The 72089-nt window shown below is 35.9% G+C and overlaps 2 protein-coding genes and 1 long non-coding RNA gene across 4 annotated transcripts; 1 reads left to right on the top strand and 2 right to left on the bottom strand.

Moving 5' to 3' along the window:
• Window positions 1–30151: 30151 nt before the first annotated feature.
• LOC110909883 lies at window positions 30152–30502 on the bottom strand. Its single transcript, XR_002575695.2, has 3 exons — window positions 30429–30502; window positions 30280–30347; window positions 30152–30180 (listed from the first exon to the last, which is right to left on the bottom strand). It is a non-coding gene; the product is annotated as an uncharacterized LOC110909883 (long non-coding RNA).
• A 25050-nt stretch (window positions 30503–55552) lies between these two features.
• LOC110912021 (DNA-directed RNA polymerases IV and V subunit 2) lies at window positions 55553–64349 on the top strand. Of its 2 annotated transcripts, none has more exons than XM_022156686.2 (8): window positions 55553–55696; window positions 56930–57427; window positions 57518–57730; window positions 58272–59161; window positions 59683–59974; window positions 60971–61924; window positions 62441–62712; window positions 63689–64349. In XM_022156686.2, exons 2-8 carry the CDS (start codon window positions 56948–56950, stop codon window positions 64188–64190), a joined length of 3603 nt encoding a protein of 1200 aa, XP_022012378.1. In that variant the 5' UTR covers window positions 55553–55696; window positions 56930–56947; the 3' UTR covers window positions 64191–64349. The 2 variants fall into 2 exon arrangements, with proteins under 2 accessions (XP_022012378.1, XP_022012379.1); XM_022156687.2 differs by having other exon boundaries at window positions 55555–55696; window positions 56923–57427.
• Window positions 64350–65009: 660 nt separating this feature from the next.
• On the bottom strand, window positions 65010–66929 carry LOC110912023 (protein NODULATION SIGNALING PATHWAY 2). Its single transcript, XM_022156688.2, has 2 exons — window positions 66233–66929; window positions 65010–65844 (listed from the first exon to the last, which is right to left on the bottom strand). Exons 1-2 carry the CDS (start codon window positions 66897–66899, stop codon window positions 65075–65077), a joined length of 1437 nt encoding a protein of 478 aa, XP_022012380.1. The 5' UTR covers window positions 66900–66929; the 3' UTR covers window positions 65010–65074.
• Window positions 66930–72089: the final 5160 nt, after the last annotated feature.

Below are 72089 nucleotides of genomic sequence, written 5' to 3'. Positions count from 1 at the left end.
GGACTGATCCAAAAGCTACTGACATACATCAATTCCCTAGAACTCATGTGATTACCTAACATTCTTTTATCAATTAACACAAACATCAAGACCATCCCAGTTATATTAATTAATCGTGCACATCATCATGACTAGAACTATATACATTAACATATTCAGATTTATAATAACAATATCATTAAACATGTACGCATGAAATCAATCAAAGGATAATTTATACTAACCGAGATCTTTGATAACAGGAGGATATCTCACGAGAGGGGGGGTCTGCTACTGGAATCGTGCGATGAGGAGAAAAGCCTTAGGGTTTGTTTTAGTTTTAAGCTAATCCAATTATAAGGAAGTATATTACGTATACTTGTTAGCCAAGGAAGTATAATAGTCAAAGTTTGGGGCGGTTCATAGCTAGCCGATGATGGGCTTAATCCAATTGAGTATGGCCGGTTGGGCCACTGCCACTAAATAATTCAATTGGGCCTTTAACTAAATCAATAGATCCGAAAATATTTAAGGAAGATTGGGCCAAGTTAATTAATTAAGGGATTGGGCCAAGTGATATTTACGTGCGGTGGCGGCCCAGTAGCATTGCAATAGGTGCGGCCCATTACATAAGTGTATAAAATTGACAGAGTTATCGTACGTTTACATTTATGCTTGACCAAGATATACTCGTAGAGCATATCTAACACCTCAGAGAGGGTTAACGAGAAATTAAGATCACAGGGTTAAACGTCACTAACCTGGAAAGTTCGGGTTGTCACAGAGGAGATAACAAAAGATGGATGTTTTCAACAAAGGAAAAGCTACAAGAGATATTCAAATGACAAAGAATCATAGTATATTAATATTTGAGTATGTGTTAAGGTTATATAGCTAGTACTTAGCGATGGTTAATGTTAAATATTAAGATGGTCTGTAGATATATATATATATATATATATATATATATATATATATATATATATATATATATATATTATAATAATTTTAAAGACTATAATTGATGTAAGCCTTGAAAGTTCATGAGTTTTGCTTAAGTATATGTATTAACTATGATGAGTGTGGTTTTATTAAAGTTTATTATGTGTTATTAGAGTGAGGCATATGTGGTGATAGGAAATGTGGTACCGAGGAGAATCCACAGTCATCTTATCTTGATCTACTTATCACTTTATTCCTCTGAGACTACTTATCAAATTTCGGGAGGAAATTTCTTTCAAGTTGGGGATGATGTGACAACTCGGATTTCCAAGGCCTTTCAATGTGTATCATTTACTTTCACGCTCCGTTTACGTTGTAACCATGTGTCCATTATGTGAATTAATAAATGGTTTTGATTTATTTGAATTAATGGAAGTTGTTAAGTGTTTATGGGTTTAGCTTAGCCGCACGCCTCGCCACAATCACACACTCTTGTAACTTGATCTCGGCCTGAAACTCCCTTCACCTTGTATTCGACTCTTGGCCCAAAACGAAGCCCAAAGCTGGGTTCGACTCCCTAGTTGGCCGCATATGCATGATTGGTGTTGAATGAGTTTCTCATATCTTGCAAACAAGAAATAGCAAAACCCTAATTCTCTCTCCTTCTCTCCTTGGCGACCGATGACAACCCCCCCCCCCTTTGAAGCTCTTCCTCTCGTTCTGAATACCCTTCTCTTCATCCCATGGTTAGTATGTTCACTTTGTTTGATTTGGTTTCATGTTTATACTTGGCCGAGATCATGCTTGTTGATTTAAATGTTTGGCTAAATGAGTATGATATACATAGGGATGGTAGGAATCCTTTTGAATATTGTTTGATTTGCATGAAGAGCATGATATAATATGGATTTAATCGCATGAAATATGGTTGATAGAGTGATTTGATAATATGTTTACCATTAATCGATGCATTAGGGTTACATGTTATGAATATGTTGATGATTTTGTGTAGTGGATGGTTTACTGTTTTCGGTAGGATTGATGGTTACTTGTGATTACCAAATTAATAGTCCTGATTGAACATGAGTAGTGCGTGATTAGGGATACGTGAATCGATGAAACTGTTGTGATTTTGTGGTTTAGATGTATGACGACAAGTAGGGTTTGTATGAACATGTATATTAATTTCCAAACTTGGCTGTTTGATCTGATTCGTAATATGATAAAAGTGTTAACTGGTTTTACGACATGGGATTGATCAGTTACACTTTGCAAAGTCACGACTGAGGTTTCGAGTCGAAACCTGTTGGTTCTGACTCGAGATCTTCGTGGTTCCGACTCAAAAATTCAATATAACACATCAAGGGGACTCGAACCAGCTTGGTTGCGAGTCGAGACCAGCTCGGCTCCGACTCGAGATCTGACCCGAAACCTTGGGGGTTTCGACTAATGAAGTTTTCACCCGAGATCGCCGGTTTCGACTCGAGACCTCGAGTTTGTGAGTCGAGACCTTATGGTTTCGACTGATGGCCCACTCGGAATAATACTTTGAAACTTTTGGGTTGTACCAGTCATTGGGCAGCACAACTATACGAATTATTTGGACTGATAAGTCATTACTTGAAACATGGACTTGTAATGTGAACTTGTATGTGGGTTGAATGGCCTGTTATGTGCTACGTGATGATCCTTGTACATGCAATCTGTTAAATACATGAAACACTTGGATGAATTTCCTAACTGTTATTAGTAATCATAATACGACTTGGGTGACCAACCTTGAACAAGTAACTTAACTTACCGAGCAAATCCAATGTGAGTTCACTACTCTTTTCGAGCATGCATCCCGGGGTGGGACAAACAAACTGGGGGGGGGGATATGTTTTTACTGGGTTTAAATTCGATGTTGGATAATACACTCAAATCTATCACTTTAAGTCCCACCTTACTACCGAACTGGTTGCCATGGAGGCAACGGGGTATTAGTTGATAGCACTATTAGGCTTGGCAACCTCACACCGTACCGGGGAGGACGGGCGTGAACTAATGACCTTAACCACATGACCAATGTTGATAGGCATTGGGGAAACAAACTGACTCCATCTTGCAGTACTCGAGTTATTATCAACATGCTTTTTAAACTAATCACTTGGCAACTAAACGTTTTACAAAACTGTGAACTCGCCAGCTTTATGCTGGTACACTTTTTCTGCATGCTTGCAGGTCGTTAGACACGAGTTATGGGACTTGCAGTCTGAGATGCTGGAGTAGTCATGGGTCGTGATGCTTGGAGAAACATTGAATGTTGGCTTGCTTGAATATTATGGTTTTTGAAATGCTTGAGCAATTAAACGACGCTTTCGCTGAACGAAAACATGTTTTAAGTTAAATGTTTTGAATTGCACTATTTACATTGAATGAGAATTTTATTTATTACTTTACTGTTATTTCAATGTGATTAGTGGCTAGATCCTGGTACATCGCACGTCTTGCGGGGGTTTCCGCATGTGGTATTTTGGGGTGTGACAGGAAACCTTTAGAAAAATGTTATGGTAAGCTTTTTTTCTATACATGACAAAATAAAAGTAGAGATTGTTATTTTTTCATGAACAAAAAGATGTATCATATAATAATAGTTGTTGTTGATCTAGTTTTGTTGCAAGTTTTCATTTTAATGTCAAGTGTTGGTTTGAGAGTGATAATTTGAAGAGGAGATATGGACGATCTCTATTGTTATGCATATAGAATCCTGTTAAATACATAGGTATATTTGATCCATTTAATTTCCAGCAAAATCCTAGTTACGTTACTATATGCATGTTAATTATGAGATAACCACAAATTCAAATATTTCTAGAATTAAAAATAATTTCGTAAAATGTTTTACAGGTTTCTTGTAAAATGATATATTTTAGTTAGATTATGTGTTAAGGTGTTTTTTTAAAATTTGTTGATTTTGTTGGTATATGCTTCTATATCTTTTTATTAATATGACTAGGTTATAACCCCGTGTATTACACGGGTCGAATAAATGAATTTTATATACTAAATAATAAAACAATATATCTTTAACAACCTATTTTATTATATGAGTTGAATAAATATAATTTTATATATTAAATAATAAAAAGTTATATCTATAAGAACCATATTGTACAGGTTGAATAAATATAACTTTATATACCAAATAAAAAAAGTTATATCTTTAAAACCGTTTGTTTTACACGAGTTGAATAAATGTAATATTGTTTATCAAATAATAAAATAATACATCTTTAAGAAACCTCATTTATTACACGGGTTTAATAAACGTAATTTTATATACTAAATAATAAAAAAAGTTACATCTTTAAAAATATGTGTATTACACGGATTGAATAAATGTAATTTCTGTTACTAAATAATAAAAAATATATATCCTTAAAAAACCCTATGTATTGTACGCATTGAATAAATCTAATTTTATATATCAAATAATAAAAAGTTATATCTTAAAAAACCCCATCTATTACACGGGTCGAATAAATGTAATTTTGTATAGTAAATAATAAAAAAGGTATATCTATAAAAAACCACGTGTGTTACACGGGTTTAATAAAAAGTTTCATAAAATCTATTTGATACCAAACTAAACAAAATGTTCAAATATATAGTTAATATCAAGAGTAAATTACGATTTTGACCCCTGTGGTGATATCACTTTTACCCTTTTAGCCAAAAAACGAATCTTTTAATATCTGAGCTCACAACGTCTTTTTTTTTTTCTAACTCTTTTGGCCCCTACCAAAAGAGTTAGAAACAAAGACGTTGGGGTCCAAAAGGGTTAGAAAAAAAGACGTTGAGGGCTCAAATGTTAAAAAATTTCTTTTTGGGCTAAAAGGATAAAAGTGATATAACCACATGGGCCAAAATCGTAATTTACTCTAATATCAAATTAGATAACTAAGTTTGAATTTGAAGTAAATAGATAAATATAAAAGTAATAAATAAATTAAATAATATTTAGTAGGAAGATTATCTGTAATTAATTAGAAGAGATTAAATTAAAATTATAATTATTTATAAGACATGGCCTAATATAATAACAAATGTCCTTAAAGTGGTTTCTTTTATTATATGTATAGATTATGTTCCTTTGTTTAGGATCAAAATAAAAAGTTAGGGGTTGTTTGATTCGCTAAATAATTTTTAAATGAATTGGAATGGATTTCTTTGAAATTTGTTGTTGTGTTTGGTTTTTAAGATTATTGAAGGATTTTAAACGTTAAAAAAGGTAAAATAACAAAACTAACCTTCTTGATATTTCCCCTTTACCAATTCACTCACCACCAACCCTAATATGTCTCTAGGTTTTGATTTGTTCTGGTACATTAACCAAGTTTTTTTTTTACTTTGTTTAGATCACGTTAATCTAATAACCATTTACATGTTTGATTGTGTTCCTATTGATGTTCATTTGTTCCTCTGTTCCAATCAGTGTTGGATGGTTTTTCAATGGGTGATTTGTTCCCATCATTGTCATTTATTCACGATTTTATTTTAGTTCATTGCTCATTAGATTCTGGTTCTAATTTGCTCACACGGATCTGTGCGGGTTAGATGTTCATTTGAATTCCAATAGAATCTTCTTTGAAATCAATTGGTTATGACCAATTTTTTTTCTAATAATGTAACCGAATCCATAGAAGTTGTTGCCTATTAAGATTAATTGATTTTCTTTCACCTACATTTCTGAATTGTGGGTTTTGATTTATCGGTTTAGATTAGAGAAATAAGTTTTTTCTTCAAGAAATAAGATAATGTTTATGTTCATTGCTTGGAAGAAAATTGACAAAAAATCAATGTGAAGAAAATCTCGTTAACTATTCCTTGTATAATATGTTTTTTTTTTTTTTAAACCTAGGAACAAGTTAGATGAAGATTGATCTCATAAATGGATACCAAGAAGAAGAATGAAGAATATGAAGTTAAATGTGGAGGGTATGTTTTGTAACTGTCTAACATTCTCAATGGAATGTTGAAATTCCATTAAATTAAGCTACGGAATAATTCTTAACTTCCAACTAATGGTGGAATATTTTCCAAATCTAATTCCTTAATACCAACCAAACATATCTTTTGACGGAATTCATTTCAATCCTACAAATTCGGCGAACCAAACTAGGCCTTAGTGTTGACGTTCGTATAAGAGGGATTATGCAAAACATGTCGTTCTAATTAATTACGAAGAAGTTTAATTTCATAAGTGAGTTTACTATCCTACTTTAATTTCTTTTCAAAATAACTCTGGAGTTATAAAGATACTTGATGAAGAAGTTGGTACTTCAAATTACAGCTTTTAGACTTTAGTATCTCACATGCAAAGACTACGTTATGTTGCAAGTGAAGGCGATTGTTCAAGTACTAGAAGCACCAAAGATGGGAATGTTGTCAATGTTATATCCATTCTTATATGCATGAGCCTAAAAATATCATTAGCTAGTGAAATAATACCAATTTAACAAAAACAATGTCTAAGAAACACAATTATAACTTGATTAGAACCCACAATTGTATTAATGTGCTAAACCCCATATCCATTAAAAAGGCCCTAACAATTATATGTTCTCTTTTACTTTCACTTGTTACAAGACAATTTTCATTAAGGTTTGTTTCAACTTAATGTAGGAACTAGGTTCACTTTTTATTAAAATATATTACAAAATATATAATAATGAGACTATCGTTATTTGTGGGAAACTATTCTAGTACAATACCGGTTACATAAACTAAGTAATAAAAGTAATATACAATTTAATTGTACCAATCTTGATCCAAGTCGATGTCTTTAGAAGAACTGCAACCGCACTTTCTTGTACGAAACTCCGCTGCAAGACAAGCAAAATATGGTTGACGCTTTTGGTTGAGGCACGTGTTCGACACGCTTCCCTTAAAACAGATTCCGCGCCTCCTCTCGGACGGTCTGTCTCCCAGGGTACAACAACCGGAACAGTATGTGTACTGCCGGAGATGGCACTCACGCCCGAGATCACACCGGGTATCAGGGTGTTTAGAATTGTTGATGGAAATATGAAGTTGTGAATAATTTAGAGAATGCTCTTCTCTAAAATCTCATAAGATGTAGAGATTGCTCTTGAGTATCTTTTCCTTATCCTCAAATGAATAAAATATTCATTTTATAAAGAGATACATCAAGACTCATTCAACCCCTTAATGTTTGTCATAAACAAGGTCATTAATCTTGTAATTAACAAGATAATTAATCTTGTAATAACAAGAATTTAAACTCTAAATTAATGGATATTAAGTGGTAGTAAAAACAAAACTGCCATTCAACTTATGGCACCAGTGGAAACCGTCTAACATTAACTCTCTAGTAAGTAGACTGGTTTGAACGGTCTAGTGCGCATGCATGCGCGCCTTAGTTGAGCCTACACCATGCTTCCGCGGAGACACACCTTTTTGCACCACGCGCTAATTGGATGCCACTACGCATACCAGGACGCCACCTGGTTATGTGCCATCCATATTCGTGCGCCACTTGCAGTCTTCGTCATAGCCAATGACGTGCGCCATGCGCCATGCCAAGGCATCCACCTACGCCACCCAAGGTTGCGCTATAAGCGGACCCGCCATGTATCTGACCACGCGCTCATGGGCAAAAATACAAAGGCGGCATGCGAAGTTCAAAACGCACCACATTGGGCTTATAGCCCACATCACGCGCGCATATGTGCAGGTGCGGTGCACCCTTTGGTCCCCACTAGTGTTTGCCTTCAAGGAGTGCTCCTCCTTATGCGCGCGTGGGACAAGGTGACAAATCTCAATCCATTTTTCTCATCTTTGTTTGTTCCAAACATACAACTTCAAGCTTCTTCGATATCTCATTCATCTTAGCTCTATTTGGACATAGTTTGAACACAAACCCATAAATAATTATTTATACAACACATATATAAATATTATTGATGTCCAAAATATTTAGTGAAAAACTCATTTTCACTAAATTTCCAACAATCCCCCACATGAATGGAGATCCATGAAAACACCCAGAATTCCCCGATAAAACCTCGACAGTCGAGTATTGCAGGATAGGTAGGTTTTGCCTTTGAACCTTCCTTTGTGAAGCATACTTAGTCTACTAGGGTTTTGTAGACGTGATGTCCTTGAACAACCCCCCATTTGTGTAAACGACAATATACATTCACACAATACTTTCCCTAGCCGGGCCATCCCCTCACTATCGTGTCCTATAATGGTCATGGAACACTTTCCTGGTTTTGCGGGAGCTCTAGGAATTATGCCCTAATTCCATTCGAAGCGACCACACTTCTCTCCAACATAGGTGATTTCCCTTTAAATCATTAAAAGCATTATGGTTTACTATATGATTTACACAAATCATAAAACCACATATTATGCTTAACCTCACAACAATGTCACTGAATATTATAGGAATGGACTAGGACGTATTTAAACACCCTTTTATAGTTTTAGGGGGATATATGAAACATATAAACTAGCTCATATATAAACATATATATTAGCTATGCCCCCACAGTGACTACCCTTCGGTTCATGATTAAGTTGGCCTATTGAACCTAGATCTTGGGATCTCCATTCAACTAGGTTAGGTTTCCCTCATGTCCCTTTTTCCATGGCTTTAGTCCCATTCCACAACCTGATCTCTTATCAACCCACTGGTTGTTGGATCCAAAATTATCTTTGACTTCGCTAAGTCACCAACGATAATTTAAACTGCGATCAGTTGTTCTAATGTGTTCTTGACTCACTAGTCACTTTTGCCTTTTAGTCAATTCATAAGACTTATAACTCGTGATCTCAACCTGGATCCAGTTATGTACCTTGTCTTAGAATGACATGAAACTCAATTCATGGCTGGACACATTTTCACCATGCCTTTGGTGACTGACATCTTACTAGATTTTGAATCTAACCAATTGGCATTCGAGTCCAATCTACTCGATTGACTCCATATAACCATTGTGTACTCCACTTGGTCATGCATTTGCAATATATGCAAGTCACCCCCACATTTAAGTGTAACTGGATAGCATCCAAATGGGGTGATGAAAGGTTCTCCCTTTCATTTCGAGTTTGAGAAAACTTCTCAACTACTATTTCCACATTCAAATGCAAGTCACCCCCACATTTAAGTGTAATTGGATAACATCCAAATGGGGTGATGAAAGGTTCTCCCTTTCATTTCGAGTTTGAGAAAACTTCTCAACTACCATTTCTTCATACCCTAAAGGGTTTGTTTCTTAAATGGTTCCTCCCCCCACATTGCTTGCATTTTAATGAAGTTATATTTATAGTTTTGTTTATCACAAAATTCGTTCTTGTGTCATCACATATTTTGAATGTTTAAAGTTAATTTAATCTCCGTCGAGCATATAAATTAACAAGTATTAGTCTAGCATGCTTTAGACCACAATACTCTAGCATGTGAACAGAAGATGCATCATTCTAAATCTTCACAGCCTTAAGAGATAACGCACTATCTCTTTCGAACATTCGTTTCTTAGTTTAGACACAATAATGAAATTTATTTCACCATTCCAAAACCATCGGTTTTTAGGAAGGCCTCAAAACCATAGTTAACTCCATCCATTAGGATCATAACTCGTTTGCCTTTTTATCTCCAAGGCTTCACTATTGACTTCCTAAAGACTTAAACATAAGTCTTAATCCAAGTCACTTTGATGAAAAATCTTTGTATAAAATCACTTGAGTCTTGAGATATTGCCAATTAGATTGACTCTCAACAACAAAGCATTCACGTATGCCTATAGTGATATATACATTTACATTGTTGTTTTATTAATACCATGTATTGGGATACTCTCCCAAATCGAGGACCAAGCCTCCACATAGTTTAAACAACATTGATGGTGGTGGAAGCATCTACAAGTCCATCACTATTGTAAATTTCCGTTAATAAATTTGCTAAATTTATTAAAATCATTTACAATGATAACATATATTTCTTTCATATGTTATATTCTTTGAAAATTTACATGCATTTCCATGTTGATGCTCTCAACTTAGATGACATATCTTGTTTTCGTGCATTTCATCTCAAACCATGCACCGCGTTTCTCACGAACTCGTTATACGTTTGATGTTTGATGTTTGATGTTTGATTTGTGACTTATTACATAAGTCATGATCACAACCCGCTCGTTGTGTCCGTGTAAATTAATTTTTACACTTTGTACCAAAATGTGTATCCTTTTGACAACTTATTAGTAGTCAAAATAACGGATACATCAATGATATCTAAACATCAAATCCCAAAGTGTTATTATTTTCAACACACTTTAGAACGAAATAAACGCAATTACATCGTTCTGTCATGTTTTAAGGTACTCCCCAATGGAACACGTATAACTTGTTTCGTCTTGAAACTCTAAACTTGAATAATCACAAGTTGTCCAAAAAATATAAAGTTGTTTACAATTAACTACTCGCAAGTAATTGAGCAACTCATTATATTTATAACAACATCGAGTTGTTTTTCCCCAAATAGTCTATCCGAGACTATTATATGGTTGAAGACGTTATACTTCTCGTGGAAGTATCGAATCACTTATACTTTGCAAAGACATGTTTTATTCGTTCAAAACATTTCTCATTTTTGCAAGTGTTTTAATATTAAACTATATATTTACGTTTTGATTACAAATCAAGACAATAAACCTTATAATAGTGTAATAAATAAAACAATTTCAAACTCGCTCGTTTGAAAATAAAAAGAATACACATCGTTTTAATAAATGGTTTATCATATTCAAACCATTTCTAACCGATGTTAGATAATAACGATTACTAATCGTTAAAATGAGTGGTTTGTATGATAACCAATTCTAATATGCTAATTAGAATTTAAATGTTTAACAAACATTCAAAATATTCGGTTTTTATAAAGTAAACCGGTTCTAACGCGCTCGTTAGAAATAAAAAGAATACAATTATTCACTTTTGGTTTAAATGGACGTTTTCTAACAGGCTCGTTAGAAATGAACACAAATCTTTTCTAACACGCTCGTTAGAAAATATATAAAACGATTACAAATCATCTTAAATAGTTTATCATAGTTAACCCGGTTCTAACCCCCTCGTTAGAAATTAACGATTGCAAATCGTTAAAATAGTTGGTTATAAGATAAAATAATTCTAATACGCTCATTAGAAAATTAAACGATTATTTATTGTCATAAGCCGTTTTGGTTTATATAAAATAAACGTTTTCTAACCCGCTTGTTAGAAATAAATAATTGACAAAGTCGTTAAATCGTTTCTAACACGCTCGTTAGAAAATAAACAACTATCAAACTCTTTAAATCGTTTCTAACATGATCGTTAAAAGTAATCGATTACAAAATTTGTTTCGATGTTTATAAAAAATATAAACTATTTCTAACACGCTCATTAGAAATAAACAAATAAAAATCGTTTAAACGTATGTGGAAAAAATCCGTTTCTAACTCGCTCATTAGAAATTAAATAGTTTAGACAAAACCGTTACAAGGTTTATTATCCAAAATAATTGTCTCCAACACGCCCGTCGGTAATTATTTGAAATAATAATATTTTCTAACACGCTCGTTAGAAAATCTAAACGTATATTTTCTAGCACGCTCGTTAGAAAATCTAATCGTCTTTTAACAAGTTAGTTTTACACAATCATCGTATCTAACACGCTCATTAGATATAAAAGATGATATTAAAACTTATTATTCTATAAAATTCTAACACGCTCGTTAGAGATAAAAAGTTTTAATCTTGTTATTCTTTCAACATCAACATTTATTTCTAACACGCTCGTTAGAAAATATTAAAACTTGTTATTTTATAAAATAATTGCTTTTCTAATATGCTAATTAGAAAATCAATATATTTCAAGACATTTGAAACCAAAATTAATATACCAATTAAAGTTTCTAACCGTTTTAAAACAAAGTGTAAGAATACATAAATGTTTTAAAACTTGTAATTTTTTTTAAATAATTATTTTCTAATACACTCATTAGAAAATATATGTGTTTCAAGACATTTGAAACCACTATTATTTTACCAAATTACATCTAACATTCTCCTTAGAGAATTTCCATGGTTCATACACATTTTATGGGCTTACAAAAATTACCAATTTCTAATTCGCTCATTAGAAAAATTAGTATTCCAACCATTCGAAATACATATTAATTTTTGTATAAAGTTCGTGTTATCTAAACATGAACAAAACCCATTATCTTCTTGAATCGAATTGTACGGTTTTATAACACGGTATTCGGATTAAAGATTATACTCCAATCATCAAAATTAATCCGACTCATTGTACTAAATAAATATTTCCCAAAATATTTATAAGATTTTAGCAAAATCTCAATTAAAATTTTAACTTTCGTGAACCTAAATTCTCGTAGAGAAGGGATTTAAGATTGTAGCAACAATCTTCACGAAAGTCTGTTTTAAGATTGTAGGAACTAGGTTCACTTTTTATTAAAATATATTACAAAATATATAATAATGAGACTATCGTTATTTGTGGGAAACTATTCTAGTACAATACCGGTTACATAAACTAAGTAAATAAAAGTAATATACAATTTAATTGTACCAATCTTGATCCAAGTCGATGTCTTTAGAAGAACTGCAACCGCACTTTCTTGTACGAAACTCCGCTGCAAGACAAGCAAAATATGGTTGACGCTTTTGGTTGAGGCACGTGTTCGACACGCTTCCCTTAAAATAGATTCCGCGCCTCCTCTCAGACGGTCTGTCTCCCAGGGTACAACAACCGGAACAGTATGTGTACTGCCGGAGATAGCACTCACGCCCGAGATCACACCGGGTATCAGGGTGTTTAGAATTGTTGATGGAAATATGAAGTTGTGAATAATTTAGAGAATGCTCTTCTCTAAAATCTCATAAGATGTAGAGATTGCTCTTGAGTATCTTTTCCTTATCCTCAAATGAATAAAATATTCATTTTATAAAGAGATACATCAAGACTCATTCTACCCCTTAATGTTTGTCATAAACAAGGTCATTAATCTTGTAATTAACAAGATAATTAATCTTGTAATAACAAGAATTTAAACTCTAAATTAATGGATATTAAGTGGTAGTAAAAACAAAACTGCCATTCAACTTATGGCACCAGTGGAAACCGTCTAACATTAACTCTCTAGTAAGTAGACTGGTTTGAACGGTCTAGTGCGCATGCATGCGCGCCTTAGTTGAGCCTACACCACGCTTCCGCGGAGACACACCTTTTTGCACCACGCGCTAATTGGATGCCACTACGCATACCAGGACGCCACCTGGTTATGTGCCATCCATATTCGTGCGCCACTTGCAGTCTTCGCCATAGCCAATGACGTGCGTCATGCGCCATGCCAAGGCATCCACCTACGCCACCCAAGGTTGCGCTATAAGCGGACCCGCCATGTATCTGACCACGCGCTCATGGGCAAAAATACAAAGGCGGCATGCGAAGTTCAAAACGCACCGCATTGGGCTTATAGCCCACATCACGCGCGCATATGTGCAGGTGCGGTGCACCCTTTGGTCCCCACTAGTGTTTCCCTTCAAGGAGTGCTCCTCCTTATATACCACTTTAAGTTTTGTCATTCCACCTATGTGGGACAAGGTGACAAATCTCAATCCATTTTTCTCATCTTTGTTTGTTCCAAACATACAACTTCAAGCTTCTTCGATATCTCATTCATCTTAGCTCTATTTGGACATAGTTTGAACACAAACCCATAAATAATTATTTATACAACACATATATAAATATTATTGATGTCCAAAATATTTAGTGAAAAACTCATTTTCACTAAATTTCCAACACTTAACTTTCTTACATGTTTGTGGTTTGAATTTTATCTTTAGACTGAGCCTTAAATTTTACATCTTATCATTTGTGTAAGAGATATCGCTAAGAGTAAACCATGTTGCATCACCTAATATTTACATGTTTGATTAGCTTTGTAGTGCAACTTGATGTTCACATGTTAGATTGGCTTTATAATACATGTATTTATACTTCACTTGTTGCTCCACAATGATTAAAAATTGGTGGTTAACCATCATTCAAGAACTGTTGTCCTTGTTTTATCTCAAAATCAAAGAAAATTATCAATTAGCAAACATCCAAGAATTACTTGGTGTGATCTTCTCCAAATCAAGAATGTGGCGTCGTCTACTATTTAACATGAAGTTTTATGATTCTTATGACCATAGGTCACAATAAACAACTATGATTTAAATGACAAATCACAAAGTACGCTTCAATTGTCACGTATCACATACCCGAAAACATCCCTAGTATACATAAATATACATATACGGTAATAGAATGTTGGTACTACATGCAATATACAAACTTAATAGCAATAGTGTTGTTTACAAATATTCTATCTTGTGCATTTTTATTAGCCATAATATTATACTATGTATTAAACCAAAGAAGGTTTAATAGTATCATGGTGTTAAAATGCATCTGAATGAGTGGGTGTCATATGACATCCACTCTCTTTTTCTTACAGTGTCACAACTTTACATATATACATTTACTTTAGGTTATCACCCGTGAACTTTACGGGTTGGACCATTTAAATTTTATCAAACACAAATGTATATACATTTTTAAAAGAGATATTGGGTTTAAATAAACTAAACTTTCATCAATTGGTCGATAACACTCTCAACTTTCGATTTGTAGCACACCACTCTCAACTTTTAACTAATTAGCTGATAGCACTTTATAAAAATTATAAAAATAATAAAAAAAAAACAAAAATATGTTATGTTTATGTACAACGCTAGTATCAATACCAATTACTATGATGCCAAAGAGGAGATCAAGTTAGAAACTCGAGTTACGCGGGTTGAATCCATTCATGACTATTCACAAAAACGAAGAAGATAAAAAAAAAAAACACATTCATGATTAGTGATTCAGCTATGAACTAACGAATAAAAAGTAAACGAATGAAAAATGTATTGCATATAATTAAAAATAATGTTATACGGGTGGAATCCAACTACTAACCGTGCTCACTGCCTATTAACCAACATGGTACCTCATTAGGTTTAATCTTGAATGCAACCAAATCCACTCCAAAATCATACACCATAAGATTGACAAATGCAAGTTTTGTGGAAAGAACCTAAAATTCATGTATTAAACAATAGCTAAGTAAGTTTATCTTCTCCAACTAATATAATTAAACAAAATAAATACACATACACCTCAACTTTATTAATTTGAAAGGGCCAGACATAATTAATAATTTCATCTAATATGAGGGCCTTTCCAGTTACCCACATATCAATCAATCCAACATGAAATTGTGAAATCCTAAACTAAATTTATCTTAAATAATTAAAAAACAAAGATAGAAGAAATCCGGTTCACCTTGTCCGGAGCAATGGCTTGCAATTTCATCCCTTTCATTCAGTACCACATGTGTAAAAGTTATGCTTTTAACGTAAACAACCAGCTGTTGTGTTTCAAATATTTGATCTAACACAATCGTCAACATTCTTTTATAGATTCCTATATTACAACTTCAATCAGATTTGTTTTCCTACCAAATAATGTTGTTGATTTCAAACGCTTGAAGAATCTACTAATTTTAGCATTTACTCTATCTTTCTATTGAAAATCCTATACCTGTGTTAGTTAACCATTTACATGACCGATGGTTGTTATGATTATATGTCTTGTCTCAACCTTATTGCCATCGACTATTGCACGCTCCATTTCCTAATCGTGGTAATTAAAATTTGTATATGATTGTAGCTGTATACTAAAATTAGTAGATTGATTACAAAAACTTGATATATGTCATGTTGCCACTAACCGTGTCATGTGCAATTTCCATGTCTTATCTGCAAAGAAATGGATGTAGAACACTTAACCTTATGAACAAATAAAATACAAAACACATTCTTATCTGCAAAGAAACGGATGTAGAACACTTAACCTTGTGAACAAATAAAATACAAAACACATTGATGAGATATAAAACTTAATTCCAAGGTGGTGAGTCCGGCCCGTTCACGTAATAAGTGGTGAGTACGGCCTTCCAATCAAACTTCTTCCCAACACCCATCTTATCAAATAATTAAAAAAGTAAGTGAAGAAAAACAAAAGAAAAACTGAAAAACCTAATCCGAAATGAAGAAATCCTAATTTGAAAAAAATCAAATCGATGAGCATAATTTAACAAAGAGAAAGCCTAATTTGAACGAATCGATGTAACAAAACTGAACAAAAAAAACCCTAATCTAAACTTCTTTGTAAAAATAAAACGTAATCCAAACAAAAATAAACCCTAATCTCAACGAATCAACATAACTCACCTCGGAGTGGAAGAATTAAAAACACAAAGAATTTCTTCTTGATGATATGCAAACACGTTAGAAAAGGGATTAATAATAAAAATAAAGAGAGAAAGAACAATAACATACCTATGATGAAAGAACAATAACATACCTACCATCATAATTAACACATACCTTTAAAAGGGTAAGAGGTCCTTTATGAGCCACCAAAATAAGAAGAGTAGAACCAAGACCAAACATCAGTTCCAGCAACCATTGCATTATTTCCTTAAAAAAACTCTTAGACGCCCGATCTTCTTCCCAAGCTCCGCCATTTACTTCTGAATCAAATGGTATCTGACTTAGAACTGAATAAGAGAAGATAAGTATCGTAGCCTCAAACGTCAAGAGAACATGCAACAAATGGATGATCAAGAAGCGTTGGCCAAGCCAGCCTATATTGAAACTTTACTTAAAAGGGAAACTTGTTTGTGGGACATCCTAAAAGAATTAAGCTTTAAATTTTAGAATAGAGTTTGTAAAATATTCACTATGACCCATAGTATCAGTTGCAACTCCAATCATGCAAAACAAATGCAAAACGAATGAACCCTATTCTTGATGTGGATATGTTGATATTCAATACACGTAATGCAAAACAAATAAACCCTATCCTAAATTATTCTTTCTCTATATCCATCAATGGAGATGGAACTCTAAACCATTTAATTTGGTTTGTTAATGCCAAGTAACAACCATCAATCCTCCAAAAGACCAAAGAAGCACTGTAGTTTGCAAAAATAAGAAATAATGGACAATTCGTGCAAAAGTACTTGCGGTTCTGACAAAATCTAAGGTTGTTTTGGCTTTTTCGCAAGAACAATAGTTCATTACATTGAAAAAGCTAAGTATGATGGTTTGAAAAGTAAATTACTCACAAATCTACAACTGGCCCTGATACTAAGCTGCTAATGTGATAGGCAGTTAGTAAGACAGTCTCACATCTGTTTTCGATCACTATGCAGATAAGGTTTTTCACAATATTCTGCTGCCGAATATAGCTGAGGCCTTAAGTTCTTGAGTTCCAAAAATTCCATACAATAACTAAAGCCTATTAGCAATACAAAAAAAATAGATATTATTCTGGTATTACAAAATAGCCTCCCATAATCGCCATTAAAGCACAAAACATATCTAGTTAAGTAATATGTAACCAACTGGAGAGCAAAGAAACGAAAGTTATATTATATATGTGACAACTCGAGTTTCCGACTTTCACTTTCGTATTTATTGCGCGTCGACTTTGACTGTCTAGTTGTTTGATTTGTTTGACTTGTAATGTACACGTTGTGATATGATGATACGTATTGGGTTTGCATGATTATGTGTTTGGTTATATAAGTATAACATGAGAACTGTTGAAAAACCTAAACTGTTTAAGCCTTGATCAACCCGACAAAACAAATTTTGTTTCGCCATAAGCTTCTCCACGAAACAAGTGTGTTTCGTCACACACACCTCCGACGAAACAAAGATGCGTTTCGCCGGCCCAGTCTCGCCGAAGCCCATTACGGGCCCAGAACGTTAATTCGTGTATATTAGCGTGTAACGACTTCTATTTCACACTTTTGGCAAAAGTTAGAACCCTAGAACTCCCTTGTGTGTGACGGCAGCCCTGTGTTTCCCCAAAGCTCTCTCTCTAGCGATCTAAACCATCATCTTCGACATCTCGGTTAGTTGCTTGTGGTTAATTTGGTTTCGTGATTCTTTGGCTACTTGATTCGTGTTTGTATTTATACTGATTTCTGTATGGATGTAGTTATGCATGATACATCGGTTATACAATCTTATGTGAAACATGATGTGATTAGGGTTTCATGAGTATTACGTAATAGTATCCGTTGCACACCTGATTAAACTGTTAGAATGTAATCATGGGATGGTCCTTTGAATTAACAAATCTGAACTAATGTTAATCATGTAAACGCTTAATAATAATAATGCGGATTTCGTATTTATTCGGTAACTGTATATAGAGGGAACGGGTTTCTAGTATGTTACTCAATGATTTGATTGAATGCTTACTGTATGTATGTATGTCCTTCTGTATGCTAATCGGCGATTAGGGTTTCTGTGATAACCTTGTAACTGATTTGTAATACGACGTAACTGATATCTGGACGAAACAGACTTGACGAAATAGAACTCACGGTGAAACAGAAGGTGTTTCGCCAAAGGGATCGTGACGAAACATAATGTGTTTCGCCGAAGGAAATCATGACGAAAGGAAAGTGTTTCGTCAAAAGGGTTCACGGCGAAACAAGGGTGTTTCGCCGATTTGGATAATCTGCACAGTAACTATTTCTGTTAGAACTTAACTGAGTTAACTAACTGCTGTTAAATACTATGCATGACTTGTACGATGTTGCTTTGTGATGTGTACTACTTGGTGAACATTGATTGTGCTTATACGTTAACCACATGAATATGAACTGATTATGTATACGTGCGTACCTTAGGACGTGATTGATTAACTGTGAGCACATACTTAGCATACCGAGCAAACCAAGGTGAGTTCACACTCTTACCAAGGCATGGGATTCCCGGGGTTGGGAATGGGATTGGATGACTTACTTGTACTTACCTAGTAATGGAACTTAGTGATATTGTCCTCGGGAGAGGAAGGTTATGGATAGATACTGCTAGACTAGTGATACATACTCTTCCCTTCGCACACACGCCAGGATTCGCTACGATAATAGAACTAATCTTCGCACACATGCCTAGAATGGCCGCGAACTGTACACTAAACTTCGCACACATGTCGGGTGGGCTGCGATACAAATATACCTAGTCTAGAATACTTGAGAAACTTTCCCCTAATCTTCGCATACATGCCTAGAGGGCCGCGATACGAATTAACACAATACATGGCATAACGAACAACATAAGTCTTACTATACTACTATAATTACTGAACTACAAACTGTGAACTCGCTCAACTAGTTGTTGACTCTCTGTTACATGCCTTGCAGGACCTTAGGTACTATGGAGCTTGCACGGGAGGCGCGGTCGTTGTGGGCATGGATTGTGAATGTTTGATAAACACTTTATGACATTTCATACTTTACTTATGTTGGGTTTTATTTATACGCTTCCGCTAAACAGTGATATTATACTTATGTTTTGAACACCTTTCATATTGGTTGGTTTGAATGACATTTACGGTTACTTACTAATTACATGTTCAATATGATTGGTGGCTTGATCCTGGTCATGTCACGCCTCCGAGCGGTGGTACTCCGCGTGTGGATTTTGGGGTGTGACAGATTGGTATCAGAGCCATTGGTTATAGAGAACTTGGTTTTAATATGGGGGAAAACGTTTTTTATTAAAACCAGACTATAACCAGAACAGTGCTCTCAACGATCCACAACGACGCTTCGCTCCACGTGCAAGACTCGACATCCTAGGTAATAAGGTTTACGTTTATTGCCTACATGCTAAAATTACATAGAACTTTGCTCGTGGTATGCTTAGATTACATTGCTTACTATTCGCTATTGCTTGGGAACGCTTGTGTGCTTACTCTCTTCTGTCATCGCATTATTCGCGAACCTTCTCACTTATGTTGCCTTTGATATGAAGATCAATGGCTGGATGCATTAACTTGACTCAAGCTCAGTTGACGGCTCTTATCAATGAACAAGTAGCTGCGGCACTTGCAGCTGCACAAGCAGGTCAACACGCTCAGCAACCCGTCTGCACTTTCAAGAACTTCATGGACTGTCGTCCAAGCACATTCAGTGGCACCGAGGGCGCAGTTGGACTCCTCCAGTGGTTTGAGAAGCTCGAGTCGGTATTTGAAATGTGTGAATGCCCTGAGGCTCGCAGGGTCAAGTACGCCACTGGTACTCTCGAAGCGCTAACATGGTGGAACGCGCAAGTACAGATCCTAGGGTTGGCAGCTGCTAACGCCACCCCTTGGAATGATTTCAAAGAACTTATCAAGAGGGAATACTGTACACGAGATGACATCCACAAGTTGGAGGTGGAGCTGTATCACCTGAAGATGACAGGGTCGGAAATTGAAGCATATACGAAACGGTCAAACGAGCTGGCCATCTTGTGTCCAACTATGGTGGACCCTCCAGTTAAGCGCATTGAGTTGTACCTCAAGGGACTTGCGCCAGAGATCCAGAGCCACGTAACATCGGCTAACCTTAACAACATCCAAGACATCCAGCGTCTTGCTCATCGTCTCACCGATCAAGCAGTGGAACAGGACAGGCTGCCAAAACGCATCAGTGCTACCACTACTGCTACTACTACTCCCGCTACTCCCAGTGACAACAAGCGGAAGTGGGATGGGGATTCCAGCAAGGGATCAGTTTCTGTTCAGTCTCAAGCACAGCAGCGCAAGACAAATGACTACCAGAATCCGAGTCAGCAATCATCCGGCAGTCAGGGGCAGGGTGGATATCGGGGAATTCACCACTGTGTAACAGATGCAATAGACACCACAGTGGCCAGTGTCGCAAGGGCCGCTGTCAGAGATGTCTCAAGATAGGGCACGAAGCTAAAGATTGCAGGAGCTCACGACCTGCGAATCAGAACCAACAACAGCAACCACCAGTCCCTCAAAACCAGCAGCAGTAGCAACAGCGAGGCAACAGGGGATGTTTTCACTGTGGTGCTGAAGGCCACTTCAAGCGGGATTGCCCCCAGTTAAACCAGAACCAGAATCGCAACAACAATAACAACCAGGGCAATGGTAACAACGGTGGAAACAATAACGGCAATGATGCTAGGGGTCGTGTGTTCGTGCTGGGTCAGGGTGACGCAAGGAACGATCCTAACGTGGTCATGGGTAAGTTTCTTCTCGATAACTTTTACGTTACTGTTTTGTTTGATTCGGGTGTGGATACCAATTACGTGTCTTTAAAGGTTAGTCAAATGTTAAAACGTACACCAACACCCCTAAACACCAAACATGTCGTAGAGTTAGCAAATGGTAAAAGTGTAGAAGCCTCGCATGTAGTCAAGGGTTATAGCATCGTCTTAGCTGGTCAGACTTTCTCGATCGATCTCATTCCCATAGTTTGGGGTAGTTTCGACATCGTTATTGGGATGGATTGGTTATCCCAACAGCAAGCAGAAATCTTATGCAAGGAAAAGATAGTTCGCATTCCTCGTTCTGGCAAAGAACCTCTCGAAGTTCAAGGGGACAAGAGTGGTGCTGTGGTTGACATCATTGAAGGCTCAGAAATGTTTACGAAAGGGGCACACCGCCATTTTGGCACTTGTTACTAATGCATCGGCAAAAGAAAAGAAATTGGAAGATATTCCAGTGGTACGCGACTACCCTCAAGTGTTTCCTGAAGATTTACCTGGTCTACCGCCTCATCGCCAGGTCGAGTTTCAAATCGAGCTAGCACCAGGAGCAGCACCAATAGCTCGTGCACCGTATCGATTAGCTCCGACTGAACTAGAAGAACTATCAAAGCAACTACAAGAGCTCTTGGATAAGGGTTTTATCTGTCCTAGCTCTTCGCCTTGGGGAGCTCCAGTATTATTCGTGAAAAAGAAGGACGGTACCTTCAGGATGTGCATTGATTATCGCGAGCTCAACAAGGTGACAGTGAAGAACCGCTATCCTCTTCAACGTATAGATGATTTATTCGACCAGTTGCAAGGGTCGAGCTACTACTCCAAGATAGACCTGAGGTCAGGTTACCATCAGTTGAGAGTCCGGGATGAGGACGTCTCCAAGACAGCCTTCAGAACTCGCTACGGCCACTACGAGTTCCTTGTCATGCCATTCGGGTTGACAAACGCACCGGCAGTCTCCATGGATCTTATGAACAGAGTGTGCAAGCCTTATCTAGACAAGTTCGTCATCGTTTTCATCGACGACATTCTGATTTACTCCAAGAGTCGGGAGGAGCATGAGCAGCATTTACGTCTTATCTTGGAACTTCTACGATCAGAACAGTTGTACGCCAAGTTCTCTAAATGCGACTTCTGGCTTCGGGAAGTCCACTTTCTAGGCCATGTGGTAAACAAGGATGGGATCCATGTTGATCCATCCAAGGTAGATTCAATCAGGAACTGGCCTGCACCGCGTACACCAACGGAAATACGCCAATTCTTGGGTTTGGCGGGTTATTACAGGCGATTCACTAAAGATTTCTCAAAGATTGCACAGCCGCTTACGCTACTGACACAGAAGGGTGTCACCTATCATTGGGGTAATCCCCAGGAAACCGCTTTTCAGCACTTAAAGGATAGGCTCTGCAGCGCACCTATTCTCTCATTGCTAGAGGGCACGGATGATTTTGTGGTCTACTGTGACGCATCAATACAGGGTCTTGGTTGTGTATTGATGCAACGGGATAAAGTTATTGCTTACGCTTCGCGCCAACTTAAGGTTCACGAATGAAACTACACGACGCACGATTTAGAGCTGGGAGCTGTTGTTTTTGCACTTAAGATATGGCGACACTACCTGTACAGTACCAAGTGCACTATTTACACCGATCACATGAGTCTCGAGCATATCTTCAAGCAGAAGGAATTGAATATGCGCCAACGTCGATGGGTTGAACTACTGAACGATTATGAATTTGCCATCAAGTACCATCCAGGCAAAGCCAATGTTGTGGCTGACGTCCTTAGTCGGAAAGATACTACACCTAGGCGTGTACGAGCATTGCAGCTCACTATCCAGTCCAGTCTTCCTGCACAGATACGAGATGCTCAGGTAGAAGCACTGAAACCGGAAAACGTCAAGGCTGAAGCCTTACGCGGCTCAAGACAACGATTAGAACAAAAGGAAGATGGTGCCTACTATGTAACGGGGCGTATTTGGGTCCCACTTTATGGCGGTTTACGAGAACTTGTGATGGATGAAGCGCACAAGTCTCGCTACTCGGTACATCCAGGTTCGGATAAAATGTACCACGATCTCAGAACTACGTACTGGTGGCCTAGCATGAAGGCCCACATAGCAACTTACGTCGGCAAGTGTTTGACTTGTGCGAGAGTCAAGACGGAGTACCAGAAACCCTCAGGCCTACTGCAGCAACCCAAGATACCACAGTGGAAATGGGAAGAAATTTCCATGGATTTTGTTACTGGCCTGCCTCGATCCCAGCGTGGGAATGATACTATTTGGGTGATAGTGGATCGACTCACTAAGTCTGCTCACTTCTTGGCTATCAAGGAAATTGACAAGTCCTCTACATTAGCAGACGTATACTTGAAAGAAGTTCTTTCAAGGCACGGAGTGCCAATCTCTATTATCTCAGATCGTGATGCACGATTCACTTCGGAACTATGGCAAGCAATGCACAAAGCTTTTGGCTCACGGCTAGACATGAGCACAGCTTATCATCTACAGACGGATGGGCAGTCTGAGCGCACTATTCAAACTCTTGAAGACATGCTTCGGGCATGCGTTATCGATTTCGGCAACAGCTGGGAAAAACATCTCCCGTTAGTGGAGTTTTCGTACAATAACAGTTACCACACCAGCATACAAGCCGCTCCATTCGAGGCATTATACGGACGTAAATGCCAATCACCTCTTTGTTGGGCAGAGGTGGGTGATAGTCAGATCACAGGTCCAGAAATGGTAGTTGATGCTACTGAACGGATTGCACAGATACGACAACGCATGGCGGCAGCGCGCGACCGTTAGAAAAGTTACGCTGATAAGCGCAGGAAACCACTCGAGTTCCAAGTTGGGGATCGAGTGCTACTCAAAGTCTCACCCTGTAAGGGTGTGGTTCGTTTTGGAAAAAGAGGCAAACTCAATCCGCGGTATGTCGGACCGTTCAAAATCACATAAAGAATAAGCAAAGTGGCTTACAGACTGAACCTACCAGCAGAACTCGGGGCAGTTCACAATGTCTTTCACGTGTCAAATCTGAAGAAGTGCCTGTCAGATGAGACCCTCATAGTTCCTTTAAAGGAACTCACTATCGACGAGCGGTTGCAGTTCGTCGAGGAACCTGTTGAAATCACGGACCGGGATGTTAAGGTCCTCAAGCACACCAGAATACCTCTTGTTCGAGTTCGTTGGAACTCCCGTCGTGGCCCAGAGTACACCTGGGAACGAGAAGACTAAATGGAACTCAAGTATCCCCAGTTATTCCAGAACAATGCACCTACTACTGAGGCTGAAGCTACTACAGAATTTCGGGACAAAATTCCAAATCAAGGGGGGATGATGTGACACCCCAGGAAAACCAGTGAACGATACAACTTACCTAGCTTCCTCAGTAACCGCATGCTAAATTTCGGGACGAAATTTCTTTCAAGTTGGGGATAATGTGACAACTCGAGTTTCCGACTTTCACTTTCGCATTCATTGCGCGTTGACTTTGACTGTCTAGTTGTTTGATTTGTTTGACTTGTAATGTACACGTTGTGATATGATGATACGTATTGGGTTTGCATGATTATGTGTTTGGTTATATAAGTCTAACATGAGAACTGTTGAAAAACCTAAACTGTTTAAGCCTTGATCAACCCGACGAAACAGATTTTGTTTCGCCATAAGCTTCTCCACGAAACAAGTGTGTTTCGTCACACACACCTCCGACGAAACAAAGATGCGTTTCGCCGGCCCAGTCTCGCCGAAGCCCATTACGGGCCCAGAACGTTAATTCGTGTATATTAGTGTGTAACGACTTCTATTTCACACTTTTGGCAAAAGTTAGAACCCTAGAACTCCCTTGTGTGTGACGGCAGCCCTGTGTTTCCCCAAAGCTCTCTCTCTAGCGATCTAAACCATCATCTTCGACATCTCGGTTAGTTGCTTGTGGTTAATTTGGTTTCGTGATTCTTTGGCTACTTGATTCGTGTTTGTATTTATACTGATTTCTGTATGGATGTAGTTATGCATGATACATCGGTTATACAATCTTATGTGAAACATGATGTGATTAGGGTTTCATGAGTATTACGTAATAGTATCCGTTGCACACCTGATTAAACTGTTAGAATGTAATCATGGGATGGTCCTTTGAATTAACAAATCTGAACTAATGTTAATCATGTAAACGCTTAATAATAATAATGCGGATTTCGTATTTATTCGGTAACTGTATGTAGAGGGAACGGGTTTCTAGTATGTTACTCAATGATTTGATTGAATGCTTATTGTATGTATGTATGTCCTTATGTATGCTAATCGGCGATTAGGGTTTCTGTGATAACCTTGTAACTGATCTGTAATACGACGTAACTGATATCTGGACGAAACAGACTTGACGAAATAGAACTCACGGCGAAACAGAAGGTGTTTCGCCAAAGGGATCGTGACGAAACATAATGTGTTTCGCCGAAGGAAATCATGACGAAAGGAAAGTGTTTCGTCAAAAGGGTTCACGGCGAAACAAGGGTGTTTCGCCGATTTGGATAATCTGCACAGTAACTATTTCTGTTAGAACTTAACTGAGTTAACTAACTGCTGTTAAATACTATGCATGACTTGTACGATGTTGCTTTGTGATGTGTACTACTTGGTGAACATTGATTGTGCTTATACGTGAACCACATGAATATGAACTGATTATGTATACGTGCGTACCTTAGGACGTGATTGATTAACTGTGAGCACATACTTAGCATACCGAGCAAACCAAGGTGAGTTCACACTCTTACCAAGGCATGGGATTCCCGGGGTTGGGAATGGGATTGGATGACTTACTTGTACTTACCTAGTAATGGAACTTAGTGATATTGTCCTCGGGAGAGGAAGGTTATGGATAGATACTGCTAGACTAGTGATACATACTCTTCCCTTCGCACACACGCCGGGATTGGCCGCGATAATAGAACTAATCTTCGCACACATGCCTAGAATGGTCGCGAACTGTACACTAAACTTCGCACACATGCCGGGTGGGCTGCGATACAAATATACCTAGTCTAGAATACTTGAGAAACTTTCCCCTAATCTTCGCATACATGCCTAGAGGGCCGCGATACGAATTAACACAATACATGGCATAACGAACAACATAAGTCTTACTATACTACTATAATTACTGAACTACAAACTGTGAACTCGCTCAACTAGTTGTTGACTCTCTGTTACATGCCTTGCAGGACCTTAGGTACTATGGAGCTTGCACGGGAGGCACGGTCGTTGTGGGCATGGATTGTGAACGTTTGATAAACACTTTATGACATTTCATACTTTACTTATGTTGGGTTTTATTTATACGCTTCCGCTAAACAGTGATATTATACTTATGTTTTGAACACCTTTCATATTGGTTGGTTTGAATGACATTTACGGTTACTTACTAATTACATGTTCAATATGATTGGTGGCTTGATCCTGGTCATGTCACGCCTCCAAGCGGTGGTACTCCGCGTGTGGATTTTGGGGTGTGACAATATAACTTTAACTTCTAAACCTAACTTATTTGACTATATAAGGCAAATACAACTCTTTTTAAATACATGTCTCCTTACATACCAGCAAGATCACAACTTGAAAACCCAAATACATACTTAAGTCCTACAGATTCAATATAATTAACTCCCAATATGTATATCAACAACAATTAACTAAAGTCATACAGAGATAAGAAAAGAAAAGTTTATAACTTTCTTCATCACAGTTATGGGTCAATATTAAATCCCAAAGTCAAACTATACCTATTAAAAAGTACTCGACACAAAGGCTCTCAAATTCTATCTTCCAAACCACTAACAATGAAAGGACTCAAAACCATGTTCCGAGCTGAGATGACTTCCAGGTCATTATCAAATGATTTACATATAACATTTAAAGAGTTAGAACATTATGATTTGTTATGACCTATCATAAAAAAGTTCGTAATTAATTGTTTTATCTACTTTTATAAATAAGCGCCACGTTTAATGATGCCAATCATACCAAATAGCTATTAAAGTAGAACTAAGAAATGTCTTCCAAATCCAATAAATCAACTGATCCTTACAATCATGCTTAAATTAATTGAGACATGTACCTATTCATTTAGCTTAAAAAGGGGATTAAATGATGCTAAAATGAAGTTTAGGAACCTAATCACGCAAAAACAAAAGCAAGCCCTTTTGGTTCTAATAGATTTTTGCACGGTTCTTAATAAGCAGGGGAAACACATTCAAGATATCCGCCAATTCCCAACATGCATTATTCAATCTCTTATCATATATGGTGTACTCTAGAGACTATATGCATGTCAAATTGCTGATACATCTTCAACTCTTCTTTCTATTCATCTAGCTCTCTTAATCTCTCCTGAAAGTATTGTAAGTGTTGAACTATACACTTTATCTTCATTCATGTTATTATCATTAAAATAATATAATAACATTTCCATATGAAAAAAAAAACAAAAAAAAAAACAATTCAACAATTAATATACCTATTTTGCATGAGTTTTCAGCTTCTGTGACGAACCTCTTCATAATCTCGACTACCAGCAATTTTCTTTAGTAGATCAAGTCGTTGTGAATCTTTCATCACAGTCAATACTGATATCTACAATAAATGCACTTCTATTAGTAAAAACATGAGACTTCTGCTCCATGAAACAGGTTTTGTCAAAACATTTTACATTTCAGTCATTACTCAATAATCATTTTCCACTTATGTGTCCAGTTTATCCCGTACGAAAGTATCAAGAAACCGTGGAACAACAAATAATGTAAGAATACATATTGTGCTACTAAACCACAAAATAACATGTTTGTTTGTTCCATAATCATTTCTACAACGCTAAACTTCAAAGTTAAAACAGATCCCAAATCGTATATAATGTTTTAATTGTTAAAAAATAATAATAATAATAATAAAAGAATATTACCATTCAATGGTAATAATTACAAACCCCAACCTTTTCACCCGTTATACTCTTTGCGAGATTCTAGATTTTCAAAGTTAGGCACATTATGTTAAAAAAAGTTATACATTAATTTGATAATGAACAGCACCTTCAACTCAGATTGTAAAGTCTTCAGAATCTATATCATGTCATCATTATGTCCAGTTTTCTCAGTAAATTCAGCAAGATAAATTGGGACATGTTCCCCAAATCAAAATCCTATATATGAATCTTTTTCTAACAGTAAAAAAATATATTTTAGGATAAAGAAAAAGAACAGTCAAAGATCTACATAAATGAATAACATTTACCAGAATATAATTGAGATTTGTAGTGCTAGTTTCTTCCTTAGTCTCATTAATTGAAAACAACCCTGATTTGCTAACTATTTTCTCGTAGTTTGCAAAGCTTCGCATCCTTTCTCAACGTCTTCTACAAATAATAATGAATAATGTAAACTTGATAAGTGTTATGATAACCAACAATAGAGGGATGGTTATTTAATTGTTAAAAATAAGGGGGTATAAGTGTGATCAGGGACGAACTAACCTAACTTAACTATGAATATACTATGAATCCTCCATTTACTCCAACTCGACCGCACATGTCCTTGATCTCGAACCCGATCTCGTTCTCGATTATTATATTTCTTCACATATAAACATGTGAAATGAAATTAGGTTTCATTCAGGCACAATAAAAATAATCAACATTGAAACTAATTCATAGATTTTGTTATCATCAAATTCGAATAATAACAATACATGTATCGTTCGAGAAGCTGGTACTTACAAACGGGTGGTGAGTACATTGCCATTTACAGGTTGTCCAAAAAACAAAAATATCTCCCGTAAGTGTCCGTCATCGTTGAATCTATAAAGAAAAATCAAGTATACATTTGACTAACAATCAAGAAACAAAGACCAGTCCGAATCATTGAACGATGAAGAAGGAGGAACAAATCGATGTAACAAATCTGAACAAAAAAAGACCCTAATTTGAACTGATTTGTAAAAAAAACATAACCTAAACACAAATAAACCATAATGAACAACACCTTCAACTTAGATTGTAAAGCCTTCAGAATCTATATCATGTCGTCATTGTGTCCAGTTTTCTCAGTCAATTCAGCAAGATAAATTGGGACCTGTTCCCAAAATCAAAATCATATATATGAATCTGTTTCTAACACTAAAACAATATATTTTAGGATAAAGAAAAAGAACAGTCAAAGATCTACATAAATGAATAACATTTACCAGAATATACTTGAGATTTGTAGTGCTGGTTTCTTCCTTGGTCTCATTAGTTGAAAACAACCCTGATTTGCTAATAATTTTCTCGCAGTTTGCAAAGCTTCGCATCCTTTCTCAACGTCTTCTACAAATAATAATGAATAATGTAAACTTGATATGTGTTATGATAACCAACAATAGAGGGATGGTTATTTAATTGTTAAACATAAGGGGGTATAAGTATGATCAGGGACGAACAAACCCAACTTAACTATGAATATACTATGAATCCTCCATTTGCTCCAACTCGACCGCACTTGTCCTCAATCTCGAACCCGATATCGTTCTCGATTATTATATTTCTTCACATATAAACATGTGAAACGAAATTAGGTTTCATTCAGGCACAATAGAAATATTCATGTAGAGAATCAATGATTGCAAACTATAAGTCACCCAACAATAAAAACTTACGTTAAAGAATTTTGACGATTCTGGCAGCATCCCGAGGTCTCTTATGACCAGCAAAGCTTGACGTATCAACAATATTAACATCAACTGACATTTAATTTAATTTAAGCAAATAATAATAAGTTTATATGACCTTTAATAAAATTTGTGACATGAGACTTATTTTTCACTTACAATGAGAGCCATAAACCGGAGGTACGCATTGTTGTTATTACTTCCTACACCGTAATCTTTGTAATCCGGTTCAAGAAACTGATTCTCAGAAGCAAAATCCAAGAGTGAGCATCCTGGAATCGATTTGCGGGCCCCATGCATGCCTAAAAAATACAATGAGAATCAAAAACAGTAAACCTTGTGCAGAAAGATTTAAAAAAACGAAGAATAATTTTTTCGCCAAATCTTTGTAGCAACTTCACCTGATATCAATAGTCATGAGATCTGGATTGGTTCTAGCTGGTGGAAGAGCGTAATCCGGTGAATAAATCTATGAAACATGTCAAATTCAATAGCATTTCAATAAAAAAATAACCAAATTATTAAAATTCTGGACCAAAAAAGGCCAAACCTGATTGCAAATCTCACAGGTTATATCCCCTTTCTTATTGCAGCATTTCTGAAAACATTTCCTATGAGCAAACTGCAACCCACAAATACAAAATTACAATGAAATGTGACAATCCAATTCAATTAGAAAAAATACCAATTTTGACTAAATTATCATCTGCATTTAATAAATAAACCTGAATCTTACATTGAACTAACCGATTTCAACAATAATTCTAAATTAATCGAAGAAAAAAGCGATTATGTATGAAGGCGATGGAATAATACTTAGGGATTTGAGAAACATACCGATGGATCAATGAAACACAATTGGGAATCCAACGCAGAGATGAAATGGCGTCTTTGGAGGTTGATTAAGAACCGAATGATTGTGGTGGCGGCGTCGATTGATTTAGGGTTTCTGATTAAAGGAAAGAGAAGAAGCCACCAGTTTTAGAAAACCCTAATTACTCTCAAATCCGGATTAGAATACCTGCTAGGTTTACATACCCGATGGATTGTATTGTCTGGATCGTAGATGCTTCAATCAGAAGGAAACGTCATCATCTTGTGATCTTGTGGAACTGACGGAGGATCTTGGCGGTGGCGATAAGAGGGAGAGAGAGAGTTGCAGCTTTGTTTTCTAGGGTTTGTGGATGAGTAAAAAGCAAGCGTGTGAAAGAAGAATGAGAAAAACAGAAATATAAAGGATCCATTAACTCTGACCCGATTATAATTCGGATCCCGTGTCCAATTCTCAACACATCTAATATTGTGTCTTCCCTCCCAAAATCACCCTCTACTCCACCATAACATGCCACATAAGCAAAATAGCTCCACCATTAAAAGACAAATGGCCCAAATCATCTCATTTATTATTTATTAATATATATAAATGAACAAGTTTAGAACAATAAAAGTACGTGGTCTAGTGGAAAATAGTGAAAGATCTTAGGTTCAAGTATAGGTTGGTCTGTTTTTTTATTTTTAATTTTTTTATTCGGAGCAAAGTGCAAAATTAATGTTACACACCATGATTAAGCTCACATCACTTTTGCTTTAAAAGCGTCGTTCTAATCAACTGAGGTACACACGGTTCATCTTTATAAGTGATTGGTTGAGCTATAATACAAAGGGGTTTAAAAAATAAGAAGGTTAAGAAATCACTATAGAGTGACAACTGTTTAATAAGGAATTAAGTGGAAATGATAATTTTGTCAAAAAAAATATGTACATGCTATCTCCCCCATGTTTTTAAACGTCCGTAACTTTTCTATACGTCATTTTTTTCAAAAAAATTATACCATAAAATCGAGCTTTTTATATCTTTAATATGAGTACCCTATTTGTTATACTTTACAAAAAAAAACCCAGTTACGCATTGCACAATGGATATAACGTAAAACACAATTAGTATCAAATTAAAAACACAATGGAAAGTAGACAAAAACACAATCGATGACAACAAATTAAAGACACAATGAAGAACAGACTAAAATATGACATAACATAATACACAGTATTTATCAAACTAAAACTGCAATAGAAAGTAGACTAAAAATACAATTGATGACAGTGGATAAAAGACACAATTGATGATAGAAGATAAAATACAAAATGGACAGCAAACTAAAACACAATGGACAATAAACTAAAAACACAATGAACAACAAACCAGAAACACAATGAACAACATATAAAATACAATGAACAACACATTAAACCACAGTGGATCGATAACAAAACAAACACACAATGGACAACAGATTAAATTTAAAACTCAATGGATGGTAACTAAATGATGATCAGAACCTATAACAAAATATATAGAAAATCCACCTAGTTGAAAAATACAATAATCAGAACCAATTACACAATGTATAGAAAACCCAAATATAACACCATCTTCATTGTGTCATGCTTTGTGTTATAGGTTCTGGTAAAAATACAACATACAGAACCGCAATTAACATTGTTTATAAATTTTGATAATATCACAATGTATAGAAACCCTAGTAAATGTAATGACCAAAACCCAGTTGAAAGACACAATGACCAAAACCTTTAACACAACGCAAAGAAAACCCAGTAAAATGATTTTTTTTATTTTATTTTCATATAGCAATATCATAGTCAGGGTGGGAGTTGGCTACAAAGTCTATTTTTCTAACAAAGTGTAAAAAGTCATAAAACACCATAATGTCAACCATAAAACACACTCAAAACCCACAAATAATAAAGTGAATATTACTAAGACGCCATATTTGTGGGTTTTGTGTTGTGTTTTAGATGATAAGGTTTTGATTATCAAATGACTAGTATTAGTGTGTTTATTTGATTATCATGTTTTTTTATATTCATATTTCTACGATGGTGTGTTTGAAGTTTTTATGGACTGTTAAGGTTTGGATGTTGTGTTTTAGTGATCTTCACTCTTTTATTTGTGGGTTTTAAGTGTGTTTTATAGCCGAAATTGTGGTGTTTTATGACTTTGTACACTTTATAGGAAAAATGGACTTTGTAACCGAACCCCACCCTATATAAAAAAAAACGCCCGTTATTATGGTGAAATTTTTAAATGTCGTATGATAATGTTATGGACTTTTAAATTGATGGGAGGGGAGATTGGTATGTGTCTTGCACGTGGAGAGAGAAAGTTGATTCCCCTTATGCCCTTATATATTTTCTTTTCCCTAAAACTAATCTCAACCCTCTAAATCTAAAATCAATGGATTGATATCGTTCTTACCCTTCTTATTTATTTTAACCTTTGTATTTGATCCTAAACCCACCTATATCTATTTACTTTACAAGTTTCATTTAATTTTGATTGTCCTTTTTTTTTGTTAACTAGTGCTTTCGATGTCGCACGTTGCGTGAGAGACATTTGTGTTTTCGTTAAAGCTTTGGAACGTTAGTAAACTGTTATCAAAAGGGCAGACTTTGCCAACAGTCTAGTTCAGCTCTGGTGTTAACACCGTCCACCATCCTTTCCGGCCTTGGGGTACCTCTAAAGATCTTATTATTGTGCCACAGCCACAGTTTCCAACACATAAGCATTGCCACTTCAAGGATAGCCATTACCTTTAACCTTTGGCATGGCAAACCGGCAACATGAACCAGCACATTTGTCATGAATCGACTTGGCCCAAAACGGGGCTGTAGCCATGCCCAAATCTTCCTACGAATTGAACTGGCTACCAAGCAAGAAATTAACATGTGATTTGACGATTCTTGTGCACAACTACATAATGGAGGAAGGGCATTAATAATAACCAAACCTCGCCAGCCAATGCATTCGAATTTGGGATTTTACCCGACTGACCTTTGGTATCGCCCAATTATTCCATCTAAATATACTTTGCTGCTGCACATTTCCGCCGCGGTCCATTTCCAGTTTAACCTATATTATGCTTAATCTTCCCCCAACTATTAGCCATAAGCAAAATCTATATCGTTATGTAGATAAAAAAACCAAACCAGATACATGCATTCTAGGGTTTTGGTTTATGGTTTGTTTCCTGTAAACATACTTACTGCAAATACACTGGCCTATAACTTCATTACAACAGTTAAAAGGATGTCAAAAGCCTGCCTTGTCATGTGTAAGCATATACCACCCAACCTGCTTTTTCTATGCTGGATCTGCCTCTGCAAAATTGTTAAAAGAAGTACAATACGCGAATTTTTCAGAGTTCACATTTCTCTACAACTAATATGTTTCTCCAGGTACCACACTTTCGTAATAACTCCTTCAATTTGAATATCAATGTGTTCGGAAACTTGAATTAGCCGAAACTCAAAGAAAAATAAGTCATAAACGAAAACTGAATATGTTTAAAAGTAATCATCCAGGTCTTGTTCGTCATATTAATCTTCCACTCATATAAACTACATGTATCTAAAGTGCATATTCATTATATTTAAGTGTTTGTTTGCCGGTCGGGTAAGGCCTAAGAGCATTAAGCTTGTTAGTCCCTCACGTCTCACGCAAGAAATTTAACCACAACTAATAATATAGGCAGAATAAATAATGTACTAACTTGTCGGGTTATGCGTTTATACCTTCTGATGGACCATTCTTGACTGTGATTGATCGTAGTTGACTGTCGTTTACAAAGTTTATCCATTATCCGACCTGAACCATCACGAAAGCACCAAAATTTATATATAAACTGTAAATAAGCGTATATAAGTAACTATTTTGGTTAATCTTTCCATAAACAACTTTAAGAGATTGACTATTTGACTGCCATACAAACCACAAAGACAAAACAACACAAGTCTAATCATTTATAGCGCGGGGGGGAGGGGAGAGACAAAGTAATAAAGGGTGTGTCTAGCCTTGGTGTTGAAAATCATACTTAACGCATTAGTTACTTGGTACATTTAAAAAAAAGCATACCAAAAAGGGTTTCAGGTCGACCCACACTACAAATTCTACATGATATTGTTTTGACCCGTTACCCAATAAAACATATCAAGGATTGTAAAGCCCGAACAAATTATTTCATCAGCCCTCTCCAATATAGTTGTGAAGAAGCTACTGTAGTTTGGTCTAAAAGAAATTGAAGAAATTAATGGTGTAGGCATCCCAAAGAATGTGGATAATTATTTTCTAGCTTAGATCCTAGCATTTTAAAAGCCCAATTGTTCGTCATACCAGTAAGAATGACCCATAAAAACCATTTGAGAAACAAATAATTTATAGGTCATTAGATAAAGCACATGCAAATGAATTGTTAAGTAAGAATGAAAGTTCATGAGAAGCATCTAAAATCAATTATAAGCAGTGCAAATGACAAAAAAAAAAAAAAAAAAAAAAAAAACAATTGCTGCTATCATCTAAAGAATTTCAATTCTTGCAAATTTAAAAGATTTACTTCAACACAAGAATGGCACAACTATGAGCTACTTTACAGGTTTGTTCCTTTTTTGTGATACAGATTTGACTTTTAAATTGAATAGATATAAACTTTTTATCATATTTTTAGTCATGATAACAAGATATGACTTCAGTTTTTTAGTATTAATAAAATTGGATCATAAGTCTAGAAAATAATTATCTTTTATTCTTGGTTTCAAACTACAAACCAAGAGGGTCAGTGTTCTATCAAATTAAACTAGTAAAAAACCCGCGCGATGCGGTGGGGGCAACATTTTGTATTGCGGTACTGGTTTCTTGTCTTATAATAATTGTTGTAGCATTATTGTGGTAGATATACGTCATGAACGTTATACATTGTCATCTGAAGTGCCTAGATCAATAACTTGGCTCCATATCTATTCAGAGAGCCTTTTTTATCTCTCCTTGAGTTTCAAACATCCGATCCTTAAAAAAAAGTGCAAAATTTGAATACGCAAGTTAAAAGAAGATTAAATAAATATTAATATTATCATCCTGCAATAAAGATATACAAAAAAAAAAGTTTAACCTTAAAAAAAGTACAACCTCAGACGATTATACGATTGTACGACTATTGGTTTGTTTGTTCAAATAAGTATGTTCTTCATTGAAATGAATCTGCAAAAAGAAAAAAAAAGTTAAGATTTACATAGGAGTAAAATAAAATCATATGTGCATTAATGTTCATGAAAACATGTTAATACATAAGATTTATATATAATATCAACTTATAAATAAAATGTGTTAAATGTACCAATTAACACAATGATCCAAACAACGCACAAACTATATTATCATAACTTGAATATATAAAAAAGGTATAATTAGTAAAACATAAACTAACAAAGAATTAACCTTAGAAGCTTCAACCTTTGAAGTTATATTTGGATACATGCCTAAATGATTTAGCAAATGAAATATAGGTGTGTATTGCTATGTATTTTACGGATAAACTCTAGTTGTGCACTTTAAGGTTTAAATTTTAAAAGTTTGTTTCCCGCTGGGCTAAGTATAAGAGTTTTTCACCCCTTTAAATTAGGAAGTTTTGTTAATATTTGACTAAAGTGTAAAAACGTGTTCAATCAGTTAGTTTTAAATTTTTTATCATGCTTTTATTTTTTATTTGTTAAACTTGTTAAAAAGAATCTGACAACTAAAGTGTAAAAACATGTTTAATTAAATAGTTTTAATTTTTTATCATGCTTTTATTTTTTATTTTGTTAAACTTGTTAAAAAAGAACCCCCTTTAAATTAGGAAACTAAAGTGTAAAAACATGTTTAATCAATTAGTTGTATTACCGTACTTTTATCTTTTATTTTGTTAAACTTGTTAAAAAGAATTCTCTTTAAATTAGGAAGTTTTGTTGATTAAAATACATGGTTAAAATCTTAGTTAAACTTGTCAAAAAGAACCCCTTTAAATTGGGAAGTTTAGTTGATTAAAACACATGTATAAAATCTTACATGTATATGGATAATTTTTTCTCTCAAATGGTGAGTGTGTATTTATGATAAAAAAAAATATAGGTTAATAATAATTCTGATAAAAGTGTTACTATCAACACACTAAAAATTATGATAATAAAAAACAGTTATATGATAATACATTTGATATTAATGTATATGTTTCATATCCATACATGGTTAAGATTTATGATAATAAAAAACAGTTATATAATAGTACGTTAGATATTAATGTATATGTTTCATATCTGTACACCAAGGTAATTGCTAGAAAGGTATTTATAAAATTGCACTTCCAATTGGACATCTATGAAAATTTTATTTGGATTATCCCATTTTTCACCACTTTCTTTGTGATTAATTTAAGTTAAATTGCTACAAAGGTATTTATAAATGTAATAATCACTTGTACACTAATGCATTACTTACTTGTACGTTTTAATCCACAAGTCGATATTAACCAAGACAAACAAACACTGATATTGACAAAAATGAGCAGATCATCACAGTATCTTCAAATGTTTTTATAACATCATAGTTTAAAAGATATGACAAGAATACATAAAGGAATTATAGTGGATGGGGGAAAGTGTAAGTACCACCAAATTATCCATAATTTTGTTAAAATTGATGGGTTAAAGTGTAATAAGATGGAGAATTAAAATGTAATTAGTGTTTAAAAGACCAATTTACCCTCATTTTAGGGTTGTAACTTATGCATTGAGAAGAAAAAAGTTCTTATTTTTTTGGTATCTTAAATGTCACTCCCTCATGCATTATAATATAGTATAGATGCGCAATGTCTACAGTTTGGTAGTAGACACTTCTACCGCTCTTTTGCCGACTATATTAGTTGTTATTTTCTTCTTTAATCACTTGTGCACTAAAGCATCATCAACTTGTACCTTTTAATCCGTGCGTCGATATTGAACAAGATAACTACCGAAACGTCGATAAAAATGTGTAGGTCGTCATGTTATCTTTGGATTTTTTTAAACATTATAGTTTATAAGATATGTTAAGAATACGTAAAAAATTATAAGTTTGTTGTAGAGGGGGGAAAGTGTAACTAACTATCTATAATTTTGTTAAAAGTCAGGGATTTAAGTGTAATAAGTTTAGGAGCTAAAAAATAAATAGTGTTTAAAAGACCAAATTACCCTCATTTTAGGGGTCTATCTATAAATAAAGGGGGGAAAATTCTTATTTTTTAGGTATCTTAAAATGCCCCTCCCTCATGCATTATAATATAATATAGATATAGCACCGCACAACTATCCCCTACATTAAAGAATCTATCTTCTAAGCAACCATAATAACAAATATAGTTAAAAGTGCGAGTAATACCATTAGATATGAAGCTCAAGTTCTGCAAAGCTAAGAGTTTGCTAATGATGTTTGCTGGAAGCTAGCCGTGAAACCCAACTCCGGGAAGCCGGAAGCTAGAAACCGATGACACCTGACCCATCTTCACTGCACGTGACTACAGTCTAGTAATTACACACTATAGTTGAGTTGGAATCCCATTTTAGTAAGCCAATCAGACATTAAAACATGAAAACCCCTTAATCAAAACATGAAAGATGTAACCCAAATAAACGATATCTATAGCAAAACCTAAGAAAAACATAAAATAGGAGTTGAATTCCTTACCTGAAAGACCTGCCGCCGGTAACACGAACACCCGGCAACAGCTAACCTCCTCGCCGACATCCTGTTTCGCATTTCTACGTCTTGTGGAACCCTAACATCAACAATCAGGCCCGCAAATCATCGTTTAAACTCCTTGGTGAAACCCTAGATAACTGCTCCGCCACCACCGGCAATCGCGACTTCCACAACAAAACCCACCCCGCCGGGAGTAGTTGTAGGCGGGCATCTCCTTCTCATTCTGGGCACATATGCTGATCTCCTTCTCATTCTCTCTTTGTCTCAGTCATATGTGCAATCAGCACTTGGATGGTGAGTCAGACAAGGCAAAGACGCGTGTTCAATGAACGTGGCACTGTGGAATGGTGCAAGACAACCGGCAGGTCTAGGGTTTGACACGGCAGCCCTAGCCGTGGCTAGGGTGGCCCTCGCGGGCCGCGAAGGATGTCTCTTCGGGTTTACGCGGGCCGCGAGAGACCCAAATTTCTGCTATAAATAGTATGTTGCATGGCCAGGCTCCTATGCTCGAAAATTTTCATCAAAAGTGCCTTCTTTCTATTCGAAATCACAAATTAAAGTAGTGAAACGCTGCTACGATAACAGGGTAATAACTCGATCACTGCTATGATATAATGTCCGATCGATTGAAACCAATCCGATGGATGTTTAAGTGCTGCCTGAATCCGGGCTATACTTTATCATTCGTCGTGAGGGTTTTGATATTGTGAAGTTATCGTAAATGTTGCATTAAGTTACTAACCTAGTTTTGTTTGCATTATTTAACTAGGTTACCAGGCTTAATCAGTAGGCAAAACTCTGTCCGTCTAAACTTGCAATGTGAGTCATTCTCTAGTTATCAAACTGTTTTACCAAACCTCAAATTTTTTTCCAGTTATATTTTACAGGGATTAAGTCTTTGTTATCTTAAATTACTGGCAGTAAGTGGGGTATTGTGCACATTACTGCTGTTTTATCACTTTTAGGTGAACGGACCTAAATAGTGATACTCGTCACTATTGGGTGAAAGGACCCAATAGTGGTATGACCACAGTCATAGATCCGGTCGAGTGACAACTGAACCAGCTAATTATAAGATAGGGGCAATTGTAATCGCTCTTAATACTGTAAATTTATAACAATGTGTCGTTTTGTACAACTTGAATGACTCGCTAGTATTTCCCCGCAGATAAAATCTTTTTAAACATGTTTCAGGTGATTTACTATGAACAAGGAAAAGTGCCGCGTAGCACTCAGCTTGAATGAAGTGGCTCAGTAAATAAATAAACATGTTTTTGTAATCAGGGGATTTCCCAGTGAAATTCCTTTCTTGTAAATTACGGGGATTGTCCCAAAATTTGAAATAAAATAATTGGGTGTTTTCAGTTTAACGATCCTGTTAAAATTTCCGCTGCCAAATCAACCACCAATACCACGGGTTTCTGTCCTGCGACTTCTGAACCGGGTAAAACCGGGTCGGGGGCCGCGACAGAAAAAGGTGGTATCAGAGCCACTGATTTAAGCCCATTTAAGTATTTGAAAAATACTTAATTTTTCAAATTGCCATTTTGTGATTCTATGAAAATTAAACTTACAATAAATAAAATTTTAATTTGGATTTTGTATGTTTCCTTATGTGTGACTAACAGCATGAATGAACTATCGGAAGCACTCCGAAACTTCACCATCCATACAACTGATATGGATACAACAGGAACTCAGTCTGGCTATCATGCAGATACCGAGGAGCCACTAGTGTTCAAGGCTCAGCCCCAGGAGAAACCAAAACCCAAAAAGAGAAGAAGGCTCCTGGACTGGAAACGCGGATGAAAGAAGAAGCCCGCTGCCTAAAAGGTGAAAAAGACGGAGGATCCAAAAGGAAAGGGAAAGGAGATAGGAGAGAGCTCTGGTCAAGCCCAGGAGTTGCCACCTTGGGAAGAACTGGATAGAAAATTGGCAAACTGTGACCTCATCGGACCTGCTGACGAAACCCTTTTCAATTTCCCCGCCCAATCCGAACTTCCTATCAATTTGGAACCTGCTATTCCAGACCCAATTGTCAACCCTCAAACTTTTACAGGGCAGTTGGAAGAATCGTGGACGAGCGACTGGCATTTTCAAAATTTTATTAATAATCCAAATGTGTATTTTCCCTAGTTTGATCCTGAACCTGCACCTTTCCCACCTATGAACCCAGAGAACGTTTCCGAATTACGCCGCTATGGTGAGGAACTGGTGGATGCGGGAAATCGGATTCGAGAAGTGGGGGAAAATATCACATGGAAGTACGACGAGAGGGTGCGTCGTTTTTGAAAAAGCCAGTTAAATATAAATAAATGTTTTGAATAATAATAATACGAGAGAAAAAAATATAAATAAAAATATATAATATAAAATATTGTATAATAATAAAATAAAACATTTGTAAAATGTATGGTTTGTATTGACGCATAAATATTATATAAGAATAAAAATGTCGTAAGGTCGACGATTTTGGCTATATGTGTTGACTTAATTGTGTTTGTGATTATTGTGTTTTAGTTGTTATCTATTTTGTGACAATAAGTTATATATATTGTTAATTATCAGATGGAAAACGCAGTAAACCAACCGGTCAACGAAGCTAACCAATCGGAACAAAATAATGAAGAACATTTTCTCAATAGACAAGATATAGAAAATATTGTTGCTCAGGGAATAGCCAACGCTATCCCTGCAATCGTCGTTGCTGTTAAGAATCCTGTCGAACTTTCCCAAGCCAATCATAGCAAGCGCACCCGCGATGATAATTTCAGTAACAGTGTAAATGGGGGAGGCAATAATAATAATGTGGTTCAAGCCCCATTGCTTAAGAAAATGTAAGTTGCAACACCTAGTTGCACTTACAAAGAATTTCTTGCCTGTAAGCCAGTCGAATTTGCAGGCAATGAAGGGGCGACTGCCGCACTACGTTGGTTGGAAAATACCGAAGCAGTAATTAAAATAAGTAAATGCGCAGAGGAAGACAGGGTGATGTATGCATCCCACCTTTTCAAGGAAGAGGCATTAGAATGGTGGAACACGGTGCTGCAAGCTAAGGGAAGTGATGTGGCTTATGCCATGAGTTGGGAGGAATTTAAGGAATTGGTGGAAAGAAAATTTTGTCCCTCCTACGAAAAGGAACACATGACGAATAAGTTCCTAAACCACCGGATGGTAAACGTTGACTGTCGAGGGTATACTTCGAAATTTTTCGAGTATGCTAGAATTGTACCCACTGTGGCCTCGCCAGAACCGGTGCTTATTTCTCGCTATATTTGGGGATTAATTAGCGAGACTCGTGATATAGTCAAAGCTGCGAGACCCCAAACAATTGACGATGCGGTCGAACTGGCCAACACCTTGACTGATGGACTGGTGCGCACAAGATAAGAAAACAGGAAAAAGGAATTGGCCCAAAAGATTACCCAAGGTTTTCGTGGGGGTAATAACTTCAAGAAAAAGGGAATCGGACAATCCTCCACCGCTCCGTTTTGTAGTAACTGTAAAAAGAAGCATATTGGAAAGTGCAAGGAATATTGCAATTTCTGCAATAGATCAGGGCACCGAGAAGAAGAATGCAGGAGAAAGACGATGATATGCTACAACTGTGGAGAAGCCGGGCATATTAAGCCAAATTGCCCAAAATTGGTTAAGCCAGCTGACAGCAAGGCTAAAACTGCTGAAGGAGCTAATAAAAAGAATGCAAGAGCCTTCCAGCTGACTACACAAGAAGCAGATCTGATTCTGGATGTGATAGCTGGTACGTTTCTTGTACATGACGTTTACACAAAAGTATTATTTGACTCTGGTGCAAACCAAAGTTTCATAAATACTTCATTCTGCTAAGCTCTTAACCTACCTTTAACCAAACTTAGGCAGATCTATATGGTAGAAACAGCAGATGGAAATTCTGTTAACATAGATAAGATTCTCCAAGGAGGAAAAATAGAACTCTCAGGACATAAATTTTCTGCAAACCTACTACCTATGAACTTAGCTGGATTCGATGTCGTATTAGGAATGGATTGCTTAGTAGCCAACCATGCTCGAATCCTTTGTGATAAGAATTCCATAGAAATACATACGCCAGCAGGAGAGGTAATTTTGATAACAGGAGATAAGCCACGTAAAACTATGAAGTTCGTTTCAGTAATGAAAGTTGCTAGTTATGAACCAAAACAAGGAATAGTGTATATGATTTCGGTAATCATTAACACTAAAAGCAAGGAACTTAAGGAAATCCCAGTAGTATCCGAATACCCGGATGTATTCCCAGAAGAGTTTAGAATTCATCTAATTCCTGGAACTACACCAATAGCTAAGGCACCTTATCGATTAGCACCCACAGAAATGTTAGAACTGAAAAAGCAGTTAGATGAATTGTTAGGCAAAGGATTCATACAACCCAGTTCATCCCCTTGGGGAGCATCGGTGTTGTTCGTGAAAAAGAAGGATGGTTCAATGCGGATGTGTATCGATTATAGGGAATTAAATAAGGTTACAATCAAGAATCGATACCCATTACCTAGGATTAATGATCTTTTTTATCAACTTCAGGGAGCTAGGTATTTCTCTAAGATAGATTTGTGTTCAGGATACCATCAGTTGAAGGTACAGGAAGAAGATATACCTAAAACGGCCTTCAGGACTAGGTATGGTCGCTGCGAGTTTACAGTCATGCCATTTGGATTAACGAACGCCCCTGCAGCATTCATGGACATGACGAATAGGATATGTAAACCGTATCTGGATAAATTTGTAATTGTCTTCATCGACGATATACTTATTTATTCCAAAAGCCAGGACGAGCATTTTGAGCACCTGCATGCACTTTTAACTCTGTTAAGAAAGGAAAAGTTGTATGCCAAATTTTCGAAGTGTGAATTTTGGCTACAAGATGTGAAATTTTTAGGACACATGGTGAATCACGAATGTATTCACGTAGATCCCTGTAAGATAGAATCAATCACCAACTGGAAGGTCTCGCAATCAGCTACCGAAGTTAGAAGTTTTCTAGGATTAGCGGGATATTATAGGCGCTTCATCAAAGACTTTTCTAAGATAGCTGTTGCATTAACCAAGTTAACCTGTAAACTGTTAAGTTTGAATGGGGACCCAAGCAAGAAGAAGCCTTTAGAATCTTAAAGCTAAGATTAACAAATGCCCCAATTCTTGCTTTACCAGATTAACAAATGCCCCAATGAGGCAAAGAAGATGGATGGAAATTATAAGTGATTACGATTGTGATATTCTATATCATGAAGGAAAGGCGAATATAGTAGCAGATGCCCAAAGTCGTAAGTACCATAAGAAACAAAGGAGAATTCGTGCTCTTAGATTAAATCTACAATTAGATTTAATCGAACAATTGAAAAATGTTCAAGAAACAGCAATCAAGAATGATGCTGAAGAAATGAAAGGACGAATAAAAGAATTAGAGCAAGGGACTGATGGAATTTGGAGATTCCATAAGAAAAGAATTTGGGTGCCTAAGCAAGGAGATTTAAGGGATAAGATTTTAGAGGAAGCCCATAAATCTAGGTATACAATGCATCCTCGTAATAATAAGATGTATCAGGATTTAAGAAATAATATCTGGTGGATAGGAATGAAAAAGGACATAACTAGATACGTTTCTAAGTGTCTAACTTGTTCGCAAGGTAAGGCAGAACACCAGAAACCCTCAGGGTTACTTCAACAATTAGAAATGCCTGTATGGAAATGAGAACTTATAACAATGGATTTTGTGACGAAGCTACCCAAAACCAGATTAGGTAACAATGCAATCTGGGTGATTGTAGATCGATTAACCAAATCAGCCCATTTCCTACCAATGAAGGAAACCTTTAGCATGGAGAGATTGGCTAAGTTATACGTAGACGAGTAGTATCCTTACATGGAGTCCCACTCTCCATTGTGTCAGATCGGGATAGTCGTTTCACTTCACATTTCTGGACAAGTTTCCAAGAAGCTATGGGGACGCGATTGAATTTAAGTACTGCATACCATCCCCAAATAGATGGACAAAGTGAAAGGATGATCCAAACCCTCGAAGACATGCTTAGGGCATGCGTAATAGATTTCGGTGGAAACTAGGATAACCACTTACCACTAATAGAATTCTCCTATAACAATAGTTATCATACAAGCATCAATGCTGCCCCATTTGAAGCACTATACGGACGAAAGTGTCGAACTCCAGTATGCTGGGCAGAAATAGGAGAAAGTCAATTATCAGGTCCTGAAATTTTGCAAGAAACCACCGACAAGATAACTCAAATCAAAGAAAGACTAAAAACGGCTCGAGACCGTCGGAAGAGTTATGCAGACAATCGACGTAAGCCGTTAGAATTCCAAGTTGGGGACAAGGTACTATTGAAAGTTTCTCCCTGGAAAGGGGTAGTTCGATTCGGTAAGAAGGGAAAGCTAAGTCCAAGGTACATAGGACCATTTACAGTTACCCAATGAATAGGACCAGTCGCCTATCAATTACAACTACCAGAAGAGCTAGCTGGGGTGCATGATGTGTTTCATGTATCCAATCTCAAGAAATGTTTATCTGATGAATCCCTGGTAGTACTTCTTCAAGATATAGAGGTGAATGAAAAGTTAAAATTTGTTGAAAAACCGCTCCAAATTGAAGACAGGAAGGTTAAACACCTCAAAACAAGAGATTGGTACTGCTCAAAGTAAAGTGGAATTCAAAAAGAGGACCTGAGTACACTTGGGAACTGGAATCGGAAATGAAGCGAAAATATCCTTACTTATTCTAGGAAATCTCGAGAAAGAGATTTTAAATAAGGTGGGGAGGATGTAAGGACCTGCACGACAATGTTCTAAAACGCTCCGTAAGTGAAAACCTGGACCCCTAAAACCCTAATTTCTATTAAAAACTAAGAAAATCAGTTTTTGGATCGCTCGTGGGCCGCGAAAGACCAAGCTAAGGTCTTCGCGGGGCGCGACAGCCATGCAATTATCCGGATAAGCTTTGGGGCCACGTGTCATACACGTGGCAGGTCAAGGGGTTGACACGGCAACCCTAGCCGTAGCTAGGGTGGCCTCGCGGGTCGCGAAGGATGTCTCTTCGGGTTTACACGGGCCGTGAGAGACCCAAATTTCTGCTATAAACAGTACGTTGCATGGCCAGGCTCCTGTGCTAGAAAATTTTCATCAAAAGTGCCTTCTTTCTATTCGAAATCACAAGTTAAAGTAGTGAAACGCTGCTACGATAACAGGGTAATAACTCGATCAATGCTACGATATAATGTCCGTTCGATTGAAACTAATCCGATGGATGTTTAAGTGCTGCCTGAATTCGGGCTATACTTTGTCATTCGTCGTGAGGGTTTTGATTTCGTGAAGTTATCGTAAATGTTGCATTAAGTTACTAGCCTAGTTTCGTTTGCATTATTTAACTAGGTTACCAGGCTTAATCAGTAGGCAAAACCCTGTCCGTCTAAACTTGCAATGTGAGTCATTCTCTTGTTATCAAATTGTTTTACCAACCTCAAATTTTTTTCCAGTTATATTTTACAGGGATTAAGTCTTTGTTATCTTAAATTACTGGCAGTAAGTGGGGTATTGTGCACATTACTGCTGTTTTATCACTTTTAGGTGAACGGACCTAAATAGTGATACTCGTCACTATTGGGTAAAGGACCCAATAGTGGTATGACCACAGTCATAGATCCGGTCGAGTGACAACTGAACCAGCTAATTATAAGATAGGGGCAATTGTAATCGCTCTTAATACTGTAAATTTATAACAATGTGTCGTTTTGTACAACTTGAATGACTCGCCAGTATTTCCCCGTTGATAAAATCTTTTTAAACATGTTTCAGGTGATTTACTGTGAACAAGAAAAAGTGTCGCGTAGCACTCAGCTTGAATGAAGTGGCTCAGTAAATAAATAAACATGTTTTTGTAATCTGGAGATTTTCCAGTGAAATTCCTTTCTTGTAAATTTCGGGGATTGTCCCAAAATTTGAAATAAAATAATTGGGTGTTTTCAGTTTAATGATCCTGTTAAAATTTCCGCTGCCAAATCAACCACCAATACCACCGGTTTCTGTCCCGCGACTTCTGAACCGGGTAAAACCGGGTCGGGGGCCGCGACAGGTACCGGCACCGATGGATCGAGCGATTCAGATTATCACGATACTTGTACTGATATTTATTTATTGTTGTAGACAGAGTTGTATAAATGATTTTCTTTTTGAAATTCGAAAACCATAAATGAATACAAGTATTGATATGCGTACATGTTGTTCAGTACGGTAGCGGTACGGTGTCTGTTTATCGAAATAATAACACCAAAAAATATTAGTGTTACCCAAACCAATGTTGTTCATTTAGTTCACTACGATAGTAGCATGATATCCATTATCAAACAAAAAACCGTTGAAATGAGTACATACAAGTACCGATATTGTTCGGTATGGTCTTGTATAATATGATAACGATAAAGTGTCAGTTTATCGAAAGCAAAAACAATAAAAATAAATACAGATACCGATATATATGTTATTCAGTTGGTTTCAATATGGTTTGGTATGATATCTGCACCCGCCGCAAATCGCGAGATAATATCACTAGTTATTATACATATGACTACAAAATCTCTTGAATAGTGCTCCAATTCATTTTTTTACTCCAAACCACAAACCAAAACACAATTATATTATATTATATCATATCATATCATATCATATCATATCATATCATATCATATCATATCATATCATATCATATCATATCATATCATATCATATCATATCATATCATATCATATCATATCATATCATTATTATTTTATTTTATTTTATTTTATTATATATAGTTTTCCAAAGATGATGAATAGTAATTTCAAACTTAAAATAATATATAGCTTTTTAATATTTTATTATATTAATATATCTTTTTAATATTAACTTTTAACTTTTAACATATTTAAATTTTATTCTATTTACTTTTAATTAGCTGTTAACGTATTTTTATTTTTCATTTTCTAAAACCACATTTCCTTTTATCATTATTTTGTTTTTAATAATATTTTCTTCTTTTTTTTAAATTTATCTTTACTTTATCAATTAATTTGATATTTCTTTAATAAATTATGTTCGTTAATTTTTTTCTATAAACTTAAGTACGTAGCTGAGCTTACTTTTTACCCTCGATTAATATAAGTTTTATTAAAAACGAATTTATATTAAAAAATAAAGTATTTATTTGCTATCTTAAAATGATACAATGATAAACTGAACCGATTCTAATGGTTTGACTTTCCAAACAGCATGCTACATTTTACATTATCATTTGCTCCGTTTCGCCGCAACACGCAACTGAAAAAAAAACCTAGTATTAATAATTGATCTCATTGTTAAAATACTTGATGAATGTTAATACATATTTATTTAATTTATTATTCTTTTATATCATTATAATTATTTTATTATCCGATATAGTATATACTTTAACCTCCAATTCATTTTTTTACTCCAACCCACAAACCAAAACCAAAACAAAATGCTAATAACTAATCTCATTGTTAAAAGCCTTGATGAATGTTAATATATTTTTAATTAATATTATTATGATTATGTTATCCAATTCATTTTTTACTTCAAACCACAAACCAAAACAAAATATTAATAATTGATTTCATTGTTAAAAGCCTTGATGACATATTTTTATTTAATTTATTATCTAATCTAACATATAATAAAAGACTATAAATAATGCCACATGGCATTTTTTCCTTCAACCTCACAACTTTTATTTATTATTATTTTTTTCCAAATTATATATAAAATTTTAGTATTTAATACATTATCTTTATCTCTATTATAATTAATAATTTTAAATAATATCATGTGCCACAACAAAATAATTCTATCATATTTATCTTTTAAATTAGTTTTAGTTTAAATATTAAATCTTAATTCATATAATATACGAATATACTAAAAGCCACGATTAATACACTTAATAAAAAATATATGATTTAAATAAAGATAATAGAAAAAAATATATAATATACCCTAATCAACAAAATTCTTTTCGGTGTCAATATCTATTTTGTTGTTTTGGGGAATATCACTTCCAGTACCTACGAAAATGTTTTAAACTATGCATATATTAATGCTAGACAACAATTCATACTTTTGACTTTATTGACCAGGAGTATACTTATCTTAATAGAAAAGGGATACTTGTATTAAACGTTAATACGAAAAATCGATACACGTTCAACTTTTGTTTAAGTTATATAATCTTTAATGTTATATTTGATATATAAAAATAGGGACACATATTCTTAATTTTTTGTTTATTCATCTAAAACGTATACTCATTTAACTTACATGTGGATCCTTATACCCATTTCAAATTTACTCGATTTCATTTTCGATATTACACTTAATACATTTTTTATTTCATTTCCGTCAACTTTGCACGTTTTCATTATTTAAACTTATTTTTATAATAAATTTTAATTCATTGTTATTTTGTTTATATTTTTCTATATTATGTATTAAAGAGTGGTGATTCTCATTTTCCTCTTTTGCATTTTATAATCCCATATATTTAAACTTACAAAAATAAAATCAGGTTTTAGGTTTTACGATTATTTGATCATTACTTTATTTTTTAACGATTAAAAAATATTAAGAAGTTTCTGAAAGAATTGAAGACTGTATCAAGAGTTGTTAAGCATTTTAGAAGTGTGTTGTGTATTGATTACTATGATCAAAATAGATTGCAAGTTTGGGAGATGATTATCAAGTACACCTACTTATCTTATTGTGTTATAAAAACAAGGAAAAATTACAAGTTTTGTCCTTTATCTTTATACCACTTTTCAGGCGGTGTCCTTTTTAACGAATGTTGACAGACGATGTCCTTTACTAGGTATTTTGTTGCAAGTTTAGTCCTTTACACCCAACCCAGTTAAAAAACCCTGTTAATTGTTGGGTGTAAAGGACTAAACTTGCAACAAAATACCGAGGTAAAGGACTAAACTTGCAACAAAATACCTAGTAAAGGACACCGTCTGTCAACAATTAACAAGGTTTTTTAACCGGGTTGGGTGTAAAGGACTAAACTTGCAACAAAATACCTAGTAAAGGACACTGTCTGTCAACATTTATTAAAAAGGACACCGCCTGAAAAGTGGTATAAAGATAAAGGACAAAACTTGTAACTTTTCCTAAAAACAAACCATTTTTACTATTCAACGTGTGTAATACACGGAATTGTTTAGTTTAGCTATGAAAAATATTTAATGTATTTTATTATTTGTAATCACCATATCTAATCTAATACTAATAAAAGAGTCTACTTAATGCCACATGTCATTCTCATACTAATAAAAAAGTCTACTTAGTGCCACACGGCATTCTCTTCTTCAATTCACTATTATTATTATTATTATTATTATTATTATTATTATTATTATTATTATTATTATTATTACAAAGCAATAATTATCTACCATAGATTAGCATCTTGAGTTAATTTTTTTTGTTTTTCTTCAAATTTTAAAGAAATTGACATTTTTCTGATTATAGGTGGTTTTACGCAATTTTTTAATGACATTTGTCATCTTTTACTTCTATGAGATATTTTCTTTTTCTAAACCGTGTAAGACACGGGGTCCATAACTTAGTTTTATTACATCATCATAATTATAATTATTTTATTATCCGATATAGTATACACAACCCTCCAATTCATTTTTTACTCCAAACCACAAACCAAAACAAAATTTTAATAGTTGATCTTGTTGTTAAAAGCCTTGATGAATGTTAATATATTTTTATTTAATATCATTATGTTATATCATTATAATTATAATTATAATTATTATTTTTATCTGATATAATATACACTTTAACCGTTAATTCTTTTTACTAATCTAAATTTCATTCGATGACTTGCATTTGTTGGTTAAAAAAAACTAAATACGTAGCAGTAACGTTTTGCAATAAATTTTATTGAAAATGGAGTTGTGTTTTTGTGTAGTAAGCTAGATCAAGTGTCAAAGTCATATCGTATCGTAACGAACAAAATGAATACCGACCAAACAATTTCGATATCGGTATTAGTATTATCGGAACCGGTATCGGTGTATACCTAAAAATATATACGCTTTTAACCCATTTAGTTTGTATATAATTTGATTTTCCTCCATTAAGTCATGTCATTAGTTTTTTTTATAAAGCTGAATATGCGACTTTATTAAACATTTTTTCCTCATCGTTCGTTTATTAACTCCGTTAAGTCATGTCATTAGTTTTTTTTGTAAAGCTGAATACGCGACTTTATTAAATATTTTTTTCCTCATCGTTCATTTATTAAGTTTGTTGAAACAAGATTTTTTTTTTCTTATTAGTACCGTAACAAACCGAACCGAAGCCGACATCGGTACACATATAGTTATTCGGAACTGACACCTGTATTCGTTTTTATGGTTTTCAATGTAAAACACATTCTTTTGGACATATCATTACTTTAAATCCAGTGTCAGTACGATACCCATACTGTAATGAGTCGAACCAGTATCAACCGAATTTCTTTCTGTAACAAACTGACCGCCTCATCACGCGAGCAAATACACCTAGTTAACATTTAACATTATATCATACTTGCCAATAAAAAAATTAAATATCAAATATAGCTATTAAAATATTATAAAATCTAATATTTCATTATTCAATAGTACTGCACATGTAACTGGTGTGTTTGGGCGGCGAGATTTTTTTTTTTTTTTTTTTTTTTTTTTTGTTTTCTGAATAGTTTTGTTTTGTGATTGGCCAAAAGTGCTAGTGCTATTTTCTTTTATTAATAAGTTTATAATAGTTGTCTGTAACTTCTGCTAAATTACAACTTTATCCCAAGTTTAAAATTACGATTTTTCCCCAGGTTAAAAAAAATGTTTATTTTGCCCTAAGTTAAAATTACGCTTTTGCCCTCATTTCAAAATAAAATTATGCTTTTGGCCTCGCTATAGGCCTGCCAAATTACGATTTTATCCCCAGTTCAAAATAAAATTTTGGTTTTGCCTCCAGCTAAAAATTACGATTTTGCCCTCATCTAAAAATTACGATTTTGCCCCAGTTCAAAATAAAATTATGGTCTGCCCTTAGTTCAAAATATGATTTTCCCTCAATTTCAAAATTACGATTTCACCCCAGTTCAAAATTGCAATCTTGCCATCGTTTTTTTTTTGGGGGGGGGGGGGGGGGGGGCAAAACTATGGTAGTGTTTTATTTTACTTGGTTCACTCAATATAGTTTTTATTCGTGCCAACAACCTAGCACTCGCTAATTGGTCCTCACAAATTATTGTTTTGCCCCAGCTCTAAATTACATGTTTGCCATTGTTTTAGTTATTTCTTAAGCATAACTATGATAGTGTTTTGGTTTAATTGGTTGACTCAATGCATCTTCTTTTGATATCGTGTTACAAGTAGCATGTATAAGTAACCGAAATAAAGACGTACATGTTATTAAACTAGGAAATATTCGGTTTGGAGCCCCGCAACGCGCCTGGCACTCCCCCATTTGTCCATTTAGTTTATGATTTTATCCCTGAATTAAAATTATGATTTCGCCCTCAGTTAAAAATTACGTTTTTCCCATCATTTTAGTTTTTTTAGCAAAACTATAAAAGTTTTTTGTTTTAATTGCTTAACTCCATTTAATTGTTTTCCCGTGTCAAGGAGCTGCCTAACACTCGCTCATTAGTCCTGAAAAATTACAGTTTTGCCATGAGCCGAAAATTACGGTCTTATCATCGTTTTAGTTTTTTTTTTCTAGCAAAATTATAGTAGTGTTTTTTAATTGATTGAGAATTATTCGGATATCGCCCCGCAACGCGGGCGGGGCAACTACTAGTTAAATACCATTTCCAATATGGCTATGATATTTTTTTTTTCATTCACTCTACACTAAAAACTTTCAAACACAAACTTTTATATAAAGAAATACTTGTTAAAGAGTAAATTACAAAAATCGTCTTTTATGTTAACACTAAATTGCAAAATGTATCCTTTGTCTTCAAAAATTACGAAAACGTACTCGATGTTTGCAACCACTTGCACGTTACGTCCTTTAGCCCTAACTCAGTTAGTTTTTATGGTCAAATTATGTCACATAAGGGTAGATTAGTCTTTTCACCCATTTATCTAAAATATCTTAATAATCAAATGAAAACAAAATTTAAAAACTAACATATAATAGCACCCATCTGTTTCTTATCTCTCTCACATACGCACACACTCCTAACCGCCACCACCTCCCCACCACACGGCCACCACCACATCTGCCGCCAAACGACCACCGCCATCTGAATCCTAACAACCAGTACCACCCCCTCTCCCATCGCATAATCACCACCATCTGAATCCTTAACCATCATCGCACCCACAAGCCATCACCCCCTCTTCCACCGCACCACCCACCATCTAGTGATGATGTGCTCTTGTTCTTCGCAGATGCTTATGATGTTTTTGATTTAACTTCTGGATTTGATGATTGCACTACGGGTTCCGATTTATCATCTGGGTTATCATATTCAATTCATGAGGAAACTAGTGTTTGTGATGCTTTTTATCAGAAATTTAGAAGCTTGATTATTTTTTTAATTTTCAATTTGTTACTGATGACACCATTTGTTTTTCCCCTTTTTAATTTTGACTTTTTATTCTTAATTCAGTTTGTTTTTAAATTGTTTATGATTAGGGCAGTATTCATCACAAATTGCGATGGTTGTTGTAAAATTTTATAATCAGTGTCTCAATATTGTTATATATGAGGATTTGGGGATTTTAGAAAGAAGGTATTACTTTTTTTCTTGCAATTTGAAGTGATCCCTGTTCATGTCATTTAAATGTTCTTTTCAGCATAGTAAAACACATTTATATGTCTTGAGTTATGGTTAAAATTCTGAATCCTTCCCCGATCTGTCTTGAGTTATGGTTAAAATTCTAAACTCTCCCCCGATCTGTCTTGAGTTATAATCGTGTAAGAATGTCAGATTTGTGATGTTTGGAATGTGTTTGGATGTTGGTGTAGGGTACTAGAGAAAAAACCAGTTGGGGCTTTGAGATAAGTCGACCACGCCGGTGATTGTTGTCGGTGGTTGAGGATTCGAATGGCGGGTGACAGGTGATGTGGAGGTGGTAGCAGTGGGTGGTGTGGTGGGTGTCCAATAGTGTGTGAGAGAGAGAGTTTATGTTTACATATAGGATAAATTACACTTTTCGTCCTTTATGTTTGTAGCGGGTTGCAATGGATAACCTTTAACTTCAATAATTACAGTCACGGTCCTTTATTTAGAAAACTCATTACACTCTACATCCTTTAGCCCTAACTAGGTTATAATTTTCAGTTAAATATGACATGTGCATTATACATAAGGGTATTTTAGTCATTTTAAAAGTATCTTTAACAAAATTAAAAAATATATAAAAACCTCAGTCTCTCCATGAAAACCCACATCCTATTCTTTCTTCTTCTCCACTCACCCACTACCACCACCACCACCACTACCACCACACCATCACTATAACCCAACACCATCACTACCACCACACCATCACTATAACCACCTGCCACCACCACCATTACCGTCCCCCCAATTTGAACCCTGTTTGGGCTTTGAGTAAATAATAAGGTTTTGTGCAGAGAGGGCATCCGAATTCACTTCACTGGAGACCCTGTCATTTTAGCTTGTGCTGAAGGTATTATTACCAAAATTCCCCACTTCATTTCTTTTTTTTTATCTTATGTCTTTCAAATCATTGAATGACTCAAATCTAATATTTATGGTTTATTAAATATTAGGAAACACTGAAGACAACCAGTAGTTCATCACCGTTACCAAACAAAGACCAACTAATGCAAATAATTAACAAAATAAACTCTTTGCCAATCTCATCGGTTCCCGGAAACGTAACTGATGTCGACAAAGATAAACCGTCTTCTGAGTCTCAGAGAGTCAAAAAGTCAACAGGAAAACCGGTTCATCAACCATGGACTTTCTCGGTGTTCTTTCCGGCACCGATTGTCAAGTTCTCGACATACCGGTTAACTTACAGTTACAGTTATTCCGTTCTTCGCCTGAAAACGATAGCCCGCCAAAACTGGCGTCAAGCCGGAAATATTTCTCATCCCATAGTAGTAATCCAACTGAAGAACACTCACCGTCATTTAGCAGATCTGTACGGACCTGAATACAGTTGAAGAGTCTGTAATCCTTGGTGCCGGCTTCAGTAGCGTAGAGTTCAGATCTGTATAAACCTAGATATATCCTCTGTGGTGCTAGACTGGTTATGGCGACAGGTGGTGGTTTCCGATAACCCAAGCTAGGGTTCAGATTGGGGGGGGGGTAATGGTGGTGGTGGTGTGTAGTGGTTGCGACGGGGTGATGCGAAGGTGGGTAGTAGTGTGGTGGCAGGTGGTGATGGTGTGGTGGTGGTGGGTAAGTGGAGAAGAAGAAGGAGGAAGAAGGGGATCTGAGTTTTCGTGGAGATAAAAGGGGTTTTTATATATATTTTTATTTTTTTGTTTTTGTTAAAGATATTTCTAAAATGACTAAATTACCCTTATGTGCAATGCACATGTTATATTTAACTGAAAATTATAACCTGGTTAGGGTCAAAGGACGTAAAATGTAATGAGTTTTTCAAATAAAGGACTGTGAATGTAATTATTAAAGTTAAAGGTCATCCATTGCAACCCGCTACAAACATAAAGGACGAAAAGTGTAATTTATCCTTACATATATGTATATGTATATATATATGTGTGTATTTAAACAAAAAAGTATTTATTAATTTTATGATTCTTTATTTAGCATTTAGTGTAAAATATCCAAAATACCCTCATGTGGGGTCCATTTAGTCAGATTTAACTATAAAAACTAACTGAGTTAGGGGTAAAGGACATAAAGTGTAAGGGTTTGTAAACATCGAGTATGTTTGTTGTACTTTTTAAAGACAAAGAACACACTTTGCAATCTATTGTAAATATAAAAGACGATTTTTGTAATTTACTCTATGTTAAAAATATAAAAAAATTTAGCATATTCAACATTATAACTTTTGGTATGTGACAGTGTACTCTTGTCTCTAAAATCTTTCGATAATTCATTTCATTTGCATAATCCTACAGCATTTCGCTTCTATACCTCTCTCAAAACCCTAGAAATCGACGCTAGCTTAAAAAATCTTCAAACTCCAAGCTCCTTTGTAAGTATCTCTTTAAAATTCCATCAACAGCTGCGTTTATTGTCATAATTTGTTAGGGTTTTGTTAGGGTTTTAAGGATCGGATCGCTAGAACGATCACTAGAGTTGTCAAATTGCATGCGTAGTAGTTTAGTTTCTTATAATTTTCAGACGATCAGTTGATTTTTGTGCTTTGTGTGGTTAACATTTTGATTTTGATTTTTTTTTTTTTTTTTGAGGTCAAAGGTATAACTTTTTTTTTTTTTTTTATGAAGTGATTTTGTGGTTGTTTGATTGCAAATGTAGCTTAATCGCTACGGTTTTTTGTGTTATTTGCAAGTTTATATGTTGTGTTTGACCTTACTAGGTTCATTTAGGGTTTTTAGGGCTAAAAGTTGTCAAAAAGGGGGTATGATGAGGCGGAAAATGGTGGCCGTATGATGGTTAAATCATACCACCGGTGTGATATTTTGACTGACTAAGAAACACTGATGTGACCACTTACAAACTCATAGGCCCGTATGACCTTTTTCCGCCTTGTCATATAACTAGAGGTGCAAATGAACCGAGCTACTCACGAGCTACTCAAGCTTGGCTCGAAAAAAAGCTCGAAATGAGCCGAGCTTAAACGAGATCGAGCCGACTCGCGAGTCTAAACGAGCCTACTGTTTATATATATTTTTATTAATATATTAAATATATATTTAAATAATAATAATAATCACTGTTATAAATTATGAAAAAATAACTAAATTATATATAAAATAATAATTATAATTAATGTAAATTAATCAATAAATAATATACGAGCCGAGCTTGAGCTTTAAAAACAAAGCTTGAATCAAGCTCGAGCCTAGTTGAGCTCGGCCTCAGCTTTGCTCGTTTGCACCCCTGATACAGCTCATATGATGTGACATGTGGGTTGGTGGACACTAATGAGGTGGTGTCTCTTTAGCAACACCCCTTTTTAATAAGGGTTGTGCTAAATGCCTAAATGTACACCCAACTCCACTGTTACTGAATGTACCCCTTGTATAGTAAGTTGATACACGGGCCGTATGAAAGGGTGACCATAGTTATACGGGTCGTATAACAAGGCGATGATCGTATGCTACAATATTATACGGACCGTATAGAACTGAGAATAGTCAAATCATATAGAGAGGGGGCGCATTCAATAATAGGGGGTACAATTCTTTTAACGTGCTTCAGTTCTTATCTTTTGCACCACTGATCTTGAATTTATTGGTTTTAGCTACTAAATTCAAACAACATGGAAGAAGCGGGACCGAGTAACAAGGAGAAGCCTTCAAATGGATCAGCGCATCTCGACTTAAACGATGACGAAGACGATGACGATGATATGATGGACGTGCCATCAGTTAGGGATTTCGATGAACTGACTTTGAAGAACTTTACTAAACGAGCATCAACAGCATTTTTCAAACATTATGGTCTTATAAGTCATCAGATTAACTCATATGATGACTTCATCAAAGTAGGAATTCAGAAGGTTTTCGACTCGCTTGGTGAGATTATCGTTGAGCCAGGGTATGATCCCTCGAAGAAGGGTGATGAATGGAGGTTTGCTTCGGTTAAATTCGGGAAGGTTACTAACGAGCGCCCTAGGTTTTGGACAGGCGAAAAGTTTTCAGCTGATAGTGGTAAAGATTACCTCGAGTTCTTGCCCAGACATGCCCGTCTTCAGAATATGACTTACTCATCCAGATTGAAAGTTCACATCTCAAAACAGGTTAAAATTTATACGCATTTCGTCTTAATGCATTATGCTTGTTCTTGTTGATTTGATATGTTAATATTTGGTAATTGTGTAATGTTATAGGTTTATACTCAAGAGCTTGTTAGAAGTGATAAGTTCAAAACTGGACAAGAGAAGATTCTGGACAAGAAAGTCATAGATACCGAGGAGCGAGAAGTTTATATTGGGAGGATTCCGGTGATGATTAATTCTGACTCGTGCTGGATGAGTGGAGCCGACAAAGATGACTGTGATTATGACCAAGGTGGCTATTTCATAGTCAAAGGAGCCGAGAAGGTAACAATATATACTTCTGTCTAATATTATAATTCGCTTCACGAGTAAAATGGCATTTTCGTCCTTGAGGTTTGGTCAGTTTTGCGACTTCCATCCAAAGGTTTGTTTTTCCGCATTTGGATCCAAAAGGTTTGAAATCTTGCCATTTTCATCCGGCTCGTTTAACTCCATCCATGTTTCTCCGTCAAGTCAGGGATATTTACGTCTTTTTTGTTAACTTAAAGCGCAATTTGGTGCTTTTTAGGGGTATTCGGTCTTCTTACATAAAGTGAAAAAGACCTAATTGCCTTTTAAGTTAGCAAAAAAGACGGAAATATCCCTGACTTAATGGAGAAAATTGGATGGAGTTAACGAGCCGGATGAAAATGGCAAGATTTCAAACCTTTTGGATCCAGATCTGGGAAAACAAACTTTTGACCGAAAGTTACAAAACTGACCAAACCTCATGGACGAAAATGGCATTCTCTTTACTTAACAGTAAACTTACGTTTTCATGCCAGAGACAAATATAGTCGGTAATGTTCAAAAAACATTCTTGCAGACTTTCATTGCACAAGAGCAGCTTGGGTCTGATAGAATCTGGGTGTCGGGCACTCCAAACTGGCGTGTGACATACCGTTCGGTTCACAAGAGAAAAAGAGTTTACGTGAAACTGACAGACACTCCTAATAACATTGAAGATATTGTAGGTGGAGCTCAAGTGATAAACGTATATACGTTAAGCTTAGAAGATATGCCCATATGGATTCTCTTTTTCGCCCTTGGCGTATCCTCAGATAAAGAAGTGGTTGACCTGATCGATGCTGACATCACGGATGGAAACATTGTCAATATATTAATCGCTTCCATTCACGCTGCTGATGAGACTTGTGACGGATTCCGTAAAGGACGAAACGCCCTAGAATTTGTTGATAAACTTCTTAAAAAAAGCAGCTTTCCTCCTAAAGAGTCGGTTGAAGAATGCATCGAGAATTACTTGTTTCCGAATATCATCGGCTTTAGTAGAAAAGCTCGGTATCTTGGGTACATGGTGAAATGTCTTCTAGAAGGTTACGCAGGTCAAAGAAAAGTCGACAATAAAGACGATTTTAGAAACAAAAGGTTGGAATTAGCCGGTGAGTTGATTGAGAGAGAGCTAAACATTCATCTTCGACACGCTGTGAAGCGAATGGTGAAGTCGTTGCAACGGGATCTTTATCCAGATCGAGTCGTACATCCAATCGAGCAGTATTTTGATTCTGCGATTATTACAAACGGGCTTTCGCGCGCTTTTTCAACGGGTACATGGTCGCATCCGTTAAAATACATGGAGAAGACTTCGGGCGTTGTGGCAATGCTTCGGAGGGCAAATCCTTTGCAAATGATTTCCGATATGAGAAGAACACGTCAGCAGGTTTTGTACGCCGGGAAAGCTGGAGATGCAAGATACCCGTAAGTTCTTCGTTTTCTTAGTTTGATTTTTGTTGAGTAAAATGCCATTTTTGTCCCTGAGGTTTGGCCATTTTTGCGACTTTTCCCCAAAGGTTTGTTTTTTCGCATCTGGATCCAAAAGGTTTGAAATCTTGCCATTTTCGTCCGACTCGTTAACTCCATCCATTTTTCTCCATTAAGTTAGGGGTATTGCTGTTTTTTAGACATTTTTTTATTAAACTAAAAAACTATAATAAATAAAGAGGTGGAAGATCCACCTCTGTTGACTTTATTTTTTATAGTGTTTTTAGTCTAATAAAAATGTCTAAAAAGACGGTAATACCCCTGACTTAATGGAGAAAAATGGATGGAGTTAACTGGTCGGATGAAAATGGCAAGATTTAGAACTTTTTGGATTCAGATGCGAAAAAACAAACCTTTGGATGAAAGTCGCAAAACTGGCCAAAACCTCAGGGACGAGTTTTACTCGATTTTTTTAGATACTTATTAACTTTTGGCAATCTTTTGTTTGGTGAATGTAGACACCCGTCTCACTGGGGAAAGATATGTTATCTTTCGACCCCTGACGGTGAAAATTGCGGGTTGATAAAGAATCTGGCTGCGACTGCTCTCGTGTCAACCACTGTTCGGGAAGATCTTTCAGATGCGCTGTTAGCTTGTGGTATGGAAAAACTGGTGGATGATACTTCAACGTCACTCTCCGGAATGGACAAAATTTTCGTGAACGGTGATTGGGTCGGGACTTGCAAAGATTCCGCTTCGTTTGTAGCTGAGTTCCGGAGCAAGCGTCGTAGAAAACAAGTACCTCATCAGGTTAGTTTGTTTATGTTTGTATGGCTTTTAGATTGCATGCATATCATTTACACTCCCCCCACATAGAGGTGGCAAAATGGGTGGGTTGGACGGGTCGGGTAATGGGTCAAAATTGGTTGTAATTAGTGCAGGAAGGTGGGTTCATAGCTATCAATAGCGGTCACTATAGCGAATAGCGTAACGTATAGGTCGAAGGTCCCTACAGGGTATGTAGCGATAAATAGTGGGATTTCAATTTTTTTTAAATATAAAGAGCGATTAAATATAGCTATAAAATAGCAAGACTTTAGGTTTTTGTTAAATATACATGTAATATAGCGTATATACCAGGGTATTTTGATATAATATACATATACAAAGTTTTTAATTTTTTTTCTAGTGTATCGCTATTTATTAAATAGCGCCCGCTGTTCATCGCTATTTGTCATGTAGCATATAGGTACCTTATCGCTATTTGTCGCTATTCGCCATTAACAACCATGGTTGGGTTGTGTAAGGTTGACCTGCAAACATGTTTTTTTTTTCATTTTTTATAAATAGTTAGAGTAAAGTACAGGGATGGTCCCTATGGTTTACCAAAATTTTGGAATTGTCCCTAGCTTTCCAAAAGTACATGGATGGCCCTTGTGGTTTGCATTCGTAACGCATTTAGTCCCTAGCTTTTTCCAAAAGTACATGGATGGTCCTTGTGGTTTGCACTTTATAACACATTTAGTCCTTAACTTGGACCTGCCTGCTGAAACCTTTAGATTTGTTGGCTAGGGACTAAAGTCGTTACAAAGTTCAAACCACAGGGACCATCCATGTACTTTTAGAAAGCTAGAGACCAAATCCAAAGTTTTGGTAAACCACGGGGATCATCCGCTTACTTTACTCAAATAGTCAATATGATTAAAAAGCTATGTTATTACAATAACAATGTAAAATTTGAAGATAACAATTTAGGAGGCTGTAAGCATTAAATATACACTTGTTTTTTTTCCTAAATTGTCGCAGGTTGAAATAAAAAGAGATGCTAAACATAAAGAAGTGAGGATATTTTGTGATGCTGGAAGGATCTTGCGACCACTTTTAGTTGTCAAAAACTTGCACAAAATCAAACTTCTGAAAGGTGGAGGTTACTCGTTCCAAGATCTTCTAGATAACGGAGTCGTCGAACTAATCGGAACCGAAGAGGAAGAAGATTGCTGCACCGCATGGGACATCAAGTATCTTTTTTTGGAAAATGACGATCATAACCCTGGAAAATACACACATTGTGAACTCGACATGTCGTTTATGTTAGGTTTAAGCTGCGGCATCATCCCATTCGCTAATCATGATCATGCCAAGAGGGTCCTTTTTCAATCGCAAAAACACAGTCAGCAAGCGATCGGGTACTCAAGCACAAATCCCGATATCCGAGCCGACACTCTTTCACATCAGCTGTTTTATCCACAGAGGCCTCTTTTCAAAACCGTGCTTTCCGACTGTCTTGAAAAAAGTCAACCTTTTGGTCAAAGTCAAAAGGGTATGATCCCGAGACCCGAATTCTACAACGGACAGTGTGCCATTGTGGCGGTGAATGTGCATCTAGGGTACAACCAAGAGGACTCGTTGGTTATGAACCGTGCTTGTTTAGACCGCGGGATGTTTCGGTCGGAACATACTAGAAGCTATAAAGCAGAAGTGGAGAATAAGGAAGCGTTAGGGAAGAAACCGAAGTCTGACGATGCTATCAACTTCGGGAAGATACAAAGTAAGATCGGACGGGTCGACAGTCTGGACGATGACGGGTTTCCGTTTGTCGGTGCTAATTTGCAGAGCGGTGATATAGTGATCGGGAAATTTACCGAAGCGGGAACGGATCATAGCGTGAAGTTGAAGCACACTGAAAGAGGAATGGTTCAAAAGGTTGTACTATCAGCAAATGATGAAGGAATGAACTTTGCTGAGGTATCTCTGAGACAGGTAATGCAGTTATAATTTCTGTCTGAGTATTTCTTTTTAGTAAAATGCCATTTCGTCCCTGAGGTTTGGCCAGTTTGCGACTTTCGTCCAAAGGTTTGTTTTTCACATCTGGATCCAAAAGGTCTGAAATCTTGCCATTTTCATCTGACTCATTAATTCCATCCATTTTTCTCCGTTAAGTCAGGGGTATTACTGTCTTTTTAGACATGTTTGTTAGACTAAAAACACTATAAGAAATAAAGTCAACAGAGGTGGATCTTCCAACTCTTTATTTCTTATAGTTTTTAGTTTAATAAAAAGTGTATAAAAAGACGGCAATACCCCAGACTTAACGGAGAAAAACAGATGGAGTTAACGAGTCGGATGAAAATGGTAAGATTTCAAACCTTTTGGATTTAAATGCGAAAAAACAAACCTTTGGACGAAAGTCGCAAAACTGGCCAAACCTCAGGGACGAAAATGACATTTTACTCATTTCTTTTTCTCGTCTTGTTGCTAAGCAATGGTTGGTTTTAGGTTCGTTCGCCGTGCCTCGGTGACAAGTTTTCGAGTATGCACGGGCAAAAGGGTGTTTTGGGTTATTTGGAATCTCAAGAAAATTTCCCGTTCACGGTACAAGGAATAGTTCCGGATATTGTTATAAACCCGCATGCTTTCCCGTCAAGACAAACTCCTGGACAGATGTTGGAGTCCGCACTGGCAAAGGGGATTGCGTTAGGTGGTTCACAAAGATACGCCACTCCGTTTTCTTCTCTCTCTGTTGATGCCATAACCGACCAGCTTCACAGGTAGTACAATCCCAGAGCTCAACATCTACATTCTAGAGTCGTCTTTTTTTTCTTTCTGAAACTAGAAATAGATTCCGGTTTTGCCGGAACGTTTTTATAGTTTTGTCATTTCTAGTCTCATAAAATCATAGAAAGTAGAGGTGGCCTAATGTGCTGGTTGGGTAAATCGGGTCAAATGTATCACTTTGGTATGTCAGGGTTGACCCGAAACGCTTTTTTTCCGTTAACTTTTCATTTAATTATAATTATATTATAATTATAAATGTATTAAAAACAAGTTTGGGTTACTGTAGCGTTTGTCACTATCATGCTACAGTAATTTTATTATTTTTTTATTTGTCTCTTTTTCACTTTAGCCCCTTAACTTACAGTTTTTACAGTTATACCCCCTTAACTTTCTAAAAACTTTTTACTCATTTCCTTAACTTTATGACATTTGACGTAAATTGTTACGGAAATGGTTCGGGTCAAATATAATACGTTTTCGTTCTTATTTTTTTGTACGTATTTATGTTTGACGTAAATTATGATATCGTTTTAGCTGGACAACCACTTTATATTTTTAGTTTTCTCTTTCAGTTGCTACTATGCCGAGTTTCGGTACCGTACAAACCAAACCAAACCAAACCAAACGATAACAACCAAATTCCCCCGCCCGCCGGAAGCGCGGGCATCAACCCCTAGTTTTAGTAAACAATCCGGTTGTCGTGATTACAAATATTATATTATTTCAATGATAATTCCGTTTTTTTTAATAAAATGATTTAGGAAGTGTTAGAGGTAAATCATAACCTGAATCAACCATTCCCAAGTTAATGGGCCAAAATCGTAGCTAGTAATTGCAAATTATGAAATTTAATGTTACTTCATTTGATCTCAAGAGTCAAAAACTACCATGGTTGTATATTTCTAAGTAGTGTCATATCTTCAACTAATTACAGTCACCGAGTCTTTTGTTTTTTTTTTTAAATTTTAGGGCCGGGTATTCAAGATGGGGAAACGAGAGGCTATACGACGGGCGGACTGGTGAAATGGTGAAATCTCTCGTTTTCATAGGACCAACATTCTACCAAAGGCTGGTCCACATGTCTGAAGACAAAGTGAAGTTTCGAAACACGGGCCCGGTACACCCTCTCACCCGACAACCAGTGGCAGACAGGAAACGTTTCGGTGGGATCAAATTCGGTGAGATGGAGCGCGACTGTCTCATAGCCCATGGAGCGTCGGCTAACCTTCATGAGCGTCTTTTCACTCTCAGTGACTGCTCAGAAATGCATGTCTGCAGAAGGTGCAAGAGAATGGCGAGTGTGATCCAGAGGTCGGTCCCGGGTGGGCATAAGATCCGTGGGCCATATTGTCGGATATGTGACTCTATGGAAGACGTGATCAAGGTAAGCGTGCCGTATGGTGCAAAGTTACTGTCTCAAGAGCTCTTTAGTATGGGGATCTCTCTTAAGTTTGACACTGAACTATGCTAAGTTTATCTAACTTATGGTAGAATGATCTGAAGTAGGAACGAACGACTCTTTCTTTTGGTAAAAAACTGGTTTCACTGACTTGTACCCATGTAGTTGTAGTTGTACATTGCTATGGGTTGGGCAGAACATGGTCTTTTATTATGCATCTTTTTGTGTATCTGTGTGGTGTTCTAGTAGAAAATATAGACGCTTCTCTTTAGCACTCTATTAGAAAAGGGCGATAAATTCCCAGTATGACTTTGCGGCCAAGATGTTTTTACATTTTGTTTAACGCATTTACCCCTCACCCCTTGTTACACGTCGTAACACCATACCTTGATTCCCAGACGTAGGATATTGACCCTTAGTTTTAGCTGGTTTTTAAAAAAGCTCGACTAGGCGCATGCCTCAACGCCTCATGTTACCCGAGGGCTGAGGCGCGCCTTTTCTACAGAGCGCAAGAAAAGCACATTTTTTGGGTTTTTTTGAGGTCTGAGACGTGCGCCTTACATGCTTTGGGTTTTTTTTTTTGTGTTTTATGCATCAAAGTGTTGTGTAATAGGTTTTTTGGCTCGTATATGTAGACAAATCATATATAAACCGTATTTATAGCTATATTTTAGATAAAGGATGCTAAAACCTATGGGATATATATAAAAAATTTATATAATCTCCTTGCGCCTCGGGTACGAAACGCTCACCGCTTTTGCGTGTCGCGCTTTATTTCTAGACCTCGTCGTTGTTGTGCGCTTCTAGCTTTTTGAAACCAAGAGTTTTAGTTGAAAATATGTTATTTTACAAGTATGAAAGTGATATATGCAATCTACCAAAAGAAAAATGAAAACAAACAAATGAAAAAGAGTTGACTAAAAACAACCAAAGCAGGAAAGGGTAAATTGGTAAAATCAGTTGGTTTCCAAACATGTCCAAATTGAAGCAGAAAGTAACTGTCGAGATTTCCACCCCAAAACAAGCTTATTACTCGCAGATTCCTCCACTCTATAACCATCATTAAACAACCCCAATAACAACTTTGCTTGACAATGATTTGCAAAGCTTATGTTGACCGGTTGGAACCCCGGTTCAGCCGTCAACCAATCACCCCACGAACCACCTTCACCCTCTTCTCGATACACCCGAGCCAACGAACCCATAATTCTTGGACCCATGAACACGCGTTCCACCAACGTCCTAGCCCGCCCTTGCATCGGAACCCCGGCTTCCAAGGAGTCGTAAACAGCCGAGTAATGGTGCAGTGTGTCCATGAACCGACCCACAAACCCACCTTCAACTTTCTGTTCTTCTTCCTCGACAACGGTCACTAGTTTGGGGTTTAGAGTTCTGGCTCCGGCGAGGAAGGAAGATATTGAAGTTGGTGGTCGGTGGGTGAAGTGGGGGAGGTGTAACATGCAGTTAATGATGATGGCTTCTCCTCGTACTAGTTTTACGGATGATGGTTTGAAGGTTTCGTTTGAGTCGAGTTTGCATTGGTGGAAAGAAAATGGTAGGTTGATGGAAGCGGCGAAAGAGGTTAAGAGGCGGCCGGTTTCTTGGACGGTGGAGATGGATTTCCGACCACTTCCCGGCCGGGATAGGGCGGTGATGCGGAGGTAGGGTGGTGGTGCTCTGTCTTTCCGAGATATCAAAGCTTGCATTAGTGATGCCCATTGGATACCTGTTGAATAATGAAAACCTTGTAAGGTATTTTATATTATAAATTAATTATATAAGCGTAATTATAAATGAAACCCAATAAAATAATATCTTCTAATTATAGTTTTTTTTATTACTAGGTGTTCTAGCGGGTTTTAAAATTATTTTGGTTTCTAGGGAGTTTGCTATCCTAAGTATTCATGTGGCAAGCGAACTTCTCGAATACGCTGACATTACAAAATTCAATCAACTGGTTCAGAGCCTCTTACCCATTCAGACCTCTTATTCATTCAGCACTTATTGATTCAGATGTTGCCAAACAACCCCTTAGATTTTTTTCTAAAACACCTTAGAAACATTTTTTTTTCAATATGGTAAAGATAATTACAATAAAGTGTTCCTAACAATACCTTCCATAATATCGTAATCGATTATGTGAACTCGTCGTTCATGAACAACTGCTTCGATGATTGCTTGATTCGCCGTGAAATGCCCAAACTTGACATATGGTGACATGTCTTGTAAGAGCTGGAATGCAGCTAAGACGTCAGTCGGGTGATGGAGGTGGTGGTTTTGTTTATAATGCAACCCCCCAACACCGCCGCGAGCACTAGTTTCAAGCAAACTAAGCAACGCATCCGTGAAATGCGCGGCGAGTCTTTCCATATTAGTGCCCTCATTTGGGGACACTAAATCCTTGAGCCGAACCAGTATCACAGTAGCGAGATCATAACTCTTGTTGTCAGTAGCCATGGCCTCCGCTGCGGCCATAAGTAAGTGGACCAATCTCAGCCCTTTTACATCATCGGAAAAGGGTGAGACCGGTGGTTCCACCATCAATGTAGTAGGTGAATCAAGATTCATATGGTGGTCGTTATCGTCTTCATTTGGTTCAAATTCGAAAAGGCCATGAAAATTTTCTTGGGGATGCACGGAAAGTGCATCCCAGTCCACCACCGGAGACCAGTCACCCAAGTTACGGTAATGATTATCGTCTCCGGTGGTGGTGCTTTCAGTAGTAGTGGTGCTATAGTGGGATAAATCAAGATCCGGGAGGTGGTTAAAAACCATGGCCATTTGTAGGCTAATTTTAGTTTTGGAGGGGGGATATGAGTGAAGAGCATTAGAATTGAGTTTGTGTCATGGTGGTATCCTTTTTTTTATAGAGGCTAAGAATTTTAAATAATTACATGGAGAAAGAAACATATTCATAATATAAAATAAAATCATAGCAATTTTAAAAAAGTTGTAAGTACTACTATTTTTAGAGACGAATCCCTACAGTACATTTGTCTGAACAATATTATACAAGTCTTTTAATTGAGTCTCACCTTCTATATTAATAATTTAATATTTAATATTTAATATTTAATATACAATACCATGTGAACTCTTAATGCTTCAATTTTTGGCATCTTTGAGAAAAGTTAAAAGGAACCAAAAACAATAAAGATCAAGGGTTGATTTAGTACACGTGAAACCGGTAAAAAATAACACACCAAATCCAAAATAAACAGAAGCAGTGATTTTAAAGTTGATTTAGTCCATTTTGTGTAATTTTTAAAATATGAAGTGTAAATTAGGGGACTAGGGGTGGTTCACTAGTATAGAATCTATCACTCCCACTATCCAATCAAGTCATGCCATATGTACAACCAATATTCTATCACTAGTGATAGAAATGTAGGGGGGTGGTATCACTAGTGATGAGATTCCAATGTACAAGTATTAATACCCAATGTACAAGTAATACACATTCATTTGATCAAACTTCAACGCGTGATGTGTTTAACGCGTTTTCTTATTCACGTGTGGTGAATGGTAGCGGCGGCCGTGTATAACGGCGTTGTCAATTTATAACGCGTGATGTGAGCTCCCACCCCGGGTCCTCTTATTGTAAAAATCATGATTTATTTCCGTGCCCAACCCAATAAAAAGTATCTCAAAGTTAATAAACATTTTGAAACTAGCGGGTTTCCTCATGCAGTGGATTTTTAATGGGTATTGGTTAGGTTTATTACAGTATCAGGATGATACGAGCATTGGATAATATTGATATAGCAATCAGAAGAGATGAAAACGAATACAGGTGTGAATGCAACTCTGTTTTGACTATATTATATCGGCTATGAATAGTAACAACCGACAATGGTTTTACCGGTACCGATGTTATGCTGTCGGAATCAGTTTGGTTCGTCATGACACCGATAGGAACGTCGAGAAAAGCATAAAAAGGAATACCAGTATCGTTGTGTTCGTATAGTATCGGTTCAGCTCTTGTAAAAAACAAAAAAGGTAAATTATATTTGGCCCATTTGTTTATGTAACTTTTAGAGAAGCTTTGATAAAAATAAGCGCATCGCAACTACACATTTTTAAAATAACAAAAATGGTAAACCGCGTCACTTGTACAATACTATTCGCAACTCGTTTTGAATCAAATTTATATCAAGACATAGATAAAAATAAGCACGTTGTAACAATATACTCGGAATTTTATAAAAATATCGTATAACAAAGTTATAAGAAAAGATAAATAACAAAAATGGTAAACCACATCACATGTATAATACTAGTCGTGACTCGGTCTTGAGTAAAATCTATATTAAGACATAGATAAAAATAAGCACGTTGCAACGACATAATCGAAATTTTAATGAAATATTATATACTAGAAAGTATATGAAGAAAATAAAACATGCTCAAAGCCTCAAAAGTTAATGATAAAATAATGGAATATTGGATTTTAATAATCCGAACTCTTCGTCGTTGGCCGCCAACAGTCCCAACTTCAAAAATAACTACTGGCAGTCCCAACTATTGACATATTGGCCACCAATAGACCCTGACTAACAGAATTCTAACGCCGTTAGTCTCCGGTCACTGGAAAACCGTTTTTGTCTGGAAAAAGATTTCTAAAGATCCGATCTAAGGTTATAAAGAGGTTTGGGACGAAAATGTTGAGTTTTCCGGCCAAAAAGTTGAGTTTTCCAGGCAAAAAAAGAGTTTTCCGGCGACTTTAATAATTGAGGCTTTTACTAGAAAAAAGGTTCTCAAAGGTCCATGATAAGGTTACAAAGAGGTTCGGGACGAAAACATTGAGTTTTCCGACCAAAAATGAGTTTTCCGGCCAAAAAACGTTTTTCCGGCGACCGGAGACTAACGGCGTTTGGATTCTGTTAGTCAGGGTCCATTGGAGGCCAATATGTTAAAAGTTAGGACTGTCAGTGGTTATTTTAAAGTTAGTACGCTTGGCGGCCAACGATGAATGGTTGGGATTATTAAAATCCAATATTCCTAAAATAATAAACAAAAATTAAGAACAAATTAAAGCTTGTATCGAAAAGACTTGGAAAAAAAGGACAAAAAAATTACTCAAGTTTGCATTTTAATATATAAAAAGTAGAAGTACATTTAAACACTTTAAAAAATTAAATAATTATTCATCAAGCCTTTTTAATTCATATATAGATAATGGAAACAAGTCACCTAAAAAGAAATCGGTAACGATGAAGCCCATATAAGAATATATCTGCAAATATTCTTAAGTATGGTGTCATATTTGGTTTGAAAAAAATAATGGTTGTAATGGTTTCCCATGATATATACAAGTTTACCATAATACCACTTGGGAGAATATTTATTTTTTAAATGCACAAGTGGACATAGTCATAAATAATTAACAACTAGCAAAAGGTATCTATGCAATATTGTAATACCATAAACAAGGCAATTAAGTAGCAATCATAGCCGTACTTTGTTTTATAACACCCATTGACATCATTAGCAAGTTTAATATCAGTTTGTATTAACTTAATCTCTTCAACTAGTTGATAATAAAGATAAAAAGAATGTAAAGATGGTCAAACTTGTTTTACTCTTAACATCAATATGGAAAACGAAATGACAATTATAGTAAAATCACTAGAGTTATAGAATAATAAAATAGTGTTCTTCAAAGGTGATATATATATATATATATATATATATATATATATATATATATATATATATATAGTGGAGAGTTCAAATGAGAAGAAATTACAAATTAAGAATAAAAAAAATAAAGGATACAAAGGTAATTTCAACAAATTATTTAATGAGTCTATTATTTATTTTTACTATTCAAATTAATGAACTTTAATCATTTAATGAGTCTATCTTATAAAATAGTTGTGCATCTTACACAATAAAACAATCGTGCACATGATCTTACATATTCAACGTTTCTTACACTATTAAAACAATGTTTTGGTGTAGGGTACAGAATATGTAGGACTCCAACACTTTTAAATAATTTCACGACTCATAATAAAATATGTGTAGGACATAATACCTTTGAATAATTTTGTCACTCCTAATAAAATTAGTGTAGGATCCAACACATGAATGGTGATGAAGAAGATAATTATGGTGACATTAATGAGACTTTTGTAACTCTATAAAATATTTATTAGTATTTTACATCAAATTGTCTATACTACCCTTAGTAATTAAAGCATTAATGCAAAGTGGATAAAAATAATATCTTAATTCTCAACCATTGATCAAAAAAATATAAGGACTAGATTAATTTATTTTTCTTCTTTTAAGAATATTCTTCTCAAATGAACCTCCCCCTATATATATATATATATATATATATATAAAAGATTAATAAGTCATGATAGAACTTTCTAAATCTAAAATATTTCAAAGTTTGTTTACAATTTGTTTTACGAAATATTATGATTACATTTTCATGTTACAAAATTATTATTACAAACATGGATCAAAGGGGCTATCCTCTAGCGGAACTCTAGTGACTTTTTCGGGCGGAGTTCATTGTTTGAAGTCTCGTTCGTGTCAAAATGTCATGTGTGAGCCAGGGTGGTTTTACTAGATTGGACCTTTGTGTGGTGGGTTTCCTCTAGAATCGGTGACAGGCTAGGTCATCAGCGTTGTCTGCAATTGCGGGCGTCAGTAGCCTTCAACCCATGAATGTACCCAAGTAATCGGGCTTTGTTGGACGTCCAAAAACATTTTATTACAAACATGGGGTAGGTTAGCTCGTTGCCTAGTTATATATTATACACACAACTAGCAACGATTGGATTAACCACCGTAAAAATATTGTAGCCCTACAATTAACCACCGTAAAGCTACGGTGCTTGGGCATTGGCGGACCTACCCACTGGGGTGGGTGTGCGGCCGCACCCTTTGAAAAAGAAAAAATAGGGTTAAATTTCGCGCAAAATCTCGACCGCACCCCTTGGAAATTTTTAACCGCCTCCCTTAGAAAAAAAATCTTATGAATTTAAAGAAAAAAATGTAAACACTGATTTATTATAATATAACCTTGTTTATATAATTATTCTTTAACCACTTTACTTAACAATTTAACCCAATAACTTTCACTTAACAATTTAGCGATTAGCCCAATAACATTCCATTGTAACCCAAACCCAATTAACCCAACTCAATTAAATTTGAAGTTAAATAAAATAACCTAACCCAACCACCCCTTTCAATTCTTTCTCTCGCTCTCCCTCTCCTGATCGCGCATCAACCGACGCACGAAAGCAGTCAACAGGCACGACGACAGCGACTGCATTCTCACTGGAAAAGCTTGATTCTGGCCTCCCCACCACCTGAAATCTAAAATTTAACGAGGTACCTTCATTTTTATATGTTTTTTTGTTGTTTTATATGGTTTTTAGGAGAAATAGAATTATAGAGATGTTAAAAGGGTTTGAATTTTTATGTGTTTTGATGTATTTTTTTTTGTTGTTCTAGACTTTAGTCGCATTTTTGTTGTTTTGATGATTTTTTTTGTTGTTCTAGACTTTACTAGGGCTTGTAAATTAAAATTGAAAATTATGGACTATGGTTGAACATGATTGTTTATTTTGTTTAAGTGTTTCGTGTTTTTTTGTGAACATATGGATCAATTTATATGTGATAGGAACCATGAATATGGAAGTTTTGGTGAGATTTCTCAAGAGGAACCATTAGAAAAGTAAATCTAAATGATGTTTTGCACAAATTTCAAAAAATGAAAACCCGTGGGGCACAATTTTAAACATGTTTGTAATGATGTTTGACGTGTTTTTTTATGGTTATATAAATTTTAGTTTAATGTTCTTTTTTTACATGACCTGACCCGATATGAACCGATTTTTTTTATATACCTATGGGCCTAAAATCATTAAAAATATTCCGCACCTCCATTGAAAAATTCATGAGTCCGTCACTGTACTTGTGCTTGGGATGGAAATTTGCCCTACA

The sequence above is a fragment of the Helianthus annuus genome, chromosome 15 (genome assembly GCF_002127325.2).
Source record: "Helianthus annuus cultivar XRQ/B chromosome 15, HanXRQr2.0-SUNRISE, whole genome shotgun sequence".
NCBI classification, from domain to species: Eukaryota; Viridiplantae; Streptophyta; class Magnoliopsida; order Asterales; family Asteraceae; genus Helianthus; species Helianthus annuus.
The sequence above is the reverse complement of the archived record's forward strand: the minus strand, read 5'-3'. Positions and strand labels throughout refer to the sequence as shown.

Coding starts and splice junctions, on each gene's coding strand:
- LOC110912021 (XM_022156686.2), top strand. CDS start 56,948: ATGGAAGAAGCGGGACCGAGTAACAAGGAGAAGCCTTCAAATGGATCA. Junction 57,731..58,271: donor TAGTCAAAGGAGCCGAGAAG/GTAACAATATAT, acceptor ACATTCTTGCAG/ACTTTCATTGCACAAGAGCA. Junction 62,713..63,688: donor ATAACCGACCAGCTTCACAG/GTAGTACAATCC, acceptor TTTAAATTTTAG/GGCCGGGTATTCAAGATGGG.
- LOC110912023 (XM_022156688.2), bottom strand. CDS start 66,899: ATGGCCATGGTTTTTAACCACCTCCCGGATCTTGATTTATCCCACTAT. Junction 65,845..66,232: donor CGATTACGATATTATGGAAG/GTATTGTTAGGA, acceptor ATTATTCAACAG/GTATCCAATGGGCATCACTA.